The sequence below is a fragment of the Homalodisca vitripennis genome, chromosome 4 (genome assembly GCF_021130785.1).
Source record: "Homalodisca vitripennis isolate AUS2020 chromosome 4, UT_GWSS_2.1, whole genome shotgun sequence".
NCBI classification, from domain to species: domain Eukaryota; kingdom Metazoa; phylum Arthropoda; class Insecta; order Hemiptera; family Cicadellidae; genus Homalodisca; species Homalodisca vitripennis.
In genome coordinates this window covers 172,818,191-172,879,510 of record NC_060210.1, presented here as the reverse complement: position 1 = coordinate 172,879,510, position 61,320 = coordinate 172,818,191, and the positions used below count along the sequence as shown (strand labels likewise).

General features: G+C 34.4%; 1 protein-coding gene across 6 annotated transcripts; it reads right to left on the bottom strand.

The window, feature by feature from the left end:
• Window positions 1-5,821: 5,821 nt before the first annotated feature.
• LOC124360653 (torsin-like protein) lies at window positions 5,822-60,628 on the bottom strand. Of its 6 annotated transcripts, XR_006922259.1 has the most exons (7): window positions 60,224-60,627; window positions 43,613-43,881; window positions 40,190-40,338; window positions 29,049-29,197; window positions 21,958-22,102; window positions 19,834-20,000; window positions 5,963-6,093 (listed from the first exon to the last, which is right to left on the bottom strand). XR_006922259.1 is itself a non-coding variant. In XM_046814461.1 (6 exons), the coding sequence occupies exons 1-6, from the start codon at window positions 60,456-60,458 to the stop codon at window positions 5,955-5,957; spliced, it is 1,086 nt and encodes a 361-aa protein (XP_046670417.1). In that variant the 5' UTR covers window positions 60,459-60,626; the 3' UTR covers window positions 5,822-5,954. The 6 variants fall into 6 exon arrangements, 5 of the variants coding, with proteins under 5 accessions (XP_046670417.1, XP_046670420.1, XP_046670421.1 ...); XM_046814461.1 differs by lacking the exon at window positions 19,834-20,000 and having other exon boundaries at window positions 5,822-6,093; window positions 60,224-60,626; XM_046814464.1 differs by lacking the exons at window positions 19,834-20,000; window positions 60,224-60,627 and adding an exon at window positions 49,588-49,738 and having other exon boundaries at window positions 5,822-6,093.
• Between the last annotated feature and the right edge of the window lie 692 nt (window positions 60,629-61,320).

Here is a 61,320-nt window from a genome sequence, read left to right as displayed (position 1 = left end):
CAAGTTTAAACAAAACATTGTTTAAAAATTCTTGAAATGTGTTTGTCATTAATAAATAAAATGGCAATATAAATCAAACTAAATGCTGGATTATGATTACACTAAACAAAAATTGAAAGTTTCACTGAACATTCAACTTAGTCTTACCTGTTGAATATAGCCTTTATTATGAAAGCTGTTACGTATCTGGAAACAAAATATTACTTTATCTTATTTGAAGTATAGGAATCAGAGAAACGTAGACTGTCTATCAGTCCGTAGGAGATCTAGAGAACGCATTGAGTTATATAGATTTGAAATTGTTTATGCAACCTTAGCGAAGCACGTTACGTGACAGGCGGAGTGACGTACACTTGCCTGGCAATTAATTATATAGTTGTTTAGCGATATAAACACCAGATTGTTTTATTAGAGATGTAAATTTTATATTTAAGTGGTTCTCAAACATTGTCATAACCAGCGGGAGGATATCAGGATGACGAAAGAATTTTTAAAAATTAATTTGTAAAACATTAAACCATTTAATGTTTTCAACCATTCAACCATTTAGCCACTTTTGGGATTTTCTCATCTCATAATTAAAAATTAATCGGTAAATGTGTTGCTAAGCGCTAATCTCAAAAACGGTGGGGCCAATTCGGCTAATTTTTTTTACAATATTTGTTGGATAAAGGATTTTCTGAAAAGAAAATCGGAAATTTTTTCTGGTATATTTTATAATTTGGAATAATAATTATAATATTTACAAGAAACAATCTAAATTTAACCAACAGTAAACAACCAAAGGAACAGAAACATTTGTTTACATTTAAATTTTAGAAAATACGAAGTACACAGTGCTTGATCAGTAGTACTATGCCCTAAGACAAAGTTACTATCTTATTTTTACTACAGAGTAGGAAATCCTATTTAAATCTTATAATATAACCCAAGTTAATGAACAAAGCTGTGAGTGTTTGCAAGTAAAGTACTCGAAACTGGTTGATTCCTTTTGACATAGTGTATGATATTTTTACTGTGGCTTCAGGAAAAACAGGGGAATGGACAAAAACATGCCCAACCTATTCTTTTCTAGACGTCTGAATCTTTTGTGTTTCTGTTATTGTTTTGTTAAATTATTTTATTTTTTTGTCAATGATTGCTTTTAGTTTTATGTTTTTGATGATCGAAAAATTGTTTCTAGTTCCATTAGTTCGTGAAGGAAACAGGATTTTTCCGGACATTTGCCATTGTTCAGTGAAACAAGAAAACAGTAACACTACGTTTCGAGATCTGCAATCTGATCTCTTCTTCAGGTAAAGAACTAACCTAATACATAATTACAAACTAGGTTAAAATAAACAAATCTTACTAAAGCGTTGTGGCACGCCTAAGTCATGAATCACAACCTACATGTTGTTTGTGAACTTCACTAACACTAAAGACATGCACTTAATACAAAACTATACAAAACGTAGTGTTACTGTTTTCCTGTTTCACTGAACGATGGCAAATGTCCGGAAAAATCCTGTTTCCTTCACAATCCTTCCATCGTCAAAAATAACCTTCAAACAAAGAATCCATTAGTTCTTTTTTTTTCTTTTGAGAACACTTGTGATCCAATCCAGATGTTTGTATGAATTGTCTGTAACTGTTTCCTTAGGAAAACATATATCAAAATGATAAATAAATATACTATGAAAAACACGATTATATTTTGTTTCTACTGTAGCTTTGTAAACATCCAACCATTCTTCCGCTTTAAGAAATCAAAAGAAATCATTATAATTATTGCTAGAAAATTTTCTACAAGATCTGTTTGTGTTATTTTGATGTTTACTTTGTATTTAATATTTGAAGATATTGTGCGTCATGGTCCGAGATATTTGTTACTATGCCTCCAGTAAGTAAATTCTTATTGCTTATATTCATTATAAAATTATTAAAAGCTGATTTGGATATAAGGGTTACCCTTGTAGGGAAATCTATTTTATAATTCATATTGTACATTTTTAGGATGGAACAAAACTTACTACATATATATATATATATATATATATATATATATATATATACTGGGTGCTTCAAAAAAAATGTATACACACTTTGAACTATCGTAGTTTTCCCGCTCTACAAGGCTAATGTTTTATTTCTTCGCCAGGTGGCAGCATAATCGTCTCTTTATGTTATATTGTTGGTTGGAATTTGTAATATCAACATGGCGGACGTACGTTTGAGTTTTGAAGAACGTAAGCAGGTTATTAAGTGGTACTGGAAGTTTTAGGATGTAAATGAAGTTCAAAGACAGTGGAGAAGGGATTATGATACAGAACCACCTTCAAGATTAACAATTACACGCATACGAGACAAATTCGAAGTTCATGGAACAGTGTGTGATGTGCATAAAGGTCATTCAGGTCGACCTCGAACAGCTACAAGTGATGAGTCTTCAACGGCAGTCTTGGAACTGTTTCAACGCTCTCCTAACAAATCTTCAAGGCAAGGGGCACGTGAAAGTGATGTAAGTGCTAGCAGCATTCTGAAGAGAGGCAAGTATCGTGTTTACATTCCAAGGCTGGTGCAACAGCTAAGTGACGACGATCCAGATCGAAGGTTGCAATTTTGTGAATGGGTTCAGGAGATGGTGATACGTGAACCGGAATTTATGGGTAGCATCATTTGGTCGGATGAAGCCCAATTCAAACTTAATGGAACTGTCAATAGGCACAATTGTGTTTACTGGGCTGAAGACAATCCTCACATTACAATTGAAAAAGCTGTAAATTTGCCTGGTGTAAATGTGTGGTGCAGTTTGTCTTCAAGGGGACTCGTTGGACCTTTTCGATTTGAAGGTACTGTAACTGGTATTAATTACCTAACAATGCTTGCTGATTCCATATTTCCTGCCATTCGTACATTATACGGTAATGATAATTTTTATTTTCAACAAGATGGTGCCCCCCCGCACTATCACAGGGACGTACGAGCTTACCTGGATCAAAATTTGCCGGGCCAGTGGATAGGACGCAGGGGGCCAATCGAGTTTCCAGCACGCTCTCCAGACCTTACACCACTGGATTTCTTCTTATGGGGCACAGTAAAAGATGAGGTGTACAAACGTAAACCACGTAACCTAGACATTCTTTGGAATGAGATTTAAGCTGTGTGTAGAGAAATCTCATTGGACGTTTTGATACGATGTACAGAATCAGTGGTGACTCGTACTAGGAATTGTGTTGATGCTGCAGGTCACCAATTTGAACAGTATTAACATTTGTTATTTATGTTTCATTTACATTGGACTTTAAGCTTTCTAATTTCCTGAAATTTTTACTTTGTAGAACGGTAAATAAATTTTCTATGGAAGTTCAAAGTGTGTATACATTTTTTTGAAGCACCCATATATATATATATAAAATCCTGATTTAGTACATTAATATTCAAATCACCTGTTATAATAACATTATCAAACATTAGAAAGTGCATCAATAACAATCTCCAGCTTACTTAAAAATGTATGCACATACCAGTAAGCAGGGGTTTGATATTCACAGGCCAAGACAAAAGAATAGTCTGCTAGTGAAAACTCTATTACACAGCATTCAAATTCCTTCTCCACTAATAGCTCCCCCGCATGACAGGAATCAAGAGAACTTTGCTTTTAATATATTTTTGAGCTAAAATCGTTACTCCGCCCCCTGATGTAGTTGAGTGAGAAAAATATGGCCTTATTGTGTTATTCTCAATATTAAGATATGTTACATCAGCACACCTTATTTTATGCTCAGACAATGCCAACATATCAGGTGTAATCTCTTCTAAATTAATTTGAAACTATCTAAATGAGATGAGAGGTGCTATATGTTTAGTGCATAATCAAGATTTTTTTTTTACGATTATTGAATAGAGTAGTTTTCTTATTTGGTTTTTATTTTAAAATGTGAGTAGTGGTCATTATTTCCTGCCATGTAAGAAACACTATTAGACTGTGCTTTAAGATTAAAAACCTCCATATTCAAATTTTAACTGGACAAACTATTACTATTTAGTTGATTTCTAAAACATCTTTCTATACTGGTATTAATTTGACATGCCGGTTGTCTAAAAACACAAAACTTGAAGTAGACTTATCTTTATAATACAAAATTGTACTATAAACACTTGAAAGTGACACTAAAATACTATTTTTTAACATAGTCACCATACAAATTTAAGCACTTATCATAGCGGTGAACTAGTTTTGAAATTAAAAAAAAAAAATTCTGCTGCCCGAGTGTTCAGCCAGATAGTTGCACAATCACGCACTTCAATGTTAAAATTACAAAGCCTCATCTCCTGTAATGATTTGATTGAGCAGTGAGTCACCATATTTTTCGTGTGTCCAAAAATGTCAATAAAACAACCTTTTAACACTAATTTTTATGGGTTTCTGTTAAGTTTTGCTACCATCTTGCACAAAATGTATGGTAACCCAACTTCTGCGTAAAATCACTCCTTAAAACTTAAGGTAAACTAAGTGAGATTTCTGTTATTGTGAATCAGTGATCTCCGCAACAACTTAGAGATAATGTTTCAATGCTTGGCTGTCCACTTTGTTCGTCATCATGTACATTAGTTCGGGCAGTTTTAAACCTAATGAATGCACCACTGACGCATTTCAGTGATCACATTATTCCCATAAACTTCACAGTTAGCAATAAATCTCAATTGGTTTATTGTGCTTAGAAGAGTATTGACTGCACCACACAACTTGTGGGATTTTCAATTACATCACACATTTGAAACTGGTATTGTAAAACAACAGTAACCTCTCACTAGCACAGTTGGATAGCTACTGAATGGTTACAGAGCGAAACATAATCTACTTTCTGGACAACCATGGATAAAAGATTTTAATAAGTTTTAAAATTAATTTCAGGAGATTTTTTATATTTTTATCAAGGTACAAATTTAGCTAAAATGGTTTTAAACAGTGTAATGTAAAATAAATATTTGTATTTATTACCTTGTAGATAATAAGTTTTGGGACCTTTTGTCCACTGAAAATGATTAGGACCCGACTAGGCACAATGACTAAAACAATTCTGACACAAAATCTAAGGAGTCGGGAAAGAAAATTTTCGTAGCTCTGAGACCCTATTAGAAGGATAGTTTTCAATAAGTAGGATACAGGATCAGGAATAAATTTAGTTTAAAGATTGTAAAGTTAGGATGGGCTATTTCTCTTTCAAAAAGTTTTTTCAGTTAATACATTTCATATCAGACAAGTTAAATATGGGTGTCATTCAAATAAATGGTCATAGTTCTATAGGTATTGAGTTAAAAATCTATTAAAAATTCTAATGAATTCTCACCCGCCTCGTACTAAAAATTACTAATTATTTAATTGTGTAACAAGGTAAAAAAATGTAAGTAATAGAACCTACATCGAGGTGATGTATTTATGAAAGTTGTGTCTATAAGGGTAGAAGATTATTAGCCTGTAAAAATATTAACACTGGACAGAATTTACATTTAGTAGAACACTTAACTGTGCTGTTTATTTTGACCAACAGTAAAAATATAAGAGGCATGAACATCTTGTCAGGGTAGGAACAGTTTGTGGCATACTGACCTGCTGAGCACCCTTTAGCTCTCTATTACTTCTTACAGTACATGAAAGCGTACAATACTTTTTGGATAACCTTCGTATATTATCATGAAATTTAAAGTAAGTAAGAAATGAATTCCTAGAAAAATATTTTACATTTACTTTTGTTACTTTGAGTGTGGATGATGGAAATAAACCCAATCAATCAATCAATTAATAAAGTTGTCATACAGCAAAAAATCAATAAATAAATACATAAAACTAAAAATGTTTATTCATTCAAAATAATGTACAATTCATTATCACAAGCTATGACATTATTCATCATTAAACACACTGTTGCATGGCTTCAGTGCAATTAAAACACAGTATGTTTCCAGATCTTCTAATATTTTTGTGATCTTCGTTTCCTTTTTAATTCTCTTTCAATTAACACTACTGCTGCTTCTTTAATTCCTTTACAACCTCCAGCAGAAAATATTGGATTATCGTCTGGTTTAAATGTTATCTCTTCTAAAACTTGACTGAAACAAAAGATTAATATAAAAGAAGTTTCCACAATACAGAATTTGTAAACAATATTCAAACATTATAGCAGATTATCAAATGATAAATATTGTGTAGTATAGAAGCAAGACAATAAATAATTTTCAAACAAAAATAAGTAATAAATACTGATAGCCAAGGCAAGCAGTTGGTCTTGGATTGGTAGGGAGATTTAATATCGAAAGCGTAAAACTGGACGTTACAGTTTAGAATAATTGTTATGTTATTGGAAAAATCAAAACCAAATTTGGAGTCTTGAAGCACTCCTAATTTGGTAACGGAGCTCTATTAGTCACAGAATATATAGATCTCCATTTAATCGTATCAGTATTTAGCATGACATCAGAGGAGAAACCTACAACTGGAAGTTTTCTCAAACAGAAGAAAAACCGGAACTTGTTAAATCTCTTCTGAAAAGAGGTCAAGATAGATAACACCAACTTGGCCTTGCTACTTACTTAACCGCAGGACTAGTCACTGCTAAACAACAAATTTGTGGATAATGAACTCTCATGAAGCTGGTGTGAAAAGATACATTATTAAAACTATTTCAAGAATATTTTACCGACATCCCACATAAAAATGTATCAATAAAGTCATAGTTTGATTAAATATGACTAAAACATACAATAGAATATAAATTAAAAGATAAATATAAAACCATAAATAATGGCCTACGAGAATAGAGCTCATAAAATTATCTACCACATAAGAAGTCACGGAGAACAAAACACAGATTGCATAAAAATACAATCACTACAGGAAATAGGTTTTCAGTAGAATAAAAAGCCTATTGTTTTAACAATTTAGACACAACTATTAACATTTTTTACAAGAAATGTCTCTTAAAACTAATTGTAACTTTTTAAAGAGTTTGATGCCCAAATACAGATATGTATATGTTTTTGACAGCCTAGCAAACTTCTGATTGATTAAGTCTGGTATAATGATTGTGGATTCAGCTTTTCAAATTAAAAAAATTCTACATTTTCTTTTACATCCATTAAAATTTGTAAGACAAAAATAGAGGGAAGTGTTAAGTATATCATGTTCTATGGAACTTTGTTTACAAATATCACTATAATTAAGATTTAAAACTACATGTAAAGCCTTCTTCTGGCACAGGAAAACCTCTTTAGCACCACCTGATGCACCCCAGAGAAGGATACTATACATAAGGTGAGTGGAAAAGAGGAAAATAGGCCTTTTAAAGTAAATTTGAACTGGTAAAAAGTTAAATTTTTGAACCTGCTCAGACCCATATTTTAGTTTTTTTCATATAGGTTTTTTTCTTTAAACAAAATTGCTGTTTCTAATGAGAAACACTGGGCCTTTACTACTTTTAAGCTGTAACATCGAATATTCTAAAAACAATTCTATGTTGTGGTTTCTAGATTACATTTCATTAAATAATTTGGAACAATTTCATTTTTTGGTAAAACACAAAAAACATTAGAGGTTGAGCAGAACACATGACAGTTTTAGCCAGTGCAACCAGGAAATTGGCAACAGCGTCTAGATGTTTGTTACGACATCAGTTCAGGCATGTGCTTGGCTGTTGAAGTTCTTTTGGCATCCAGTGGTAATGGAGTTGTGGGTTTTCTCTTAGAACTAGGGACTAAAACTAGATGTTCTCTTGGCTCTTCTTCTTCTTTACCTCCCTAATTGTCTTTGGATGTTCCTACAAATCGGTGTTGGGCAATTTGTGTTTTGTAGACATAGATCTGTTATATCTCTTCTTGGAGTTTGCGATGGGGAGGAATTGGATGAAAGTCATCATTTAATTCCCATACTCCTATAGGAATGTCACCGTCTGGTTCAGCTTCAGGTGGTTGTGGAACATCTTTTTTTTTTGTCAATCCAAGGAGGAGGAACTTCTAAAAAGGATATTCAGTGTATTTAAGAGAATGTCCAGCCCCTCTTGTAGAAGGGCCGGGAAGACTCCATCTGCCCCAGGAGATTTAAAGGGCTTGAAAGATGTTATAGCCCATTTCATTCTTTCTTTCTATTTTCTCTTTTATTCTATTCGCGCCAGAGAAAAAAAATCCTCATTTCGAGACGAGAGTCCACCAGGAAAGTGCGTCTCAAGCAGCAGTTCTCAACTCTCCTTCTTGTTCACCATAAGACTGCCATTAGTTTTTACTAAAGACCCTAGAAAATTAGAATGAAGCAAGACACACGCTCTAGGATTTTCATTTGATCGATCATATATAATATTGAAAACCTGAGTCTTCAGGACCATGATATAATTTTTGTTGATCCAAGGTAGGATTAGGGTGATACCCAGGCCTGTTGTGATAAAACCTCCTTCCCAAGATGTCAGTTTCACCTTTAGCATGGTGAAGGTTTAAATGAATGAGGCGTATACTTACACAATTTAGTTTTGGTAAATAGATAGTTTTACAACCAAATATATATTTACCATAATTTCTTTGCTTATATACGATAACTGTTTGGATCATTATTTGTCACGTATATATAGTTATTTGAGTAACCTGTGTAGTTGTGGAATAAAAACTTAGTCTTGGTCAGATTTCAGTGTATATGGTGAATAGATTTTTTCTAAAATATTGGTGATAAAACAGTAATTTATTGCAGACTAAGCCTAAGTGATGGATCACCTCTGACCTCAATTGATTTGAGAGAAATGGTGGATCAGGTCTCAGATAGTAAATCTAGTGATGGGTCAGATACAGATAATATCTTTGTGGAATCTTACTATACTGATATACCTGTTAGATTATTTTATTATTTATTCTAATTCAACAATGTTCTAGTTCAGGCTGATGTAGATACGGTAACATTAAATAATTTAGTAACACTGTGTATATTATTGTGGATTTGAATTATTTGTGACCGGTGCGCATTATCACATTTTCTTGTATTTCTGTAAATTTTGTATTATCCATATATTTAGACATACCTTATAGTTTTCTAAGATTACATAACATTTGCTCTAAGTTATAATCCATAAATTTTAAATTTTCATACAATACCATACAATAAAAACTATTAAAATTATATTATAATTTGTTAAATTTGTTTGAATTATGACAAAAAATTAGTTATTGAATTTATTTCATTGCTGCTGTATTACAGGGTGGCCACCCGAACAGAAAAACCGGGAATAAGGCAGGAATTTAACCGACCGGGAATTTTTCTGAGAACCAGGAAAGTTACAAAAACAAAATTTTTGTCCCCAAAAACTTATAAAATGAAGACATAATTTGGCAACTCCTTGAATCAAGAATTTATTAATCTCGAAACATTATATTGTATGCGACGTGGATCATGAAATTGTGAATGAAGATCGACATATGTTCGCGAGCTTCATCTGAGGGTTGCCTCCATTATTGTAGTGGAGTTTATCTTGGTTAGTTCTACTCCTGTGCCGCGGCAAGCCCCCTCTCCCCCCCCCCAAAAAAACACGTAACAATGCATTGGACAATTTAAAATCAGCTGACCGTTCTGGACTTCGGCAAGAGCGGTATGCATTTTCGGCAGAGCAGTAGTGACCGCCATACAAATGAGTTTTATGTATTTAAGTGTTATTTAGTTATCGAAGTGGGACTATACACAGGCTAGTTTGATTCGTTGAATAGTATATGTTTGACATACCCGATTTTTAGAGTATAACAGAATTTCAGTTGGATTTTTACCAGGCATGATAATATACCTTTTGGAAAAGAAAATAGGGGTAAGCTGTAACAAGTAACGCCAAGAAAGGTGCGTTTACATCTGACATGTTGCACAACATTGACAGAATGAGCCTAGGGCTGGGCTGCAGGAGAAACATTTTTCTCCTGGTGGAAAAACATTTTACATGGTGGAAAAATATTATTACTGCTGATGAAAGTTGGATTTACTGTTATGATCCTGCAACAAAACAACAGAGTAGAGAGTGGGTGGAAAATGGTTGGATCGACGCCAAAAAAAACCTTGTGTTTAAAGGTCTGCTGCAAAGGCAATGGTGATTAAGTTCTTTGATTATCGTGGTATGGTGTACACCCATACTGTATCACAGGGTCAGACTAATGGGGAGTACTACATTTTAGTATTGAAGCAACTAATCAAAGATCACATCCCAAAAAAGCGGCCTGACCTCGTCGAACTGCATCACGACAATACTCGCCCCCATGTAGCCAATACTGTGCCACATCCATCCCACAGCCATGAATTGGCTCCAAATGGCTTTTTCTCCATCTTCAGACCAAAAAGGAGTGTTTTCCAACTGCTACTGCCGTTATTACTTTAAGAGGCGATTTTTAAGGTTCTGTCTAAGCAGGGCTTTGTACACGTCTTCATGGAGTGGCAGAGGCGGTGGAACAAGTGTGTGGCTTTAAATGGAGACTACTTAGAAGGAGATACAAGTGTTAAAGTCTAAACTTTTATATTAAAGGTATTGAAAGAGTACTGTCAGTCTTTATTGAACACTTCTCGTATTAAAGGTGGACACAAAATATCGTATTTAGGTGCCAGTAACTGATAACATCAATTGTGATCGTATTCTGGGTGCAACTGTAGAAGTTACTGTTATGCACTGCTCTCTATCTACTTACTCTACAGATCGTGAACCAAACGCACTTCGGTAACTTCTGTAGCAAATAACTTTCTTTAGTAGGGTATGGGCCTTAGCACGGTAATTTTTAGTAGGGATGAATCATTTCTGATACTTGATACCAGGGTTCTTTTTACTCGACCAACACATACTTAATACTTAAGTGTTTAAATATGATTGAAAAATCATGATTTCACAATATACTACTCACATAGGGAAGTTAAATCCCGAATCCAAAAAAATTCTATTCCCGGATGACTACTGATTGGCAGTACGCAAATTACCTATTGTTAAATAATTTTTTTCTTTCCGTATGAAAAAATGTACATGTACCTAAGTAACAAACTACTGTAGATAAACAAATAATATTTTAGCCACAATTAGTATTTATTAACGTTAGCTGATCAGCGGAAAATTTAGGCGATTGCTAATTTGTATTTTAAGTATATGCCGCGTACTTTTGTTGTACATAAATAGATTCTGTATAAATGTAAATACATCCATTAATTTGTACGTACATGGAATATATTCTGGAAGCTCGCTCTATAATCTACTATTTCTATCATTTAAAAGGAGAATCTCTGCAAATTACTTGCGTATCAGATGGACCGACCTTGTGTACCGGCAAAATCATTGTCTCGTACCGTAAGTTCATCCACCGCAGACCTCTGACCTGCATTGCTGGACTGCAGTCTTGTCCACGGTAGCATTGTGTTGGTATTTATTTGTTTGTTATCTTTTTTATTCTGCATTGGATATATGTATTTTCTTATTATCACAGAAAGGAAAGTTATTCGGTATATACAATGTTTCGTCAACATATCGAAAGACACAGAGATAAAAACTAAGGAGCTTAAAATAGGTGATAGTAATAAATCGTCACAGAATTTCTCGCACATCACTAGTGACAAAAACTAAAACATAAAGTGGCACAGGCAACGGAATTATGGGCATGAGATTATGTAGGAGTTGGTGGTCCCTATTGATTCTTATCTGATTATGGAATGTGCTCATGAGAATCTTTGTCTGCGGTATAGGAGTAAGACAATTAGTATTTTCACAGATAGAGAGGCAGCATTGAAGGCAATGGACTCTTGTGTGTTCAACTTCAAACTTGTACGAGACTGTTGTAAGTCGTTTCTTCCTTCGGTAGTATCAACAAAGTGAATGTTGTTTTGATTCCTGATTATGATGGGGTTTATGGGAATGAAAGAGGTGATGCCCTGGCCAAGATGGGCTCAGCACCCAAACAACAACTTAGATGTGAATCCTTAACACTTTCACTGCCACCTCCTATTTTTAAAGTTTTTTCCTATTTTTGACGTTTTTTAATGCACACTGCTACCAGTTTTAATGTTTTTTAAATAAATATAATTTTTTAACAAATTATAAAAAAAAAACATGGGACTTGAATATTTTTTTAAGCTGAGTCCTTCATCTTTTTACACAAATGTTCATGCATAAATATTTTCAAACGGAAAGTATTGTTTTAAAACAAAATAAAAAGTTGACAAAACAAACATCAACATGTATGTACTAGTCTATAACATAAATATATTTCTTATTATTATTTGCTATATTCAGCACTGTTGTTACTATCACTATATCTACACATCTTTACAATTGAAATCTACTTCGGTTTTTACAATTTTTTTAATGTAGAATCATGGTTCTTTGCACATGGCAATTTTGCACTCGCTAGTGTCTCTTCTTGTAGCCTTGTCTGATTGTTTTTTAGTAATCAAAGAGCATGATAAAAGTTTTTATTACTATTTTGCTTATTTTGTTATTTGAGTAAAAAAAAAAAACAATGTAAACAAATTACTTGTGTCTCCAAGAAGTCCATAGATAATAAAATCAGGATCATTATCTGAGTCATCTTGAAATAAATCATTACTTTCACTGTCACTTGAAAATCTGAGTAACTCTTCTAGCACTTGATTGTCTTCAATACTGTCACGATTCATTGTATTTACTTACAAAACAATCATTGTAAACTAAATAGCAAGTAAAACAATAGCCCGTGGGGGACTGGCATCCTCATCGCCATCAGCCACTGTCCCAGATGGGGTCATGGGTGATGTACCATCCTCGTCGTGTGCTGCAACTTCTAAGGGAGTGCCAGGCCAAGGGGAGGAAGCCACCTTCCCTTGTCACTATTCCAGTGACAAGGGTAGAAAACCTTTCCCCCCTCTTGGTTTGGCCCTGAAATTGAGAGTAGTTACCAATCCCTTCCTTTCCTGATGTTCCTACCCCTACTTTACCAATAACCCCAGACTAAGGTGTTATGCGACCTGTGCTGAGAGTCTCGTGGCACTGGGGGTATATTCAGTGTCTTCAATGGAGCCTTCTGAGAACCAGGGGACACCCAGTTGTAATTACCCTTATCTTCCTAATCGGGTCACTGGGAAGATGGACTGCAAACACCCGGTTCTCGTGGGAACAGAATGGAGAATGAAAAAGAAAATAAAAACAAAACTGAAACTCAAGAGGTAAGCGAAACTCAACCAGAAGAGCTACCGATTGAGCAATTAAGAGTGTCTGAGATGACCCCAATGGAGGAAGAGAGACTTCTCTTGTCAGAAGGCGTAGTTCGGCCAGAAGAGCCAAAAAAGAAGCGGCTCTAGAGAGGCGAACTACGAAAGCGGAGGATTGAAGAGGCTGTCGCTAGAGGTGAGCCGATAATCCCCCGGAAAGAAAGGCAGAAGAGGTGGGAAGAAAACCGAGCTCTGATAAAACCACACAACGAAGCCGGTTCCTCAAAAGGGAACTTGGTTGTTGTCGGGCCCCAGAGCAAGGGAAAACTCATTCCGTACCAGCCCAAAAACAACAAACCCCAAGCTATGCAGGTGTGAAGAGGCTGCGATTGCAGCTGACACCTGAAGAACAAGCAAAGGGAGGGGAGAAAGGAAGGAAGGGGCATGATGGAGGTGTCACTAAGAAGACACCCGAAACATATGCCGAAAAGATCTCTGTGGAAAAGCTGGCTACTGTCCGGCTCGAACACCCAGAAGTAAAACTATCGATGAAGAAGCCAACAACCTGAAGAAAGTGCTGGGCAAACGCGCCTTTAAGGGCAAAAACGTTAGGATGTCCAGCTGTCATGTTGAAGGTGGAGCGATAGTGGTCGGCTGTGTAAACACTGAAACTAAGGAGTGGCTGGAGAAGCAGGTCCAGGAGCTGAGTCCTATGGGCCCAGCTAAAAGCCTGGTAAAGACTTTTAAAGTGTCATCTTTCATCCCTAAGGACATTGAGGTGGACAGCAAGCAAGAGCTGTTCAAAGCCCTCAAAAACCAAAATGACCTTGACACGGACCAATGGACTGCTGTTGGAGGGAAATCTAGCACCAACGGCGAATTCCTGGTCCTTCATGTGGACGAAGACTCCCTGAAGACTCTGGCGATGCGCCCATTTTTGGGCAGCGACAGGATCACCTTCAAGCTGCAGGGAGGTAACGACCAATAGAGAATGACAGTGGTGCTACAGATAAACCTACACCACAGCAGAGCCACTACGGCAATACTCTGCCAGAAGATCCTGGCTGACGACATAGGCGTGGTCCTGATCCAAGAACCATGGACCGTTGGCAGTCGTGTGATGGGGATGAGCACAGCTAAAGAGACACAGCCGTGACAGAGGTTCACTTGCAGACAGGTGATGGTAACATCAGAATCCTGTTTGCAGCGGTTTACCTCCCATACGATTCTCCAAAACCACCACCAACTGCGGAGATGAGGCGGATTGTGGAGTTCGGAACCCTTACGCGGAGGCACCTGATTGTCGGTTGTGATGCGAATGCCCACCACACCGCTTGGGGGAGCAGCAACATCAACAATCGGGATGAGTGCCTCTTGAATTTTATAGTAGAATCTAACTTAGTCATTATGAATCAAGGCCCTAAACCAAATTTTGTACAGAGAAGAGGTCTTAGATATAACTCTGGCTAGCAACTATATTGCAACTAAAGTTTTAAACTGGAGTGTGCTACATGAAGCATCTGCTTCAGGTCATAGGTATATCTCCTTTGATATGAGGTCGTATAAAATAAATGAGACCTATAGAAACCCAAAGAAAACACATTGGGTAGCTTTCAATGCAGAGCTAAAAAGCAATCTAGTAAGGGAAAATGGGTATCAGGGGCAAGGGGTCGAGGACATGGTGAACTCTTTGCAAAACACCATGAAAGAATCGTACCACAAAGCCTGCCCCGTGATAGAAAAAAACTCAAGGAAAAAAGCATGTTGGTGGAACCAGGGGCTGGAAACCTTGAGGAAAAACCTTCGCAGAGCATATAATACATTCAAACGTGCAGGGAACTGGGATAGGTACTCTGCTGCCCTAACAGAGTACAATAAAGAGGTGAGAAGAGCTAAGAGAAACTTGTGGAGAGAATTCTGTTAGAGTATTGATAAGGTACCTGACTGTGCAAAACTCCAAAAAGTCCTAGCTCGAAGCCCCATAAATGTGGTGGGTACTATACTTAGGGAAGATGGGACTCACACCAAGGATCCTGAGGAAACTCTTCAGTGTTTACTGAATACACACTTCCCAGGATCTTTTCAAACCAGTGAAACAGTTGTTAGTGAATAGCAGCGAGAACCTAGAGATAGCTCGTCTAAGGAGGACTGGAACTGTGCAAAGACTGTTATCAACTACTTAGGGATAAAACGGGCCCTGGAGTCTTTTAAGCCGTTCAAATCACCAGGTACTGATGGCATTTTTCCTGCTTTACTGCAGGAAAGTGGGGACTTGGTGATACCTCTGCTTCTACGACTGTTTAGAACTAGTCTAGCGACAGGAGTCATACCATCATCCTGGAGGACCTCTAGGGTTATATTTATCCCAAAGCCAGGTAAACCCTCCTATGAGGTTGCAAAGGCTTATAGACCAATAAGCCTAACATCCTTCTTCGTCAAGACCATGGAGAAGGTTCTGGATAGGCATTTAAGGGACACAGTCCTCATCAACCGTCCCTTACATCCAAATCAACATGCCTATCAGAAAGGTAAATCTTGTGAAACAGCCCTACACTGTCTAGTTGACAAGATTGAGCAAGCTATTGAACAAAAGGAAATAGCTTTAGCAGTATTCCTGGATATAGAAGGAGCTTTTGATAATACGAGTACTCACTCTATAGTGTCTAAGCTTACATCCAGGGGTACGGAGAAAACTGTTGTTAGATGGATAAATAACATGCTTAAGAGCAGAAGAGCACAGGCATCTCTGTGCGGAGTCACAAGAGAGGTCAAAACGCAGCGAGGATGTCCACAAGGAGGTGTATTATCACCAAGCCTGTGGAGCATAGTTGTGGATGACTTACTCTGGACTCTGAATGAAAAAGGGTATGTATGCTCAAGGCTATGCAGATGATGTTGTCATACTCATAAGAGGCAAGCATATGGTTACGTGTCTGGAAATGATGCAGAGAGCACTGGTCATTGTGGAGCGATGGTGTGACGAAGAAGGACTTGCAGTGAATCCTTCGAAGACTGTCATGATACCATTTACAAGTAGGAGGAAACTGGAAATCACACAGCCAGTGCTATGTGGGGGCCAGATACAGATAAGCAGGGAGTTCAAATATCTAGGAGTCAAACTAGATGATAAACTCACTTGGAATAGTCATCTGGAATACATAATCAGCCGAACTCAGACTACATTGATGATGGTGAGACATGCGGTAGGATGCACATGGAGGCATACCCGACATGTCATATTGGCTGTACACCAGAGTCATCAGACCAATGATGGTGTATGGCTCAGTGGTATGGTGGCCAAAAGTCCAACAGGTGACTGCCGCAAAAAACCTGTCAAAGGTACAGCGGTTGGCATGCTTGGGGACAATGGGCGCCATGAGAGGAACACCAACCGCTGCTATGGAAGTAGTTCTAAACCTCCCACCCCTAGACATATTCGTAATAGGAGAGGTTAGGATGGTGCTAGATCAGTTACCAAGTGGATGGTTAACAAACACCTACAACATTGGAGAAATACTGAGGGGAATGTACAAGCAAAGCGGATGCTCAAGGGACCATCTAGGAACATTGCAGCAGATGCCCTTAGAATGAGTAGAACGGAGATCCGAAAGGTGACTGGTTTTATTACAGGTCATTGGATATTCCGAAGTCACCTGAACAGAAAATAGGTATTCCAGTTCTAGAAACACTGTGCAGGAAATGTGGAGAGGCTGACAAGACAGCCAAGCACGTCATATTTGAATGTCCGGCATTACAGAGCAAATGCTCAAGATCCCTAGGTGTTCTTATGCATACGGAAGAGGGGTTGGAACAGGAAAGCATTATTTAAAAGATTTCATGGTTTTGTAAAGGCCTGGGATTTGATACAGCTTAAACCTGGGAGAGGGTGCACAATAAGCCGGATGGCTGAGAGGCAACTACCAGGCCTAGGAAACCTGGCCCTCTGTTACAAAAAAAAAGAAAAAAAAGTAAAACAATAACAATGTAGATGAAAATTAGCAGAACAACAACAAACGGCCGATGCAACACAACAAGTTTGTAAACAAACCACTTTTTCCCCCAATATTCCAGATGACTGCCAACAACATTTCATAGATCATAATCCATAGAGTATGAAATAAAAACATGGAAATAGCGAATGACTATCAATGCCGAATTCCAAATACTTTTCAATGCATTTTTATTACCGTAAAAGTCGGCGCCGTCAAAAGACATTGGCAGTCTATAGAACTACACGTACGACGCCAAATGATGTTGTCAGCAGTGAAAGTGTTAAGGGCTGCCTTGAAGTGGGTTCACATTAAACGAGAGAAGGTGGAGTTGGATCTAGGATTGAGGATGAGTAGATTAGTCCTGCAATTGCCTTCCACCAGGGTGGCGTCTGATCTAGGTAGATTGGTGTATTTTCAGATTGTGGGTCTAATTACTGGACATGATCACCTGAGAAAACATCTTCACAGTCTGCATTTTTGGGAGGTTCCACTCTGTACATCGTGTGACGGGCAGGAGGAAATTGATGATGAACAACTGATTATCCTGCAATAGTAAGGGAGTGCTACGTATGCTATCTTTAGTTAGTCTGGTCTTTGGTGACTTTCCCTAGGAGGACCTGATCGATTGTTTTCAGCGGTTTGTAGAACTGCTGAAACTATAAACTGGCTGACCTCATGATATACTTACTACCGGAGTGAGTAAAAGGCCCTTGGGGCAAGTGCAAGGCAATAGGCCACTCTCAGGAGTTAATATCAATATAAACTCTCAGTTTTCCTCAACCTCTCAAAACAGCAATTGTGAAGCCTTTGTTTAAAAATGGAAATCATCAGGACCCAGAAAACTACAGGCCAATATCTATACTCTCCACATTTTCTAAGGTCTTGGAAAGGCTCTTTCTTATCCGTCTTGAATCTTTCCTTGAATTGAACAAGGTGGTCTGTCACCAACAATTTGGGTTTAGAAAGGGTGTTTCTACTACAGATGCAATATTTAATTTTGTATCAGAGATTGTTTCTTCGCTTGATGTAAGGCGTTCGATGTAGTACCCCACAATTTGTTATTTGAAAAAGTCCGACAGGTCGGTATTAGAGGCAAGGCTTATGATTGGGTTTCACCTTTTGTGCTCAACCGAAAACAAGTGGTGGCTGTTCCATATATTGACAGTTCGGATTGCCTGGGCACATACGAGTCGAAGGAGTTGTCTACTTTGACAGGTGTGCCACAGGGTTCCGTTCTCGGTCCTATACTTTTTCTCTTATTTGTGAATGATATCCCTACAGCTGTAAATATGGGTAACTTATGTCTTTTTGCTGATGACACATCCTTCAGCATTTCCAATGGAAACAGAGAGCGACTAGAAACTGATATATTTATTCAGAGTAGTTCTTTGTTGCAATGGCTGGAAAAAAAACCAACTTCATGTGAATGTAAAGAAGACAAAACTTGTTGAATTCTATTTAAGATCGTCTCGAACAGATGCAAACTCTTCTGATATAGTCATTGGCGACTTTCGTCTTAGTCCTAGTCCCAGCGCTGATTTTCTGGGTCTGGTAATTGATTGTAATTTGTCCTTTCACAATCACATCGACAAAGTAATTAAAAAATTAAGCAGCAGTCTGTTCATCTTACGAAGATTGGCTACTTTCTCTAGTAAAGATGTTTTGCTGACAGCTTACTATGGGTGCTTCTACACTTACACGAGTTATGGCTTGATCATATGGGGTCATGAATCCACTAAGACTAAAGCCTTGTTTACCCTCCAGAAGAAAGCCATAAGAGTGATATGTGGACTCAATCGTTCTCAGTCATGTAGAGGTTTTTTTAGACAAAATAAATTGTTGACGTTTCCTAGTCTATATATACTGGAATGTTTGACATTTGTCTTTAAAAACAAACACCTTTTTCCAGTACGACAGTCAAATTATAATCTCCGCGGTACAAATTCCTTAACTCTTCCAAAACATTCAACAACATTCTTTGAAAAACAAACCCTTTACTCTTGCATAAAATTTTTCAATAACTTGCCATCTGGGTTCAAGGAGGCCAACACTTCAATATCATTTAGGAGGAAGATAAAGTGCTTGTTATCTGAAAAGGAATATTATAGTACTAATTGTTTTCTAATTGATAAGGACCTTTAGTTATTTTAGAAACTAGGCTAGTTCATTTTCAATGTACACTGACGATTGTTATGCATGTAAATGTCTTCAACAATAAAAATAATTTGATTTGATAAAGTTAATATATAAAAGTTAATATCTCAGTATATCAAATAAATCTCTGACATTCTTCTAACGGCTTGCAGATGTGAGCTAGCCTATAATCAGTTCACCCTCTCTAACAGAGCCTCTTTGAGGTAAAAATCTACAAAGTTTGTGATTCAGTAACTGGGTATAGTGAAACATCAACAATTTATACTAGTACAGAAACAATCAATCAGATATGTTTTCAGTAAATAAACAAGATATACTATATTTGTGTGAAAGTGTACTTGAGTTGTGTGATGAGGGTAGAGATTTATTTATGGACAATTGATATAGCTTACCAAAATTGTTTCTAGAACTTTCACTAAAAAAATCCATGGCATTGGTACACTATGAGCCAACACGAAAAATGTCATTGTTGAATTTAAAAATTTCTAAGCTAAAAGAAGGTGAATTTAACTTTTAGTATAGTAATAAACGTCTTACCTTGAAATGGAAAGATGTCTGAATGCTTTCAACCTGTCATGAAAGGCCAGCTTTGAAGATGTGGTACCACAAAGCATGGAGAACCCGAAGCATACATTGAAAACCATAATTTTGTACAGTACAATATTAGGGATGTTGACAAATAAGATAAAAACTACCATCCTTCCCTATAATGCAGCATAGTGTTAAAAGGAGTTTTTTTTTTTTAACTATTTGATGTTTTATTCAACACTACTAATGTCGGTCACACCAACCTCTATAAGAATTAAAATTGAATACTGTAGAGCAAATTTTGACAACTGTTGTATTCCCAGAAAAATCAAGTCGAGGTTGACCGTCAGCCAGTGGTGATACTCCTCTGAGGCTACAATATAGAATTTGAGTCCATTTTATATGCAAAATATCTCCTACAACAAATAGAGGTATTCTAAATTCTGTAAAGTGTGTACAGATCATAATAAAAACTATCAGACACAGTTTTTTAGAGCAAATATTTATAATAATGTTTTGAATATTAACACACAAAAACTAACTATTAATAATTTACATCAACATTCAAGGAAATAGAGAAAATGCTGTAAACTAATTGAAAAGCGTAAATAAACTTAAGTAACAAAATTAACTTTAAAAAGTTATATGCTAGTTTAATATTTTTATTTAACCATAGCATTCACATAACAATTTTCATTGAATATAAACAAAATAATTTGATAATGAAGGTTGAATATTGGTTTTAAGTGGTTGCCAATGGATTACATGTAATAAATAATGACCACTCACAGCCCCACAGAGATTCTTTGTTGCAATGGCATAACTACAGGAGAGATGAGGGAGATAGAACACCCTCCCCCACACCCCATAACCACTTAATAATTACTTATAACAGCAATTTCATTTATATGAAATGCAATTGTTTCACTTAGAATTAGGCCTATATATTTTATTTAAATTTAGATTGAGATTTATTCCATACCCTGTGCTCTTCAAATCAGATTCATTCCACTCCAAAACCTAGCCCTAGATGGTCACAATATTTATGTTGTAGGATAACAAGGACACAAGGGGTTGAGCATATATAGCAATACTTGTATAACTAAAGTACACAATGTTTAACACACTCAGACTCATCTTATAAAGATTCTCCTGAGTGACCATAATGACAGAACCATCTATGTATATATTTTGTTGCTTAATGAGAGTTAAAGAAAATCTAGACAAATATGAGGTGCGTCAAGACATCCATAACTATAATACAAGAGCTAAATATATGTTAAATTTAATACCAGTAAGACTTGAAAATTTTAAAAAAAAGTCACTGCTTTATGGAGGTGCAGTTGTTTAATAAATTACCTGATAGTGCATGGACAACGAGTCTAAATAAATTTAAAACAGTTCTTAAGAATTGGTTTAAGGTTGCACCTTTTTACTCTGTGGATGAATTCTTAGTCTGTAATACAAGTACCATAATTTTCTGATACTCTGTTTTAAATGGTCTGATACAGCTTTTTAACTATAAATGTTGTTTTAATTTGTACTGTTTATATGTTAGTTTTAATTGTACCAGTTTGAAATCTTTTAATTTAAGCTCAGCATTCTAGTCAAACTATTTTTATTTGTTATATTCATTTTTCAATGTAAATTTTGTGATAAATTATTCATTTGTGTTTCCTATTTGTAAGTATTTAAATTTTAGCACTGGTGAATATTTATTATGCAATTTTTTTATAGTTTGAGCAAGTAAACCACTTATGTATAAACTTACTACAGAAAAAAATTATTTATTACTGTGTTATAACCACCATAGAACTTTAATAGATTATATATATTTATATTGTCTGACAATGTCTATTGTACCTTTGTGTATTTAATGACAATAAAGCTTCTTGATTCTTGATTCGAGATCAAGATATTGACCTTGTAATGATCACATAACACTCCAGTATTAAATATGTTATGAGTGAAGTGGCCTGAAGATAAAATTGTAGATTTTTTAAAGGCTTTGTATAAAATAAAAACTAATATAGGAAAATTGTGTGATTCTGAGAATTAAATGAATTTATTATTTATTTATGGACCACACTGCAAATTTATATAAATTGAAAATCAAGAGTAATTTATACTTACTTAATAAGTTCGTTGGAAATGACCTGACCTAGCCCAACCACTTCTCTCACCAGGCACTGTATGACGTGATCACTTTCTAGAGGCAGGAATGGCACATAATGTGAGATACCAAACCTTTTAACCAACCCTGATTTCTTGAATCCTCCTTTATAACAGAAAATAAATATTATTTACTCAAATATTAAATATTCAATAACATGCAATATTAATGAATTATTTATTTTGATGAATACTTAATTTCTTAGTAATTTTTTTTTTATTTTCATAAATTAGTTACTATATAGTACAGTACAGTATATACCTCAGCTAAAAATTATTTCACTAATACTGAATACATTGGTATATTACATTTTAGTATTTCTCATCGAATATGTAAACTTTTTGCTTAACCCGGGAGCACTCGCGCTATTAGATTGAATCTAACATATTTTTTGTGGTACATAAAATTTTTTTTATTTGTTATCTTACAACATTGAACCCTTAATTTATTCTTCTATGGGTATGTCTGCTGCGTATTGCATCATGTTTAGAGAGTAGAAGTCACTGGGGTGGGGCATCATGGTAGGGGGGGGCGGAGGCTCCTCGCGGGTTATTAGTTTCAACCTAACAGCGCGAGTGATCACGTCAGCCCAGTGTTAGGAGCGATTTAACGGCGTGAGTGATCGTGTAACTGTCAGTTTAAATCCATCAGTTTAGTGATTTTTCTTGTTTTTCAGTTTGCTTTTCAGTTATATTTCCTAGATTGCTCTTTTATGACTTTACAATTATTGCAATGAATGAAGACCATGAAAAAACCGTTCTTAGTTGGTTGGAGGAAACAGATTTCAGTGAAGGAAATATTTCTATATTGGACAATGTGAGTGTTTCTGATTGTTCTTCTGAGCACAGTGAACACAACACGGACACGGAACAGTCAGGTGATGAAGATGTTAATGTTATTCTTCAAAATGAAATTGATGCTGCAATTCCTGGGCCATCTCAACAAAGAAAACGTCTCTCACCAAATGTAAGTTGTGTTTACACATCTAAAGACAATACAACTAATTGGAATGTCCATAAGCCAGTACAAACAAAAACTTTAAAACAAAATATTGTTAAAAAACTGCCCTTTGTTGTACGCGAGTTTAGGGAGCACAAGACTGTTATAGATTGTTGGAAAATATTTTGTCCTGATGAAATGTTACTTGAAATAACTCGCTGTACCAATCAACAATTGCAAGTCATGCGTCAAAATTACACTCGTGCACGGGACTGCAATGACACTGACGTTATAGAGATCAAAGCTTTTTTTGGATTATTATATCTAATAGGTGTGAAAAAAGCTCAGCACTTATGTACAGACGAACTATGGTGCACTGATGGCACTGCCCCTGAAATTGTTGCCGCTATCATGTCTAAAAAAAGGTTTCACACCTTAGTGCAAGCCATCAGGTTTGATGATAAGTCTACTCGTGCACAAAGAAAGCAAGTAGACAATGCTGCTGCAGCACGTGAGGTTTTTGAATGGTTTGTTAGCTTATGCAAACTTTGCTACAATGTAGGTGAAATGGCAACCATAGACGAAATGCTGGAACCATTTCGTGGAAAGTGCAAGTTCCGCCAGTACTTGCCAAATAAACCGGCAAGGTATGGCATAAAGATTTATGCCATTGTAGATACAAAAACTTTCTTCACGTCAAATATGGAAATTTATGCAGCAAAACAACCTCCAGGACCATATGCTTTGCAAAATGATGCAAGTAGTGTCCTTAAAAGACTGATACTACATGTTGAAAACAGTGGGAGGAACTTGACAATGGACAATTACTTCACAAGCATTCCTCTTCTAAATGATCTGTTTACAAATCATAAAATAACTGTTGTGAGAACAATTCGAAAAAATAAGCCACAACTTCCCCAGGAGCTCTTAGACATCAAAGAAAGACCAAAATGTAGTTCAATGTTCGCCTTTGGAAAAGAACCAAATCAAGTAACAATGGTATCCTATGTACCAGATAAGATGAAAAAAAGAAACATCCTTCTTGCGTCTACCATGCATAAAGATGACGACATTGATGCTGAAATTGGAGATGCTATGAAACCTGCCATTATTACACACTACAATCTCACAAAGGGAGGGGTAGATGTTGTCGATAGACTAAAGAGCGAGTACAGTGTTACTCGTATAAGTAACCGGTGGCCTTTTGCTATTTTTGGTGGTCTGCTCAATGTTGGAGGTATTAATGCACAGATAATATACAAGGCCAATACAGATGATCTCAAACCTCGAAGAGTATTTTTAACTGAATTGTCAAAGGACCTGATGAAGCCACACATGATACGCCGGGGATCCATTGTAACACTGCCCACAAATCTACGGCAACAATCTGACGTCTGACAGGTGGATCAGTAATGCCTGGACCAGTGGAACCACAAGTAAGAGGAAGATGCGCCTTCTGTCCCAAAAGGAAGAACCGATTCACTACTCGAATCTGCAGTACATGCAACCGGAAGATATATGGTGACCACACCCAGACATAAACCTACATGTGTCATTCCTGTGGACAAGATACAGATTCGAATGATGAGTAATCATCACACAATAGGACTCAAAGCAGTTTTATCTTTAATTTTCACTTATTTAACTTTTTAAAGGTTATATAAAAATATTAATTTGTACAAAATTTAATGGCTGACTTGTATAACAATTAAATGTATTCAATAAAATGTGTCTACTTCTATGCTTCATTTAAAATCTGTTTTAAACCCATTCTGTCCTACTCTAAACAGGTAACATTAAAAAATTAGAAATGTTAGATTCGATCTAACAACGCGAGTTCTCGCGGGTTAATTTTGTGCTCATTTCGTTAGCCAACCCAAAAACGAGCAAATTTATGTAAAGTTTAAATGGAAAAATTCACCTTTATAAATTTACCTCTATTATCTAATATGGTGGCTTATCTTAAAAATTACTTATAGGCCACCCAACTTTTATTGCTATTTTGGACAGAAAACAACATTTCTATTCTTATGTAAAATTATTTATCCATATTTTTTATTGGTCTTTGTTATTTATAAATAACTTATCTACTAGATAAATAACAAAACAAATTTGATTTCCTTATGAAAAATAGAAAGGAATGTATTAATGAAGAAATGACAAAATATGGTGTAAAGAATGAGAAAATAATTTAATACAATTGGGGATTACATTAATTAAGGGACTACAATATATTTTGTGGTTAAAATAATTTGTGTGCAGATTTAGTTAGTCTTGGCAAATGGAAAATTATGAATTATTTTCCCAGAGAGGGGTTATCGTGCTTGCGGTTGATAATTATTTCCATTAGAGTTGATGAAAGGCTGTTAATAAATTTAGAAAAGTTCCAATCATAATAATTTAGGGTACTAATTCTGATATAAAGGACAAATATAACCAATATTTTACATAAGATCTTAATTAAAATAGTTAGTCTGTAGTCACCTCTTTTATAATGAACAAATCAAATTAAATGTATTACAAAATAATACATTCTGAGCAAATGAGTATTCAAATTGAATCTTAGTCTTGTAAATTATAATAGGTTGGCTATAGATTAATCTTGAAACCTTAAAATATTAAAATCAAAATATGTCTTCCTGGTGTAGATAACATTTCAATATGGAGTAGTCCATATATAAAAATTGAAAAGTCCCGCCGGTTGTCTCTTAGGCCACTTTGTTAGTTTTCAAGTGTTGAAAGTGGTCAATACAGGGTGATTCACGAAGATATGCAGAAACTGTGGGAGCTTATTATACATTTAAAAATAATGAAACAAGTTCATATAAATCTGGGTCAAGAAATGCTTAGCGAGGTACAGCTAGCCAAAGATTTCACGCGAATTTCAGTTCACCATGTAAAACGAGGTTTTCCTTGACATTCTAGTAAGGTAAATTAAGGGGTGAATTAATCGTTTCTTACGGTTCTTGATCTGATAAATAGAATAAACAGGTCCCAGAACTGTAAGTTAAGTAGTTTTTGTCAAAACCAGTGATATATGCAAAAAATGAAGTAAAAAACATTATTTTCATCTTTGCTTAACAATAACTTTGTTATTTCACTATTAGTATCAAAGCTAAATGGCAGGCTTGCAATGATATGTTTCAGACTGTAGTTCAAGTTCTGTAATGTTTGTAAACTAAAAGTGTCATTTGGATAAATTCTAAATTTAAAAATGTCATTGAAAAAATTTATTATGAACCATAATAATTAGCATTATTGTTTAAGTTTAAATGTGATTCTTTATTTTCCTAAAAGTCCTGATTACCGCAAAATAAAAAAAATCCTTAGCAAAATGAATCACTACTTTTGGTGCTAAGCACTAATCTCAAAGAACAGGAAAATCAATTCAGCTGATTGTTATTTTTATACAGACATATATGTATGTTGCGCTTTGTGTGTTAAACTATTGTTATGAGTTTGCACTTTATTGAGTATAAGCTACGAGGGTCGTCCATAAAGTAACCGCCGTTTTGGTGTGGCGCGATAAGTAGTGGGGGTAGCGCCAACATTCTCACATCGGTGTGCGCAGTCGTTCAGTACGCTTCTAGCCGTGCAAGGGAGAGCATCGTGCGATCGCGCGTTCTTTTGTTACAACATATAAACATGAGCGCCGTGATAGAAAATCCCGCCAAGTGTGAAGTGCGTGGTGTAATAAGATTTCTGTGGTCGAAAAGTTACACAGCAGCTGAAATTCATCGTGAATTGAGTGCGGTTAATGGCTAAAACATTATGAGCGAAGGTGTAGTCCGTCAATGGGTTCGTTTTTAAAAAAATGGAAGAATGAACTTTCACGATGAAAACAGGAGTGGTAGGCCATCTCTCGTCAGTGATGGCTTGGTGAACAAAGTGGGATGCTAAGCGCAACTTGCTTGTTGAATTTATGGAGCGTGGTACGACCATTACAGCAGCAGCTTACTGTGGTCCTTAAAACGGCTACGACGAGCGATTCAAAACAAGCGTCGTGGTCTTCTGACATCTGGTGGTGTGTTTGTCCGTGACAACGCCCGCCCTCATACAGCTCAAAGAACAACAGAACTTTTGGAAAAGTTAAAATGGGATGTTTCTGACCACCCCCGCTACACCCCGGTCGTGGATCCCAGTGATTTCCATCTTTTCCCGTACATGAAGCGGTGGCTTGCATCTCAGAGGTTTGCGAGTGATGAAGAGCTTCAAAACGCTGTGACAGGTTGGCTACGTACTCAGGCGGCAGATTTTTTTAAAGACGGAATTTCAAAAACTGTTAAAAGATATGATAAGTGCTTAAATTTGTATGGTGAATATGTAAAAAAGTAGAGAAAATCTGTAGTTATAATATTTATACAATAAACTTTTTGTATTTCAACTGGTTTATTTTTTATTTCAAAACGGAGGTTACTTTGTGGACGACCCTCGTACAATTATCATAATTATGTGATGCAAATAAATTATTGAGTGACAATGTAGTGATTGATTGAATTTAAATACAGTTTTACATGAACATTCGGAATAAAAACTTCTGACTGTGTGATTTTGTAAGTTAACTTAACAGAAAAATTGCAACAACAATTTAATTATTTAATCAACCCTTGACTGAATAATTTTATAGATTATAAAAGTGAAATATTTAATCTTTAGGCTTATATTTTTGAACAAATTAATATTGAAATAAAACATTATTTGGCTAATTTTGCTAACTGACAGAAGAAGTATGACTATAATAGTGCGGTTCACTGGAGAGAGGCCAGTTTGCCTATATTTGTGATGTAAACGAGGAGACAGCACTGTTTTCTTTCTTTCATTCCTAAAAAAAATACAAATGCAAAAATTTAATTTTCAGGATGATAAAATAAATGAGGAGACAGCACTGTTTTCTTTCTTTCCTTCCTGATAAAAATACAAATGCAGAACTTCAATGTTCAGGGTGATAAAATAAATGAGGAGACAGCACTGTTTTCTTTCTTTCTTTCCTTCCTCATAAAAATACAAATGCAAAACTTTAATGTTTAGTATGATCAAATAAATGAGGAGACAGCACTGTTTTCTTTCTTTCTTTCCTTCCTGATAAAAATACAAATGAAAAAATTTAATTTTCAGGATGATAAAATAAATAAGGAGACAGCACTGTTTTCTTTCTTTCTTTCCTTCCTCATAAAAATACAAATGCAGAACTTCAATGTTCAGGATGATAAAATAAATGAGGAGACAGCACTGTTTTCTTTCTTTCCTTCCTGATAAAAATACAATGCAAAACTTTAATGTTCAGGATAAAATAAATGAGGAGACAGCACTGTTTTATTTCTTTCCTTCCTGATAAAAATACAAATGCAAAACTTTAATGTTTATTATGATAAAATAAATGAGGAGACAGCACTGTTTTCTTTCTTTCTTTCCTTCCTGATAAAAATACAAATGCAGAACTTCAATGTTCAGGGTGATAAAATAAATGAGGAGACAGCACTGTTTTCTTTCTTTCTTTCCTTCCTCATAAAAATACAAATGCAAAACTTTAATGTTTAGTATGATCAAATAAATGAGGAGACAGCACTGTTTTCTTTCTTTCTTTCCTTCCTGATATAAAAATACAAATGAAAAAATTTAATTTTCAGGATGATAAAATAAATAAGGAGACAGCACTGTTTTCTTTCTTTCTTTCCTTCCTGATAAAAATACAAATGCAGAACTTCAATGTTCAGGGTGATAAAATAAATGAGGAGACAGCACTGTTTTCTTTCTTTCTTTCCTTCCTCATAAAAATACAAATGCAAAACTTTAATGTTTAGTATGATCAAATAAATGAGGAGACAGCACTGTTTTCTTTCTTTCTTTCCTTCCTGATAAAAATACAAATGCAAAACTTTAATGTTTAGTATGATAAAATAAATGAGGAGACAGCACTGTTTTCTTTCTCCTTTTCTTCCTGACAAAAATACAAACGCAAAACTTTGATGTTCAGGATGATAAAATAATAGAAAAAATTCTAAAAATACTAAATAAAACATATTTCATAATAACTAATATAAATAAAAATGGACTACATACAAATAAGTTCTAATATTTTCAATGCCACAAAACGGAATAAGGGAAAACTCACCTTCACTGTTAAATGAAACTGCTGCCAACAATCTGTGTAATCTAGCTGCCTCCATGTTCTCTCTGTTACCACTCAATCTCACTTCCTTTAAAGTTTCACGCACTAAAATATCACTTCCAATATTGCTTAGCAATATGAATATAGATTTTCTGTAAACAAAATACGAGTATGTATTTCAAGCTTATTACAAATATATTGGTTTGAATAAAAGATATACTTTAGAACAGTTATTCTTTATTTTCAAAAAATGAAATTACTTGAAATTAACATAGTTACTCAAAAGGGATCATTCTAAAGGAAGAGTTATTACAATAAACATAATTATACCGATTATATAAAGCACAATCAAGTTTAGTGTAGCAAGGTTTTCTGGACAATCAGCTAATCTTACTACAGTACTTTATACCTCACTGATAGCTGTGTATATAGGTTTTCTGAATAAGAAAATAGTTTTATGGACAAGAAAATAATTTTCTGTAAGAATATTTGATACATCTGTAAAAGTTTTTTCTTGCCTATAAACATCAACATTAACATTTAAATCACCTCCTATGATGATGCAGTAATCATTCCTGAGTCATGTAGCTTAAAATTTGATAAAAATGACAAGGAAGGAAGAAGATGAAACAAAGAGCAAAGTAGAGAAAGAAGGCCACATGCAGTAGCGTAGCCAGAAATTTCGTTCGGGGTGGGGGGTCCGAAACCGGGAGATCCGGGGGACGTTTTGTGTGTTATTTGCCAGTGAGTTCACTGGTAAAAGGTAAATACCAAAAATATGGAGCTTTAGTAACTACGCCGTATAGAAAGTGGAAAGATGTAAAAAGCAAATTGAACTCTCACAGCAATTCTAGTACCACAAATTTTCTTGTATACCTACAGAAACTTTACGAAGTTCGATTCTGGCCGAGTAGAAGGCACCAAAGTGATGTTGGATTCACTGGATAAGAAAGAAAAAGAACAAAACAAAGCTTCACTCAAACGTATAATTGACACAACTATATTCTGTGGAGAAAATGAAATACCCCTTCGGGGACATTGAGCCACTGACGGCCAAAACCCTTTAGAAAAGGAGGGCAATTTTTGAGCGTTGCTCATGTACAGATCAAACTAACGGTCGGAAAATGCACTGGAAAAACTCTACTGATTAGAAGTTTGGCTACTTAGGATTTCACTGATTGAGGTATTTATGAATGAGTTATAATGACGATTTTTTGTATCATTACACTGTAGACAAGTATATAATTATCGGGAAAAAAATTTAAAAAATCACTTTTGGTCGGAAATAAAATGCACCTAAAAACTCTAATGATTAGAACATACACTATTTCGGACTTCTGTTATTGAGGTAAACATGGTATTTTCGATTGAGTTAGGACGACGATTTTTTGTTATCATTAAACTGTACTCGACTACCTATATAATTATCGAGAAAAAAATCACTTCCGGTCGGTAAATACCGAAGAAACGCTCTCTACAGATTCAAGTTTTGACGATTTTGGATTTCACTGGTTGAGTGGTTGAGGTAAAAGTGGTACTTATAATTTTGTTAGGACATTGATTTTAGGTATTAATTCTACGCCGATTAATACATATATAATTATCGAGAAAAAAACAATAAAATCACTTCCGGTTGGAAAATACCGAGGAAAAGCTCTACTGATTCAGATTTTGACATAATGTACGCTGATGATACTACCCTTGTGCTGGGTAAGGAGAGTACAGAATTACTTCAGATAAGTGCATTTATTGCCACAAATCTAGCCACTCAATACTGCAATAAAAATGACATAGTTATAAACACACAGAAAACTAAGCTAATTATGTTTGGCAGAAGAGGAAGGGAGGACCCAGTATTACCTGAGGTGGAAGTGGAAGAGAGTGCATGCTTCCTGGGCATTACCATTGACAGTTCCTTTACCTTGACGGCCCACATTGACAATGTATGCAACAAACTGAACACTGGTATATTTTTAATACGAAGAATGACGTAAATCGGTACTCCAGAAATAGCAAAAATAAATTACCACGCTTTCTGTGAAACCCACATAAAGTATGGTATAGCTGCATGGGGTGGAACTACCAAGACCAACATGAACAGGATTGTAATATTGCAAAAGAGGTCTGTAAGAACTATACTAGGCCTACAACCTATGGAGAGCTGCCGAGAACATTTTAAGAACCTCAAAATCTTGACTGTATATGCAATGTACATTTTTGAGGTGGCTCACTATGCATCAAACAAAAAACCAGCCCAAGGAACCGACCTTCACAACTATAATACAAGACATGCAAACCGCTTCAATCTCCCAGCTCATCGAACTTCTCTTTTTGCAAAGCAACCAATATATGCCGATATAAAGATCCTCAACCACCTACCACAAGAATTCAGACAGGGAACTGGTGCAACACTAAAGAACAGACTGAAGAATTTCTTGTTGGACAATCCAATCTACTCAATGGACGAATTTTATCAAACAACCTGGACTTAAGTATACATATTATATTGTATTACAATTTTATGTAAATACTCATGTTTGTATACAGTATTGTTTTAACACATTCACTGCTAGAAAAAAACATTAAAACTCACAAGGCATGCTAAACATTTTTTTAATTGGTAATCATACCTTATTATGAGGTAATTCCATAAACAGCAATAAAAAAAATTTCAGACACCAAATTCTTCGAAAATGTGACGTCATTGGTTGAGTCTCCGATCGGAGACTGCAGCACATTGCACTTAGGAACAATGGGTCTCCTATCGGAGACGGCAGCACATGGCAGTAAATGTTGTTTGGAAAAAGTCAAAAACAGTTTTTATTATCATAAAAGGTCCTCTTTTACAAAAGTAAATCCTAGTATAATTTGTATTTACACTATTTACATCTCTCCCACCATCCTTCATTGAGTTTTCTTAAGGGTTGTGCCACTTGTCAAAGCAGGCAAGTGCACAAAGCCGCTTACAACTGTCGCTTAGATATGCTAGTAGGTCATTTGTTGTCAGGATAAAGAGAGCTGGCTCCAGAACAGAACCTTGGGGGTACCCCTCTTGTTATTGGTAGAGGTGTTGATAGAACTTTTTTGGTGATACCCTTTTCTTGACTTAAAAGCTCCACAATCTGATGTCGATTGGCCAGGTAGTTCTGAACCCATTCTGCTGATTTTCCCACTATACCAAGGGATTGTAACTTGGTGAGGATAAGGTCATGGCCAAGGCAATCGAAGGCCTTGCTAAAGTCCAGCATAATACCTGTTGCTATTCTGCCAGCTTCTATATGGTCAATAGTTTCCTCAAGTAGTCTTATTAAGGCTGTTATTGTGGATTTATGTTTCCTGAAGCCATGTTTGTTTGGTGTCATCAACTCATTTTCATAGCAGTGATCCAATAATCTTTTGAGGGCTATCTTCTCAAACAGTTTGGATACAGTTGAGATGACTGATATTGGTCTGTAATTGTTTACTTCCAATTTGTTTCCTCCTTATGTTTTGGTTAAACTTTGGATGTTTTAAGATGTTGGGGGAAAATTCCTTGACAAAAAGATCTGTTAATTAGGTATGAGAGGGGTTCAGACAGCTCCTCACAACAGAATTTCAAGATTCCTGGAGATATTTCATTCAGACCAGCAGAGTGCCTTGATTTCAGAGATTTTATTACATTTTGCACCTCTTCTACTGATGTGGGATGTAGTTCATCAAGTTTGCTGTTCATGCTGGGTGTTAATGTAGGTAATCCTGGTATTGTAAAGTCATTTCATTGTTTTCTTAAAGCATTGTGTACAATGTTTGTAAAGAATTTGTTCAGGAAATCTGCAATTTCCTGAGGGTCTTCAAGTTTTTTCCATCAGCAAGTAGTTCTAACTTTTGTTTATTGTCATTCTTTCCTGTCTTTTCATCATTTATGACCTACCATGTTGCTTTGGACTTGTCATGAGCTTGATTGATGTATGTCACTATGTGCTGTCTCTTTATGTCTCTTAGTTTCAAATCGTATGCTCTTTTCCTGGTTGTCATTTGGGTTTTGTCTGTTGTAGAGCCAGTCAGTTCAAATCTGTGCTGAGCCTCCAGAAAGTCCCTTTTTAAGCTTTGTGCTTCATCATTTAAGAAGTATTTTGGCTTGGCTTGTTTTCGAGGTCTAGTTTTCTTTTTGGGGCATGCAATATCCAATATAACATTCAGGGTTGTGGAAAAAGCATCATATGCATTTTGTAGGTGGTGTACATTTTTTACATTGTCCCAGTTTTGTGTTTGTAAGAGAGATTTTAGCATCACCATATTGTCATCATTGAGACTGCGTCTTGTAACAGAAACTGTAGTTTTTTCTTTTGTAGGGATGTTAAGGGTACACAGCTGAGCTCTGTGGTCACTGAGTCCAGTTTTTAGTACGTCCACTTGTACAACAAGTTCCAAGCTGTTTGTACATACCCAGTCAATAGAGGACTGTGTGGTGCTGGTAATCCTTGTAGCTTGGAGGGGCAGTCTTGTGGTATTGAAACTTAATAGCATTTCATTGATTAGATTGTTTTTTGAGGTTTCCTTAAGCATATCTACATTTACATCACCTATTATTATGAGTAACTTACTGTAGGCTTTGGTGTCCTCTAAAAGTTGTGACATAATATTTTGAAAAGCTTCAAGTTGTCCACTTGGGGACCTATAAGTGCCTAAGATGTATAAATGTAGACTGTTGATAGTTACATGACATAGTTCAGTCTCGCAAATTAGCTCTTCACAGAAAGATGTGGTGTCTATGTGCTCTGTCATGACTTCTAGGGTACTTTTGATGTAAATTGCTACACCTCCTTTAGCATGGGTTTTCCTACAGAAAGCTGATAATAGAGTGTAGTTTGGTAGTCTTATTTTTCCGATCTCTTCTTCTTTTAGACCATGTTCGCTAATATTATGACAACACTAGGTGTAAGAATCTCGAGGTGATGAGCTAGTCTATCGATTTTGTTACGAAGACCTTCAATGTTCTGGTAAAATACTGTCATATTGTAGTTTTTATGAACAGAAATTTTAGTTTGACTTTTTTTTAATTTTTGAATTTGCTTTCTTTTACTTGTCTTTGGTCTAAAAAATGGGTTGTGTTTTGGTCCTGTAGAGCATCTGCAGGGAATGGGAGCACCAGTGACTGATTTTCAGTTGAAGTGAACTGAGACATATGGTTGGTCTGTGATAGGTCATCAGTAGCTTCAGTATAGCCATAGTGTTTCTTCATGTGCTCCAAGTAGAATGCAATGTTTTCTTGGAAGAACTCCTCATAACCTTCATCATTTTTCTTCAACTTTAAGTTCAGTAGTGGTGAGTTGCTTAACTTCATTTTTACATTTAAGCTGGAAGGTTTTTGGAGTCACAAGACACTTGATTTACTGGCAGCTTTTATCATTTGAAGAGATACACTGAACATATTTCCCTTCTCGCCTTCAGTTGTTTGAAGAGCAGCAGTTTCTCCCACTTGGGTAGATTTGGACTTCCATGTCCTTCTTCGTCTCTGCAGTTTTTGTTTCTAGGTTTGGCTGGTTCCTGAAGTCAGGTGTGGGCTTCATTCTGTCAAGGCATACAGTTTTACATTACAGGTTTGGCTGGTTCCTGAAATCGAGTGTGTTCTTATGTCTGTTAAAGAGTTCTCCAGTTTTTGTTGGCAGGTTTGATTGGTTCTTGAAGTCAGGTCTACCTCTGTCAAGATGTTACTCAGTTTTTCACTGCAGGTTTGTCTGTCTCCTGAAGTTAAAGTATTTATAGCTAGGGTATTAATAGCTATCTCCACCCGATCAAGTTTTGTTTTGATACCGGACATTTCAAATAGGAGGGATGAGGGAGGACTATCTTTGATTATTTCGGCTGGAGGGGAAGTTTGTGTCTCGGAATCATGAAAAGTCTTGGTTTCTTGATTTTCAATTTTATTTTGCAGAGTTAAAACAGTTTTTTCAAGCTCTGTTATTCGTTTTACATAGCTATCAATGAGTTGACTAAGTTGTAAATCATGTTCCTCATAGATAAATTGCGCTTCTTGGCAAAGTTTCTTCTCTTTAGTGAGCTGAGCTTCAACATCTGCATTCAGTTGTAGGAGATTTTCAATTTTATGTAGATGTTTCTTTTCTTCATTTCCCATTTCTTCAAGTTTTTCCTCCATAATGCTCAGTTTGGTCTTTAGCTTGAGTGTTTCTTCTTTTAAGAGTTCATTTTCTTCTACTAATGCTGATCCAATTTTTGCTGCCATTTCTAATTATTTATCCTCCTGACAGTTCGAGTTTTCTAAAAAATTATTTGCAATGAGACTGTTTTCTAGTTCCTGAATGGTATCAGAGCTATTTAGAGAGAGTGAGTCAGTGAGTACTTGGTTTAATAGCTGTGGCTGTTTGTCAGCACTGCAGTTTGTGCATTTCCATTTTCCAATTTCCTGGCGAGTTAATTTTTTCAGGACCTTATCTAAAATATTTTGACAGCCTGCATGGTACCAGTTATTGCATAAACCTGTACATTTTATTCCAGTAAATCTTACTCCAATGCCACAGTTACCACATGGATACTTTGTGGACATTTTGAATCAGTATCTCACTGTAGTTTGAATGGTGAGCAGCAAGAAAGATTTTATGTTTATATAAAGAGGTTTAGTATGGCAATTTTAGGATTATAGGTCGCATTAGGAGTCAAGCAGTGAGTAGCAAGCAGATGTCTGAGGTCAGTTATCAGCAGCCACACTGTCAGCAGGTGAGGTCAGTACACTCAGCCGCTTGACACACTTATTCCGTCTGTCTGCCACCTGTTGGTGTATTGGTGTAGTGTTGGAGGTTGACGTGTTTAACAGCAGTGAGTTGGCTGTGAGCTGTGACGTCACTTCCCATACATATTTTGTCAATTGGTGGTGATGGTTTTTTATAGATTAAAAATATGAGCTTTACTCTAATCTTTCCTTGAAATAATCTTGTTAAGGATAAAATTAAATGTAGTTTATTACAATGAAGTTGCTATAAGAAAATGTTATTTTGTTCTTGAAAGTGATTACTGACTACAAGATTGGCAGTGTCAGTTGCTTGTGTGATTAAGTTATTTCTTGATAATAATATAATGTTGATTACTTACAAGTGTTCCAAGGTAAGATTTATGTTCAAATAATAATAATTTGTTAGGGTATTACCACTTTAAAACACTACTTTCTTGGGAGACACTTCACTAGAGACCTGCATGTACTTGGGAGTACATGTTCGACCTGCAAGATGTAAATGAACACGACTGTTTAAAACATTATCATTCTAGTTAGGCATTTTGTTTAGGTTTACAAAGACTACAACTTACATCCACTACAGTGCAGAACCTGAATAGACTTCCTGGAGGTGAGTCTATTAATTTCATAAGTTAATCATTTAAATGCATACTTACACAGTAAAATACCTTTATACGTCTAATCAAGTTTATTTTAATAAATTAAATCAATAATTTCATATTAAAATTAGAGCCTAGTGTTTTCTACAGACCACTTAACAAAATGTACATAATATCCACATGATTACCCAGGCCTATTGGTCATATGGAATATTTTATATACATTGAAAACGGTGACGGATCCAGAGGAAGGGCCATGGATCCTATGAAATAAAAAAAGACATTTTTATGGAAAAAACCTTAACTATTCCATAAAACCAATAAAACCATAAAAACAAAATTAACTTTATAAACTAAAATTTGAGTATAGATATATTTCTTTCTAAAATTTGTTATTTTATTGAATTGTAATATTCTCTGCATTTAATAATAATAAACTAAAACTCGGGTGGCTCCCTCTGAAATGTAGTACTGGATCTGCCATTGATTGAAAATGGAAAAATAAAAAAAAACATATATGATATATATTCTGGTTTACCAGAGGGGGAATATTGTAATTTTATTTATGTAAAATTATTAAGTGCAAATCTATTGATCTGAGGAGGTTAAGAGCAGACTTTGCAGATAAAACAAAGCTGAGCTTAGTTGTGGTTGTGAGTGAAAGTTATAGAAGAATTTTAAAACTTATACTTAACACGAATCTAAAAGCTTTAAAATGTTTTCATATTTCTTATTGGTTGTTTAGAAAAAAATCTCTTTTGTACTGCATCTACTAAATACATAAAAACTATTCACTTTACAAGAAAAAGTAAAATTCATTGGGATGCATATTATTTATATTTTAAAATTGAATTCTATGTGCAAATATTAGTATGTAAAAGTGTTTTGACGTTTAACATTATTCTTATGGAGTAAAACTCAAGGTCGTTTTGCTACAGCCTGATCTTAATGTAACAATTAATTATTTTGTTTTATAACAAAATCAAATTAATTTTTATTTTTAACTACATCTATTTTGATCATCCCCCAAACAGCCCAGATTTGGCTCTTAGCGACTTACACTGTTTCTGAACATGAAGTGATGGCTTACACATCAGCGATTAGCAATGACGAAGAGCTTCAAAATGCTCTGATAGGTTGGCTCACAGATGGTGTATTTTTATGCAGAGGGTATTTCAAAGACTGTTCAAAGATATGAGAAGTGCTTCAATCTGTTAGGTGACTATATAGAAAAATAGAGGAAAGTTATATTTTAAGAAAAATGGTACCTTCATTGGTATACTTTTTACTTCAGAACAGAGGTTACATTCTGGATAACCCTCGCATTGCACATTGTCAGCAACTATTATCTAATTAGCTAATGGCAAAACTATAATTCTCATTATAACAAGTGTTTGAGCACCGACAGCTCAATATTTAATAGGTTGTAAATGTTACAGATACATAACTTTTAAAGCAAATTTCATTTTGTTTTAAATCAGAAGTGAGAGAATACACACATTGGTGAGATCTACATATCTTCAATTTAGAACAAATCATTTAAAAAATAAACTTTCAAATTTCAGAAAGACTTTGATTATTTAGTAAACATCATTCAAAATTTAATTCACAAGAAATATTTTAATTATCAATCAATGTCTAGATAGCAATGGCCAAATCAAGAGTATCAAGATGATACCATGTATGTGGCATTGAATAGAAGCGTAGGTCTAGGGTGACTTTGTTAACAACAAAACACTGTACAAATAAATTCGGATGGCTTTAAACATATTAACCACTGATATCAGTGGCTATCTAACAAACCAAAAATAACCAAATAAAATCACGCTATATATTAATGTTGAGTTTAGCTCCAGTTCATCTCCTCCTAGTGTAGCGTCTGGAATCCGACACTTTTACAGACTTTAACTTCTGGAATCTGGAGCCATGTTCATCTGAAGAAATAAAAAAAGTAGATGACGAAGAAGCTCAAAACGAAAAATTTACATAATTTTGACTAGATTACAAGATATAACAATATAGTGTAATCCGAGTGAATTGGCATTCTCACTGTCTCATCAGTTGCACTATGATGTCTCTGACACAATCTCTAAGCGCAGTAGAGCAACACATAGCGTAGCTATGATAGGAAGGGTTGATTAAATATATATATATATATATATATATATATATATATATATATATATATACATGATTAACATTATTTAATCAACCCTTCACACAAAAGCCATATTATTTGTAGGACACCATAGATAATTTTAACTAGCATGTACCCACGGCTTAACACTCAATTCCCCTTTGTTGCATTCATCTAACATTCCAAGAATTTGATTGAATACTTCTAACGTATCACTAACACTGGAACTACTTTAGACCAATGTGAAGAAACCCCAAAGTTTTTTTTCCCCCCCTTTCTGAGGGAAAAGGACAGTTTGTCCCCGCGCTTAGTCCTAAAAGGACCTTTGCGCCTCCCTTACTTTAATTTTGTGCCCCCAAAGACCGAGGCTTTTGCAAAAACCATCCCCAAAGTTGAAGTTCTTGGTTTTCTTGGTGAAATAATTTATGATATAATACAATGGATTGAAAAATGGACCCGATGTTCAAGTGGGCATACCTAAACGGTTTAATCCCTTATGTGGTTATTTAAATTTTTGTTTCATGGTTTTTGCCAAGAAGGAAGTAAGGCTGATCAACCGGTAAGTTCTGGGCTGAAAGGAGTTTCTCAATGCAAACACAACCAATCTTCCAGTTCTTTGCTTCTTAGAAAGTTCTAGTTCATAGAAAACTGAATTACTTGTGAGAATCATGATTTTTTTACTTATGATTCCGAAATGAAACGTTAATCAATGCATTGGAAATCCCCTGGTTCCCCATAGCAATAAAAGCACGAGTTACAAAATCAAAACTCTAAGCAATGGAGATTGTTCTTACGAACATTAAAGGAATTGTATACCAGAAGTGTTAACATTGAATCATAATTACTACAATAGCATCCTGACTACTCTACACCAACATGTACAGAGAAAATGGAAGGATTTGGAAAAACCAACCGGACAAGCCCCAACTTACCATGGTTTGTCAGTGAACACGTTTTTAACCAAACACAACTTCCCTGTTTTATACCATCCACGCTACTCGCTTACAAGGAATAAGATTTGAGACCATTGAAGCAGTAAAAGAAAAAAGTGATGGAAAGCATAAACAGGCTGGATTATCTGCAGCTTTGCTATGCACAGTAAAAAATTCACGTGGATCGGTGTAGACTGAGGAGGGGAGTACATTGAAAGGGATGACATCAAAATGTAAATATTTGTAAGTAAAAATGTTCTGCTCCAATCTAACTAACCACATCTCACATATACAATGATAAGTTTTGTTCTTAATTTCATGGAACTGCGTACATGCATTTGATGTATCTTGTCAGCTAAAGTATTATTTAAAGCTGCAACAAGCGAACTTGAAATAAGTTTTAAAGATGCATTTTTTATTTCATCTGAAAATAAATATAAAGAAAAGAAATGTATACATCTCATAAAGTTATTTGTTCACCATAATATTTTGTAGATATACATTAAAAATTTCATGATTCACCAAGTGATACAAAAGTTACAACACTTAAAAACATTTTCAAGTAATTACATTTTCTATTTTAACACTAAATAAAAATTATGTTGGGTAAGCAACTATTTAACTATTTCACATGTTTCTACACGTTATAACAAAACATTTCATACAACATATATTAATTATCTATGAAGTAGCAAGTACTATTTTAAGAGTTTAACAGATTTGCTGTGTGAAGCAAAAAATTTACTTACCTGAAATCATATTCTCGGTGCACTCCAATCGTTACAACACCACTTAAGACTTCTAATAAACCATTAGGCATTTTTTCTACCTCATCAAAAACAAATATAGAACGATGACATTCGTAAACCTTATCCTTTATCCTTTGTACAATATCCCTCTGAAATAGTACAAAATAAATCAAACCAATTTTAAAATTTTGTAAAAGTGTATTAATCTTAATACTAGGCACTAATTATAAAACTTGACATATTATGTTTAAATGAAAGAGAAATAAATTTCAAAAACTTTGTAGTTATGTTAGTCTCTGCTTTCTTTTGGAAACATTACTTAGGGTGGAAAAAGCAGAATATTTTTTCATGCTCCGTTTTTATGTAAAATTGTTTATGTTAAGAAGAAATAGGTTTTCAACAAGATCTACACTACCCTACTCTATTTAAAGACATTTTCTTTACAGTTTATTGTTTGAATTAAATCTATCTTAATCTACATCATTGCACATTTTGTCTCAATTATTTGATTCACATATTCCCCATTCTTATAATACTCAATATGTTCACGATATAGGTACTGCTACACTTCAATTACATAGATCATTTTCCACATCCAATTCCTTTTAAGTATCAAATATTATTTTCAGAAACATTTCTCTGTAACTTCCAATATTTTCGCTACACAATCCGTAGCAGTTTTAAAAAGTGTATCACTGAGTGACTATTACAATTAAGTATTCCAGGAGCTAATTATAGATGCCAGGTACAGAGGTCTTGACACTTGACCTTGACTTGTTTCTTCTGCTTCTAGTGCCTCATTTTTTATACTTGAGTCATTTGCAAACTAAAATATTAACTAGATAAAAATTCAAAGATGCAATATATTAAATTTTAATATTGGTTTTTTATTCCATTAATGATTTCCGACATTTTAATTTTTACTCTTTTCGATACAATTTTTGCATCTCAGATAGGCTTTTCTATATGTTCTATGTGTAACAGTTAACGTTATAATACAATTCATTTTATTTATATACTGTGTGTGTGTGGCGGTTCTAGGCCACTTAAGAGCCAAATGGTCAAATTTAAAAATGAAAACAAATTTAATGCAATTACCATGTAAAAGCTACAAAAAAACTCTATAAAGTCAACCATTTAAACACTTTTTTGAAAATAAAAAATTCATTGATAGCCATGGACAAATTGAAAAACGAAACAAATTGAATGAAAATACTACGTAAAAATCTACAAGCTCTGGTGTAAATTTGTCATCTAGAAGATTGTATAAGTTTATTCTCAAATTCTTAAAAGTTTACTTCTACATTTATTATTAATTCTATTCTGGTTACTGCTCACCGTCTTTTTGGTTTACAGACTATATAAATGTTTCAATTTAAAATCTTTATTTTGTTATACAAAAATGTTATATTTTTTACAATCCATAGGATTGCTTGAATATAAGTTACACATCAGCTGTGCCTGGTGTAGGTTCAACTGGAAGGCATAAACCATCCAGAAGTGAACCCTCCAGAAGCCTAATCATAGAATGACTTTTCCATAAACTGCTATGCATTTTTAATTGGTATACACAGAAACTGAACAAATTACAGCCAAATGAATGTATACAAAGAAGCATATCACCACATTGTACATGCATATAAAGGAGGTATTGAAACACCAATCTGATACCTCCAAATGCAGACAGAAGCCCAAGCGAAGCCCACAAGTTAGGAACATTACAAATTACCAAAATACAGCCAATAAACGTGAACCACTCAGGAAACATGCAACAAATGACACAGACACATTGTAAATATATAGAGATTGAAGCATAAATAATAAGAAAAATAAATAAAAATAAAAGTAAAAATGGAGGAAATATATGTGTAGTGTAAGTATGTACGTTTTGTTTAGACTGTAACAAGTCTCCTGTAGGTAAGGCGTACTACTCTTCTCACTTAAGACACATCCTTGTTACAGTTTTGTTTTGAAACGTTAATAGTTCATATTATTTTATGTTTGTTTATAAAAGATTAATAAATAACTTAGGAGTTTATACCACATAAGTACACACACACACAGGAATTCATACAAGAAGAAGAACATACACCCATGCAATTTTGATAACTTACAATAAACATATATAAATGAATAGATTTTAAAATTAATAAAAACTAGCAACCTATTTTAGAGTTAAAATTAACATAAAACAAATTATCATACATATAAGATAGAAATACATAAACTATTGTAAAATTGAATCATCAGAAAAAAAATGTATATATAATATTATTATACGCATAATCCTTCACACTAATATGTATTGAAACAAATGTTCGGAGTATAAGACAGCTGATGCGCAGTAAAAGATCGCCGTAGACATTACGTACCATCTCACTCTAACCCGCTTGTATGTATATCTCTCGCGCTCGCACCTAGAGTAACTTTTGAGGTGTCTGGCTGCATGAAGGAACCATAGAAAATGTCTGGGAACTGAGAAAACATCTTTTTATAGTTCCTCTAATAACATATATAAATTTCAGGTTTTATAATATGACGAAAGTACTATTTTTATTAATCGTACTTTAGGGGTGCCTGGCAGGGGGTTGGAACTATACTAAGTGTCCGGCATCGCACATGCAGCTTTCTATCGTTGTTTAATGTTGAAATGTATAAAAACTGAGCTTTACACTATTTCGAATTTAAACTGTGATTTCACTCACCTTTACTACCTGTTACCTGTCGAAGACACCGCGACCCAGGCTCAATACTCGAGGTACGTTTATACCTGTATAGTACTCATATACTGACAAGTTGTCAGCTTTTATGAAATAACGAATGCCTGAGCATCGCGGGCTCTTGCTCTATTGTTATTTATGTCCTCTTCCGTAGACTAATGGTTTTAGTCTCGGCCCTCTGACTGAGAGATCACGGGTTCAAATCCCAGGGAGGTCCAATCATGTACTTTGTACTTTAATTAAAAAAAAAAAACCAGTTCACTTCAAAGCCGGCGTAGCTGACGCTGAGGCTTAAATAAGATTTGTTAAAAATTGTTATTTATTGTTTATATGAATTATTCCAAATACTGAACGTATGTAATTAGAAAAACAAATTACACTGGAAATCCAAAAAATTAATATTTTTTAAAAATATTGAAATCTCTTTACTCTGTAACACTGATTTGAATAACAGATAATGATAACAGGTCGTCCAGATAAATGGATCTAGAAAAACAAGGTTGTTTTGTACCTTTTTGTATGATTCAAGAGATCCCTACTGTATTCAAGAATTAAGCATTAGAAAACTTATTACTTGGTTATCCACTGGATCCTTACATATAAAATAGTTCTAAAATAATACATAAATTTGCTTTTAGATTGTTTAAATTATTACAGTTAACAAAAAATGTGAAATTTATAATAAAAAATCTGTTTTGCTTACTTTGTATTCATCTATTTTTGACTTTAAAGGAAAGTCAATGCTGCTTCTAAAAAATATTGTGTATTCTGATTTCGCTCCCATTCTAAACATATTCTTGAGAATCATCTGAGCTATAAAATTTTTTCCAGTACCAGGACTTCCATGAAAGCTCAGCATTAAAGCTCTGTCAGGCTCTACATCTCTACGCAGATGATTTCTCATTGCACTCATTATTATGTCTACAGCCAATGGCTGTCCATAAACAGAGCTTTTCATTTCATATTCCAAATCTGAAACATTACAAAAGTTCATTAAAATTATAAAAGAAATTCTTAGTACAATTTTTTCCAAATTTTACAATAATTACAAGATTAAACACACACCAGAGTGGGAGGCTTTAAGTACACCTCACAGTGGCCAACATCCTGACCTGGAGAGCACTCTGAATGCATGGATGTTTACTGTTTTAAATTTTGATATAGAGGTTGCAGAGATGAAGTTTCAAACCAAATTTCAGCCTTCAAAGTTAACTCATTCTAAAGACGTTGTTTATACAGACATAAATACATGAACAGAGAAGTCTGCTTTCCCCATCAACTGGTGGGAGGGAATGTGCTAAACGCTCAGACAGTTAAACCTGGTTGTGGCTAATTTCATGAATATGTTTTAGAGGACAACTTTAATTTTGACATTTAGTAAATTTATAACATCTCCTTGTATCTTCTATACAGAAGCCGGCACAAACCGAGTTCACTTACATCTGCAAAAGCATGCATATCAATAAGAACTGTGTATTATCTAGTAGCAAACATGATTGATCTTCAGATTACAGAAGATTTCTTTTGTTTTAAGGACACCTAGGAATCCTAAGAATATGTAAAAACTTATATAAGCACACATTTCACTGTTTATTATGTATAGCAGTAAAATGTATATTATCACTCTGTTATCCAGATCTGAGCTATGCTTCAAATGTCAAGATTATAAGTCTTCAAGATTATAAGTTTGTTTGGAATTGATTAAATATTTTTACTAATAGGCAGACAAGAGTGTGAGTTAATAAAAACTTTTGAACTACATACTATATATGAGATTCATGCTCCATTCATCCCACTCTAACAAAGGCACAATCAAAACAGTTTTGAAAAAGTTTTTAAGCAATACATTTTTTGTATTGTGTATAATTTATAGCAAGAATAAGTGTTCGCCACAATTATTACAAGATAGGAGCACTTCACCATATGTCATTCAACAGGTTTCGCTGAGGTTGCCTGCAAAATTTCAAATCTACAGCTCATTTTATTCTTGAGATATCCTGCCGATAGATAGGTAGACAGACAATCATACAAAAGAAGACATTTTTACATCTCCCCGGCAGACAAAAAAAACTTTCTGTCACCAAACTGAGTGATAGCAGTAAATGACACTTCGTCAAATCCCATGGTTCGACATGCAGCAACCTCATTCTTGTCTTGTCTATACATGAAATGTTTTACAGATATCTTGTCACATAATACATTCAGTTTGTGTTCATTAACAGACATGTTGACTGCGGCTGTACCGCCAGATTCGCACGGTAACGACAGTTTCCATCATTGCATTGTTGTTGCAACTGCTCTGTCTACTGTGAGTTCACGAACAAGTCTGATGTCGTTTGTGCACATGTAGGTAGATACTGATTTTTCATTTTTGTACCCTTAGTTTTCAGTTAGTGTCATTTCACTTGTTTGTGTTATTGTTGTTTTGTGTTGTATACTGCAACTGTGTTTTAGAATATTTTCTATCATTATGGATTTACCACCGGGACTGAGTGGTTTGTGTACACAAAGATTAGTGAGTGATGACAGCTTTGATGATGATCGCGGCCAGGGCAGCTCTGATTTTGATGGCAGGGGATACAGCACAGATGACTCAGAGGTATATGTCCCTGATTACGATGATCATCCACCTCATTGAAGGAAAGATATCCCAAATGGTATGATATGATATTTTAGTCATAAAAGAGGGAGTTTTAAGTACCAGTGCCAGAAAATATAATCCCTGTAAGTTTTTTCAACGTAATAGTGACATTATATTTTTACAAGGTATTGTAATGGATACCAATAAATATGCGTTGAAGTTGTTTTGTGGGCCTACAACAACCCCTGTTTCTAGAATAACATGTTAGAGAGATCTCATGGTTGACGAATTGAGAATTTTTATAGCTTTATTCATACACATGGGAATAGTCCAACTTTCCTGTATTCAAGACTTTTGGAAAAATAACAGTTTTCGACATGCTTTCCCAAGTTTATAAGCCGTGATAGGTTATTGATAATTTTACGGTGGCTAAATTTTGAAAGGTACTCTGATCCATCTAACCGAGCCAGTAAAATTCAATTTCTTACTGATTACTTCTACAATAAAATGGCTTCTATGTAATATCCACAGAAAAAGCTCTGTGTAGTGTGAGCAACTTTATTTCCGACAGTACATCAAGGGCACGCACCACAAGTACAAGATCAAGCTGTACAGTTTGTGTGATCTGCATGGCTTTATTATTGATTTTTTTATGTATTTATGCAAGGAAAATTGAATTGTTGCCATAGCCTGTCCATGGACAGTTTATTATAATAGTTTTTCCTTGGCATCAGATCTGCTCATCAAAATACTTATTGCACGGGTACTCTGTGTCTCAACCGCAAGTTTATATCAAGAGATGTCAAGGCGGCCTAGAGAGGAGAAACAGTTGCCCAGTATGCAGGAGTGCCTGTCTATGGACAGTTTATTATAATAGTTTTTCCTTGGCATCAGATCTGCTCATCAAAATACTTATTGCACGGGTACTCTGTGTCTCAACCGCAAGTTTATATCAAGAGATGTCAAGGCGGCCTAGAGAGGAGAAACAGTTGCCCAGTATGCAGGAGTGCCTGTCCACGGACAGTTTATTATAATAGTTTTTCCTTGGCATCAGATCTGCTCATCAAAATACTTATTGCACGGGTACTCTGTGTCTCAACCGCAAGTTTATATCAAGAGATGTCAAGGCGGCCTAGAGAGGAGAAACAGTTGCCCAGTATGCAGGAGTGCCTGTTGGGAAGTGGAGGGAAAAGCAAGTTGTCTTATACATTTCAACAGTATTTCCCAATGAGATGGTCACTACAATGAACAGGAATTCAACGGAAAGAACAAAACCACTTCCAATAGTTCAATATAACCATTTCATGAAGGGTGTTGACAGGGCCGACCAAATAATGGGCTATTACCCTTGAAAAAAAGACTCTGAAGTGGTTCAAGAAGATATTTGTACATATGTTCCTCAGTAATTCACACTACCTGTTCAACAAATGCCGAACTGCAGCAGGCCAAAAAAAGATGCATTTCATGACTTTTGCTTAGCTGTCGTGAACAGCCTTCTTCCAGACTTAAAGCCTTCAAGACTACTGAAACGTCAACAAGAACCTAAAAAAATTACTGAACGATATGTAGTCTGCAGCAAAAAGGGAATCGAGAAAAGGGTGATTTGGCATTGTTTGGAGTGCAATAAACAGCCAGGTTTTTGTGTGTTCCCCACTGTTTTATATGACACTATGACTAACAAACACATTCTGGATGGTTAGTAGGATTGTAAATAATTGTGTATTTTACAACAACAAAAATGTAACAAATTAGTGCAATTTTTTACAACATAAAATAGATCAACCCCATGTGCTCACAAGAACCACAGCTCCCACTATTGAATAATTGTAAAATCCACCCAAAAATTCATCCAGGCAGCTTTTTTCAGCAGCATTCACCATTCTACACTAGTTGAAAGTTACATGAATTTTAGCAATCGTGAAGTTAGCTTTCATAGCAGTATCCAAATATTAAAAGTTTCGGTTAGCAAGAGGTGTGCTAAAATCAAATCTTGTCACCTAATTTTAACATTGACTTTCCACTCTAATATTTTTCATTTTTACACTACGAAAGTTAGGCTACAATAGTGTTACTATGTTACATATTAAAAATTCATACGATTGTATTGTTAGTTTTCAAAATTATTTATTCTGTTATTTTCTTGTTGTCATTATAAGACAAATGTAAAAGAAATTCGTTAATGCTCAGCCAAATTCTATGAGGTGACATGAACCATTTACAACTCAGCGTAGCCTATATAAAATATCTTGAAAAGTGGCTGAAAATTAAGTGAAAAATGTTTTTGCAGTGCTTTGCAAAATATAACTCAAGGTTCTTAGCGTATATTGCTGGGATTCTCAGCAAAATTTCTATAAATGTTTTAAACAATTCAACGTTCATTCTTCCTATATTTGGATTGTTATAATGAAATGTAATTTTCAAAGTAAGTCAAACGAAGTATGTTTTTTTAATAATGTAGTTTTTTTAGGTTCCCGGTGAAAACAAACTGTTAAAAATATATTGGTCTATTGATAATACCAAAGTATCATTTAAAGTTATAGCAAATAAAAGGAAAAAGAAACAATTTTGAACTTTGATAATATAATAAAGTTTGCTTATATTCGTGTTGGTATTGTTTTTTTAGAAAATATTCTGCAAATAAATTTAATAATTTTTTGAAGCCACTATAAGTGGCTACAGTATAGTAAGTGGCTACCAACATAATCGAATCAGGGTACTTAATTATCAATTATAAATACCTAACCCAACAATAAAAACATTCTAATTACAATTATTCATAATTAATTATTGCTAACTCTTTTTAATGTATTATATAAATTAATTTAAACTGAGTAAATCATTTGTGTGGTATTTGAGTAACAGCTGCAAATACAATGGCGATGTACATATGGTATTTGTGTCACAAGCTTTCAGACATGCTTTTTATTAAATTTTATGTTGTTTTGTTTGTTAAATTGGTAATTATTTACTTTGGCCACTGCACAATATTTGTTGTTTTTTTTTTTTTTCAAAATGAAAACGCTTAAAAATTAAATAAAAAAAAACAAACAGTTAAATTTTAGACAGAATTTTAACCCATTGCGGATCACTGACGAGCTGAGCTCGTCACGCAGCGGCCGGGCCTAACGGCATGACGGATGACGAGCTCAGGTCGCAAAAGCGGTCTGCTTTTAAATTTCCCTTCTGCTTTTAAATTTCCCTCCAAATAGTTCTTTTAATGTCTGATAGATCGGGTGATCGTCTTCACTTGTCAACTAAGAGTATTTAACAACGGTCTATGTTTAGAGTTTTCAAAAGTTTTATAAATATCCTACAGATCGCAGTTGTATGTCGAAGTTGAAAAATCATTCATATGAGTTTACTCTCTGCTTTTTAGCGCTTCTGATTGGGTGTTTTCCTCAGTTGTTATTATGATACTTTTGATGTTAGTGACATTACGAAAAGACGCAGACGTACATGTTGGCGGGTTTAGTCTAGACAATGGCCCGGATGTTGTAATCGCTTCGCCTGAGCCTCTTTATTTAGATCATGATTCAGACATTATCCCTGCCACCCTGGAACCTTGCTCACGTGTTATCGTTCGTACATCACGGATACCCTAGCAGGCCCATGTTCCATCTGAACGAATACCTTCACAGCTGAATTTTCTAGTAAACGATAGCGAGAGATACTGTGGCGCACCATTGCTGTTCGTGCGGCCGCTGACCGTAAATTAATTCGTGCCCGCGTGCCAAAACAATACGATCCGCAATAGGATACAATCACAATGGCTAATTTTCACAAATTTTAATATGCTGTAGAATGTTTCAATAACAATGGCAAAACCCGTAATTTTTTTAACGTTAAAAGTCTTAACAAGAAAAGTATGTAGTTTTTGAATTTTTATACACAAAAAGTTATATTGGTGTACACGTCGCTGTGAACGTGTTAATCTCGTAAAAGGCACTCATAGTTCTGGGTTAACACCAAAGGTACTGCCATATCCCTTGCGTGGTGATGGCGACGAATGAAAAACATTCCTTGAGATAGAACCGATCAGTGAAATATAAAACTCCAAAAGGCTGACCACTAATATTCACTAAATATTACAAACTCACCTATAAAACCTATATAAAACAAGTGTATCGTCAGCTAGAGAACAATGGCCATCACATTTGTTGCACAAAGAAAAGGAATGTAAAATTCCGGGTATCAGTGAAATTGAGGCCAAAGTAGCCAATCAAAACTTCAACATTATTAATGTATTCTGCTCATCCTGAAAAATATACATGGTTTTAAAGATAGCAAAATCACAAATAACTTTGATTTTTAATAACTGAAATGTAAATTTGTGGTAATATTAATATATTGTGCTTGTTGTTTTCTATGATTTTCAGTGTTATCTGCTCTATATAGCTTATCTGAGTGTTCAGTGGTCAGAACAGCTCAGTAGAGTGTATCACGCAGTAAACTTCACTGCCTCAGATTACAATCAAATCAAATGTTTAATAATTGCAGTTAACAATATGCATTGCATAGCAAACATTAATTTTCATATCTAAAATTTTTGTATTCATTCCACATCAAGACTACATTCAAACTTACAACATTCAAACCCCATTCGTTCCATGCCAATTACACCCACTTTTGATGGTGGAGTCAGTTTCCTCTTCGCATGGTCTCCCAGTTTAATGCCAGAAACTTATCAACACTGTAAAAAGTGTTTAACACCAGGCAGAGTTTGATATGAGTTTTTAACACCTTAGACGTTGAGGCATTTTAATTGGTTTGGCAATATATTTATATAATGAACACCTACCTGTGAAGGTAAATGTTCATAAACCACCGTTCTGTGTATTCCCGAAAGGTAGTGTAAAGGCAGGTGATCTCTGCCTCTCGTCTCATGTTCATGTATGTCTCGTCCTCTGGTTAAGGCACATATAAACAAATAGTATAAGGTTCTTTCTAAGATGTAGAGATTGGCAAAGCCAACAGTTGCAAATTTTTAAACACTGTCATGCAAGCCTCTCTGAAGTTCAAATTAGCGATAATGCAAATTGTTTTTGTTTTGTAATTTGAAACATCTCATAAGATGGTTGTTTCCACAGGCTCCCCACAAAATGATTCCAAACGAAAGGTGGGGATAAATTAAGCTGTAGTATGCCGTAATCAGTACCTGACTCTAGCAATATTTTGCCAAAAATCTTAAGAAATAAACTCCTGAAGATAATTTGTTACAAACATGATTAATATGATTTTTTCATGTCAACCCTCGGTCAAGGTGTATTCCAAGGAACTTTGAAGAATAGACTTCCTCTAATAATGTATCTGCAACCATAACAACAGGACCTTTTTCAATGTCTGTAGAGTGCATTAAAAAGTTTAGGAAATTTTATTTTGATGAGTTCTTTGAAGATTGAGGCTATTGAAATGTTGGACACAATATTGTTCAACAAAGGCCTGTATTTCTAAATTTTGTTTTGTGCTTCCTCTAAAACAGAGTCATCTGCCTACTGCACAAGCTTTCCATGCAGTAGTGATGATCATTAACATATTATCAGGAAAAGAATTGGACTAAGTATTGATCCCTGAGGGACTCCATAGCTCAGTGCATTAGGTTTTCAAATTATTTGATTCAAAAGTTCTATGGTTTATCAATTAACTAATCCATAAAAGCATCACACCTCGAATGCTGTGGGATTCTAATTTGTCAAGCAGTGTTTAGTGGTCAACACAGTCAAATGCTTTAATAAGGTCAAGAAATACACTTAGTGTGTGATTATGGCCCTCTACAACCATATTGACAAGATTCACTATAGCGTAAATTGTCTACTTTCTCTTTCTGAAACCAAATTGGTCTTCTGAAAGCTGGTTGTGCTTGTTTAAAAAATTTAGCATTCTTGACAAAAAGAGTTTTTTGAACATTTTGCTCAATACAGGCAAAAAAGGGACAGGCCAATAGTTATTTACTGAATTGGGATTATCTTTCTTGTAAATTGAACATACTTTTGCCATTTTTAGGAGAGAAGGAAAGACTCCTTTTAGAAAAGATAGATTAACTAATTTGGTCAGTGGCTTCACTATATGCTTTAAGCATTTTTTTATGAGCCACATTGACATCAAATTAATATCATTAGACTTTTTGTTTGGAAGTTGTTGAATTATTTGATTAATCTCTTCCTCAAATACAGGAACCAGTGCCAGTGAGGTTGCTGGGCCCTGTCTACACCTGGGTGTTCCTTGTGGAAGTGATGAACGAGGATCTCGCCCACCAGCAACAGATGCAAAAAATCTATTAAACTAGCTATCGACCTCTGGTGCATCACTCACAGTTTATCCCCTATTTGGACTTTTATTTGATTATTAATGCGACTTTTGTTGTTTGTAATGTCAAACAGTTTTGGAAATACTTTTGTAAGAAAGAATTAATTTAGAAACATCATATGCTTTCGCAGCAAAGTTCTTTTGTAAACTCGAGAAAAGGCTTTAAACTGTTCGTTGGTCATGATTTTATTAATGTCTGAAAAAAAACTTAATTTTTGCTCTGAAACAAAGATGCCTTTTGTAATCCAAGTATTTTGTATCTTTTTTGTGCCAATTTTAACTGTTTTAGTAGGAAGGCAGGTATTGAAATGGAAATTTAAATATTCATCAAAAGTTTTAAACTGCTGTTCTACCGGTTGTATCGGATTTAGAAAATCCCCTTTTTCTTTTGAAAGGGAGGCGTTGAGAGCAATATTTCCTGGCCTTGTCTCTTATTGTTTTTGGAATTTTCAGTTATTTTTTTACTAGTTTACCTCTGATAATAGCCTCTTGGCCATAGTGGTCAGAAATTGCTGTATTGACCACAGACACTGCGACATTAGAGATATTAGTAATAATATTTTCAATTGCCGATTTGTATTAGCAGTTACTCTCGTTAGAGATTTCACTTACAAGTTTGTAGCGTTTTTAAAGCTATATTGGTTGATTTTTTATTAAAACTTAAATTAAATGAAATTGTTGGGAAAGAAATATGGGGATTTAATTTTAATTAGATTGTGAAAAGTTAGAATAAATACGAATATGTAATCCTTTGGCAAGTTAGTGCTGGTAACTTTAAATTATTAGGAAGGCGGTTCACTGCCTTGTATTGATGAGAACTTGTCTTGTGTACTGCAGTTATGTCAGATCTGAGAGGGCTATTATTTCTCAAGTTGGATACGGCTGGGCCAATGAGAGAACGCCGCGGATGTCCATCAGAAGGGGGTGGAAAGGGAACTATAAAAAATATATATAAAATCATAATTTTCGGTCTTTTTGGGTAATTATCGTGAGTAAGTTGATGACAGTGCGCACCGCATTTCTAAATTTTTTCCGCGAGGGATTTTGAGGTAAGCACCAAATTTATTGTACGTTATATTGAAATAGTCTTCCAGGTCTGATATTAAATTAATTTTGTTGTCTTTTTTATAGGAAAAATTAAATTAATAGAAACTTCAGAGCAATCTGTATAACTGATTCTTGATGAACAATAAAGCACATTAGAATCAAACAAGTTACATTTGGTTCAAACTTGGAAAAAAAGTGAATTAAAAGTGAACTTTGTTAATAACTTTGATTGAATTTTAGAAATTTATTTATATTTAATTTGAACTGTTTTATTGTGAATTTTTTAATTGGAAATTAATTGAACTTTAATAATTGTTTGAGAGAGTTGTATCTGAAATTGCAAAGACTTGACAGTTAGGGTACAACTAGTGGAAAGAGAAGTTGATTTTTTATTTTGAATTTTGATTGAACTTAGTTAGAAGTGAACATTTTTATTTTAGTTATTTCCAAGTGGTATTTGATTTTTATTTGAAAACTTTATTTTCTTATTTCAGGAGAGAGCTCTGATTTTTAGTTTGATATATTTGGCTGAAATTTTTATTTCTTGCCAAAGGACCTTTTTAATATTACTAAATGGTTTGTCAATTCTTTTGTGGAAAATAGAGAGTAATGAAATTCTGAAGCATTGAACTATTTAATTTGCCATTTTAAATAAATCCATTATTTTTATTTAGAACTGTGATTTTTATTTTAGACAAACCAGATAATATTTAATAGTTAAAAATTTAGTAATAAATTTTACTGAATATTCACTTGGAGCTTACTAATCAAAAAATATTTTATATCGTCTTGGATGCCTGATTGATAATTTTATTCATAATATTATGGAATATTATGAATAAAATTATCTAATTATCTATTATAAAATTATCTATTATGAATAAAATCTATAATACAAGTGGTTATGAAGTTCAAGATCAAATGAGATATTAGCAAATTGACAAAATGCTAGGTAGGTGGGCATCATCATAAAAATCACCCATCAAATGAAATTTTTTGTTTACCCAGGTCCGTTAGTAAAGCTTTCAAATGAAAAAAGAAAACGTCTTCATTTCCTCCAGGAGACCTGTATATTCCTACGACGACTAATTTTGATTTGTTTGTTTAAAGTTTGATCCTGAATGCTTCAAAATTTTTCCAGACTTTTCTTTGATTGTAAAGTTTTTGGAGATATTATTTTGTTTTAAGTAAATTTCAACGCCAGCACCGCCTTCTTAGAGACCTGTCTACAGTATGCATTTGCCAATTTATAATTTTGAATTTTGCACAAACCAATATTTTCGCTGTTGAAACTGTTCTCGGTCACAACAAGAATATCTGTTTTCAGGTCTTCAGCCATAAGTTGAAGTTCTTCCATTTTGTTAGTTGCTAATTGGGCATTTTGATTAACCAGTCGTAATGAATCATTATTATATATTTTTTGTTTACACTGATTTGAGTTGGCTGACTTAGCCATTTGCCGAAAAGTGAGCTCTCTAAAAAAGTTGATTGCGAGTCAGTCTGTCCACGCACATATGTTGAGACTGAAGCAGTCTGTGAGCCAGATCTAGCAGTGTCGGGTCGACATCGTAACAGTGTGCTCACCACTATGTTTGCTATTACAACAGTCACTTTTATAATATTTTTATCGGTGTTAAGTGCTGCACCACAACTTTTTCCAAGGCAGCGTCAAGATACCTCTCCACTTTTCAAAGTTATTTGCTGCCTGTATTTGGCATTGTTATAGACTATATAGAGTTTTCCAGACATTGTTTTTTCAATTTTAAACATCTTATTTAAATCGATTTATACATATAAATATAGTAAACGAAATAAAATAAAATTTTAACAAATACACAGCACATAGAATATAGATAGTCAATTACAAAATAAAAAACACCAATAATGATAAAATATACTTATAATAAATCTTAAAATAATAATCAAATTTTAAAAAGTTGTTTTTAAATAACAATAATTTATTTTTTTAAGTGTTCTCTGTTAAATCTCTGTACTCCAGTATGGCAAAAAGATATGGCATGTAATGGGAATCGACCCTGGGAATGTCAACTTGGAGAGAAGGCGCTCTTCCGCTTCAGCTACTATTACTACTTGATATTGACGATACACTACTTGTCCATAAAGCATCACACAATGGTGTCCATTACTCTTATTGCCTTCATACCATCAATTGAATTTTGAATGACACTATTACTGTACTTCATGTTCATGTAATAAAGGGAAAAAAAAAAATTAGTTTTGATTTACGTATTTGATTGTGGGTTATGTGAGCAGTTTTAATATTAGGAAATTAATTTATTCATTTTTAATTGGTCATCTTTTTTTCAGAGTGAGAGTGAAAGTTTGTTATAATAATCAGGTGTTATTTTTAAATCGAGAAAAGCTATTTTGATGTGATCAGAAGCTACCACTTGATTTGTAAGGAGATACTATGTATGTACCAAGCAATGGTTACATTAGTTTAGCTTATTTATTGAAATTATGTTTGTTTTTTATACTATTATTCATTTTTTTTTAAGTTTGGTTCAATTTGTATGCATTATTTTCAAATTTATTTTTATCCACACAGAAGAAAAACCAAACTATAAGTTCTTCCTATCTTGGAAGAAAAGTGGTACCACTTTTAATGTTTTAAAATTCATTATTTGTTATTTTCATACGTAAAACCTAACATTGTTTTGTTTAGGAGGACGTTAACAATATGTTAATGACGCAACTTGTATTATGCCACTTAAGTTCACAATTTCCACATCCCATGTCAAACTAAAAACTATACAATATTACAATGTCATTCAAATACGACAAAAAAAAAATTGATAGTGCACTCACTACACATATCTATAGATCAATCATATTCTTCACTTTTAGAAGATAAATCCATTGTTCTAGTGAGTTACTATCACACAAACACAACAGGACTCGAAAACAAAATGGCTAATGGCAATGATACATGCACAAAGAACATCTTTATTTTGAAATGTATACCGCAGCACAATCTGATTAATCACAGAACAAGAAAAAACAATTTAATAACGATATATGTAAATACAATACATAATGGCAAACAAGACCGTAAGCACAGAGGAAAAAACGACAATCAAACATCACCATTAAGGTAATTATGTATTTAAACTGTTGCAAAATGACAAAAAAAACTCAAATTATCCTAATATAAAGTTGGTATCTCTACTCAGACCTCTACAATTCTTTGTACTTTGCTTGTGTGAATATTGGAAACATTAACATTGCCCCCCCCCCCCCATTAAGAAACATCAAATCCCCTCAGTCCCCCTAGATTAATAGACTATTAGAGATATAACTTAAATTTCAAACATATCAATTATTGTGCAAATATGAATCAACTGCCAAAAATTCTTTCTGGAAATGAAATATACTATTTTAAGAAATTGATAAAAGTGGTTTTAGATCGTTATAGCTTAACATACACTAAACACCCCTCAGCCTTAGAAACTGATTAAGTCAAATAATGAAGTTTATCCGAATTTGCAAATTTTATAGTTAAATACATCATAGAAGTGGTATAACACAACTCAAAATAAGTTGCTAACCTATAGTCAACCTACAGGAAATCAAAATGAGTCGCTGTTCAGTAGGAGGGCTAGTAAGAAGTACAATGTGAATGTAAAAAGGATAATTCAATTTACAATAACAATTAGCAACGACGAGTCATTCCCTGGCACTTTCTGCAAGGTCAGACATCGACAACGGATGTCGCCCTGGCATTTTTAGCCGATAAGAAACGGGACATAGTTTCTATCCATAGAAAAAGAACAAATACCTGGTCCTAGTTTCTAACTGAATCCTAACATAGTTCCTGAACTAAAGCTGTACGAAATTTATATTAATTTTATCATGAGAAGATAAATAGGCCCTACTATAAATACAAGTTTTAAATTAACAAAGTCTACTTTTATTATAACAATCGCCATTAGCAGTGGCTATTTTCGTGATTACTGATTTTATAGGCCAGTTCTGAAAAACCCAATAAATGGTCCTGTACCTCGGAAACGTACAAGCTGATTTTGATAAAACTTTACACACACATTCTAGACTTAGTCTAGTATATTATATTACAACTCTCATCGTAGGCTGCATCTATTTTCAGAACTACATCGAATTTATGGACCAAATAATTAGGTCTGTTAGTTATGGATTGCCACTTCTCAAAAACGTACTTAAGTCGATTTTGATAACACTTTGCATGCACATTCTAAAAATTGTCTACTAATAATATTATAATATTACAACCGCCAATTCTTAGGCTGGGCTTATTTTCAAAGCTATATCAATTTTATGGGCAATGTACTGAAAACACCTATGAATTGTTCCATACCTCAAAAACGTACTACACATGTTTCTACTTTTCACACAGCGAAGGTGCAGAAAACAAATATAGCACAAACAAAAGTTTTAACAATAAAACAAAATATAGCCGTTCTAACCCTGAAATCTTACAAAAAAGTTAATTTTAAGCTTTTTTTAATTTTTCATAAAGATTGGAAATATAAAAAATTAGGTGTTTGCAAACATTAACTTGGATTTTTTTCAATAAACGAGTGCTAAGAGAACATTAGCTAATTTTAGAATGGTGCTCTAAGGGTTAAAATAAGAAAATAAATGTATAGGATATAAGTACAATAGATATAAAAGGGAGGAAAGCCTAAATCATAACAAAAATCACATGGGAAATGTCCCTGGCCATCAGTGCGGGCTTCGGTGTCACCCAGCACTTCTGATGAAGAAAAACATCCTTGAAATAGTACCTAAATTCGAGCTCAGATCACGTGAGTACTTGTTTCCGCCCTATCTAAAATTCTTTAATCGTGATCTGACGTTATAAAAGTGACTTACCTGGGAGCCAAGCAGCCAACATAAGTATTAAAATTAAATTGGAAAAATAATTACAATAAAAAATAAATAAAATAATAGAAACACAAAATATTAAATGAAGAGGAGGATACAGCTTGGTGGCTGCTCAGGAAAAGTTATGAAACTGTTCCAGCAGTCTACAACGTTGCTAAAAAAATGGAAAAGAAGCTAATGTAAGGAAAAACTGAAACAAATAAAATAATAAAGTAAATAATTAAAAAAAAAAAATAGAAACAAAATATTAAATGAGGAGGAGGATACAGCTTGGTGGCTGCTCAGGAAAAGTTATGAAGCCATTCCAACACAATGTTTCTAAAAATTTGAAAAAAAAAAACTAAAGTAAGCGATAACAAGAAAAAACTTAAACAAATCAAGAAATAAAAATAACAGAAACTTACAAAATATTTAATAAAGAGGATATAGTTTACTGTGAGAAAAGTTATAAAGTCGCTCCAGCTGTCCATAATTTTGTTTAAATTGAATTTGGGATAGTATCCAATAAATTTTTCTTTCCGTTGCCGTATATGGAATGATAGAACATAGCCCTCTCTAAACCCTTCCCATCTCAGATCACGTCCCAGATCGTCCAACTTCTCCAACGTCAGATCATGTACAATATAAGGCATGATTTGAACAAAATGTTCCTGGCCATTGCACAGGGTTTCAGTTAGCACCTTTCGTGCCACTCCACACTTCTGGCGCAATAAGAAAAACATAAGAGATAGTAACCAAATTCACGCTCAAAACACATGAGCATATTTACAATAGCCTATTCTAAACCTACTTATATCGCACAGTAACATTTTACAGTATAATATTACCATTTATAGCCTCATTGCTTAAAAATACAACCGAGTAACCTAAAACCAGAAAATCGATATAAAACACCAAATCATTCAGCTCAGTTATTACTGAATAGTATTCCAGTAATGGGTTACCTACCACTGAATTATCTATTACTGATACTAATAGTCAACCACCCATCTGTAATGGCAGCATGTACAATGGTTATGTACTTGTATTTCTGTCAGACACAAGTTTATCCTTCAAAATAGTAAAAGATAAGTAAATGGAAAAATGTTTGATATAGTTATAAGTAGGCCTACACATAGCCTAGATTGTTTTTATTCAACAAAGGCTAACATAATAACTTATGTAATGTGAAATGCTAATAACATAATTCAGTTTAATTCAAGGATTCTTTATTCATGAATATAGATGATTTTGATATTATCGATCATTTGGCAAGGACTCGATCACACGACTTGTTCAGTAGACGCCATTGCCAGCGTTCTTATGTCTTTCACGGCCCACTCGCCAGAATGGTCAGGCTCGGAAATGGTTTCTGCAACAGGTTCGACGTCTTCAATGATAGTGCAGCAAATTTTTTTTTGTCATTGTCACTTATTTAAAAATATTTTATTAACATTGTTGTTCATTTATATATTTCTTTGTTTGTTCTTGTTATCCATTTATAGTTTTCTGCACTGTTACTTATTTACGGATAGTTTTTTTTTTGCATTATTATTTATTTCTAGATTGCTTATCTGCTAAACTATTATTAGGCCTATTATCATTACTGTTATATTAATTATAATTTATACTTATTATGTACACTGTCAATTAACTCTAGGAATATAAAGTCCAATATTGCATGTTTAGCTAGGGGTTGGGTACGATAAGTGGACCCGGTATTTTATATCGAAATTCGCAAACGATATTACTTAATCATAACCATTGATATAATCAATCAATACTGATTAATTATTTTGAACAATTAACTTTTTTAAATCTGTATCAACAGCTGTTAACACTTTCAAATAATACTCGTAATGTAATATTTCAATTTTATATAAGTAACATTTGATTATTAAAAATGGCAGTCAATTTTAGAAAACTACACAACATTGCTTTAAAAGATAAGACATTTTCGTGACTTCAACATGTGGGACCGAAAAACCCATTATGTGAAATTTGTGGGAAAGAAACAACTGTAACTGTGATAGAAGCAAATATGGTCATCTTCAGTTTTCCTAATTTTGGTTATAATTTGTTTGATCACTGTAAATATTAAATTCATATTTTAATTTAAAATATATGATTGTTATTGAGGACTATAGATACTTTTATATCGATTGATAGTCTAGGGTTTGAGATGCGAATATTAGGTACGGTATTGATTATTACATTCTTCGATATAAAAACTGGTCAACCGGGTCCGCTTATCATACTCTAGCCTTGGCTTGTTCCTGTCATGTCTAAGCACTGTGGTAATTAGCTACCTTGCAGTATGTTTATAGTTATAAAGTGGTCTTTGACCATTGGAAGGAAATAAACAATTCAAGTTTGAACGCTTATTATACTGCAGCTCATTTTTAGCAATGTTTCTGAGCAGGAAAAAATCATCCCTGTGGCACTCGTAAGGAATAATATGTAAAATGTGACTAAAAATATAGGCTACTAAATAACTAAACTAAATCAAGGAATACATGCCATTGAGGTTATCAGTAATCCAATAATCCTCACATCCTTCACAATATCCAATTTTCTGGCCAACATATTTAAAAAGTTTACATCCAAAATTACTTCTGTCTTCTGAGGATAACCAAAGATATAATGTTGAGATTGTTGCTCCCAATAGACCTAGGCTTAATGGATCAACTAAACAATTAACTGTATAAAAGCAATAAAGTAAAACAGAAAGCACGTTCAGTTTATAAAACAGCATTTTATATCAGATACGAATTATTTCTATACAATTATATTGTAAAAAACATTTGCACCGAAAACAATATCAGAAGCATGAAGAATCAAATCAACAAAATTGTAGTGCAATCGATAATATACTGTCCGCATCTCACTTGTTTGCGAGCTCAAGGAATGCACCTGCCATTGGCTGAGGCTGTCGACCAGGTGTCACTTCCCGCACTACTACCCGGCCTAAAACTATTAGTTATTTGCCTTGTCACATTATAACGCCAGGAAATTGGTGTATTTAAGTAATTCTATATTTAGGGTATAATGACATTTTTTGCATGAGCTATAACATTGTTTGCTCTTATCCTAAAACTGTAAAGTAAAGTTTTTGGAAGATGTGGCAATAGTTTTTCGTGAACCCATCGTTCAAAATTAACGCTATTCATTTAACCATGGTAATCACCGGTAGCTCTGCCAGCTTTGAAAATTAAATTGCAGTCATGAAGAAATCCATCTTTCGTGCCGGCACTAACCACTATTAGTCTATTAGATGAAATCGTGTTTGCCAAGACGCCAAGAACACCAGGACCACTCCAGCATTTTCCAAAAGTTAAATTGTTGTCCACCCACGTCTCGTCTAGGTACACAATAACTTTACCCTCGTGCCTACACTTTTGTATCTCTCGCAAATAACGAGCACCCCAGTTTACTATATCAGGCCGTTCTATTAAAACGTTCCTGATTTTTCCACATCTCTTCCACTTAAACCCCATGGCATGAAGTAAGCGTCGTAAAGTGTGTACTCCCCAAGGAAAGTTAATCTTTTCTTTAATTGCCGTTAGTAATTTATGTACCGTTGGCACTTTCTTTTGTACAATGTAAAAATCATTGAT

Excerpts from the sequence above, each read along its gene's own strand:
- LOC124360653 (XM_046814461.1), bottom strand. The coding sequence starts at position 60,458 with ATGCTGTTTTATAAACTGAACGTGCTTTCTGTTTTACTTTATTGCTTT. Across the intron at positions 43,882-60,223 it reads GATTACTGATAACCTCAATG|ATTTGGAATATGAAATGAAA; the intron begins GCATGTATTCCT and ends GTAATGTTTCAG. Across the intron at positions 29,198-40,189 it reads CACCGAGAATATGATTTCAG|AAAATCTATATTCATATTGC; the intron begins GTAAGTAAATTT and ends TTTTGTTTACAG.